This window comes from Delphinapterus leucas, chromosome 12 (assembly GCF_059928025.1).
Source record: "Delphinapterus leucas isolate spDelLeu-1000000601 "Yukka" chromosome 12, BTC_Dleu_Yukka2, whole genome shotgun sequence".
Lineage (NCBI taxonomy): Eukaryota > Metazoa > Chordata > Mammalia > Artiodactyla > Monodontidae > Delphinapterus > Delphinapterus leucas.
The window spans coordinates 91,626,180-91,698,268 of NC_143140.1; positions in this window are offsets into that span (position 1 = coordinate 91,626,180).

The following is a 72,089-nucleotide window of genomic DNA, read 5'->3' on the forward strand; positions in this document are numbered from 1 at the left end:
TTTTTTTTCTCCTATCTGTCGAAAAATCTTTAGAAAATAAAATCTACTAAAAAACCAAACATATAATATTAACATAGGCTCTTGAAGCAACATTTGGTGTGAACTCAGCTTCAAAGTTCAGGGGTAGGGGTGATATTTCTAAGCAGAATAGAGACAAATTTAACTTGCTTGATTTGATACTTAGGAAAGTTTTTTTTCTTTAATTTGATACTTTCAGTGAAAAGCTTAAGTATTAGTATTTGTGTTACATTCAAAAATATCCATGTGCTCTCAAATAACATTTTATACCATTGTAAACATTCATGTAAATAGTCCCTCCTAAATAAATATATCCTTCTAACAGTGAACTGTGATACTTATTTCTTAATGAAAAAACTAGGTCTACAAATCCCCACTATTGCATTGCTTTATTTGCTGACCCCTAATAAATTGAACAGGTTATGATATTTGCTATAATCATACAATGTTGCAACTTCAGGGATGGAGCTATGGTCAACTCTTGGGCCCCACTGGTCTTTAAATGCAGTTTGTTTCTTAGATCATGGGTCCTTTGTGGCATTGGTAAGGTCACTGCCAAGAGTGACACATAGGAATTATTCAGTGCATGTTGGCCAACCAATTTCCGCTTAGGTGGATTATTTTTTTGGCTTAATCATGTCAATACATATCAAAAGTTACATAGAAAATACATTAAAAATAGATACGCCCCTCAATATTATTGCCCATAGTTGTCATGAAGCTTTCCCTTATGTTTTCTTTTAGTAGTTTTATAGTTTCAGGTCTTACATTTAAGTCTCTAATCCATTTTGAGTTGATTTTTGTATATGGTATGAGATAAAGGTCCAGTTTCATTCTTCTGCATACGACTATTCACCATTGTGAACATTCAATAAAGAATCCACTGTTGAAGAGCCTATCCTTTTCTTCTTGTGTGTTCTTGGCATTGTTGCCAAAGATCAGCTGACTAAATGTGTGGATTTATTTCTGGACGATCCCCAAAGTAAAAACAGACAAGAGGGATAGTGTAAAACTCAAAAGCTCTGCACAGCAGAGGAAACATTCAGCAGAGTAAAGAGAAAACCTGTGGGGTGAGAGAAAGAACCATACATCTGATAAGGGGTTAATATCCAGAATATGGAAGGAACTCAAACAACTCATTAGCAAAGAACCTACCCAGTTAAAAAATGGGCAAAGACCCAAATAAACATTTCTCAAAAGAAGAGGTACGAATGGCCAGGTGTATGAAAAGATGCTCAACATCACATGTAACTCAAAACCACAATGAGATATTACTTCACACTTTTAGGATGGCTATAATCAAAAAGACAAAAGATAATAAGTGTTATCAAGGATGTGGAGAAAAGGAAGCTCCTGTGCACTGTTGGTGGGAATGTCAAATGGTATCGCCATTACGGAAAGCAGTATAAAGCTTCCTGAAAACATTAAAAATGGAACTACCACATGATCCAGCAATCCCACTTCTGGGTGTAGAGCTGAGGGAAATGAAATCAGGATCTTGAAGAGATACCTGTACTCCCGTGTTCATTGCAGAGTTATACGTTATTCACCACATCTGAGATATGGAAGCAATCTAAGTGACTGGTGATGAATGAATGGCAAAAGAAAATGTGGTGTGTGTGTGTGTGTGTGTGTGTGTGTGTGTGTGTGTGTAGACGAGGGAACATTATTCAGTCATAAAAAAGGAAGTCCTGCCACTTGTGACAACATGGATGAACCTGAAGGACATTATGTGAAGTGAGATCTCCAGACACAGAAAGACAATCACCGCGTGGTATCGCTTAGGTGTGGGATCTAAACACGTCAAACTCGTCGAAGCAGGTAGTAGAGTGGCGGTCCCCAGGGGGCGGGGGGAGGGGAAATGGGGAGATACTGTCCAAGGGCACAAAGTAGTTGCATAGGAGGAGTAAGCCCTGGAGACCTCACGTACTGCATGGTGTCTATAGTTAATAGTATCGTATTGTATACTTGAAATTTGCTATGATAGTGGATCTTAACTATTTACCACACACACACGTAACTATGTGAGGTTGGTGCCTATGCTAAGTAGCTTGATTTTGGTAATCACTTCACAATGTGTATCAAGACTTCACGTTGTACAACTAAAATATATGCATTTTTCACTTGTCAGTTTTATCTTAGTAAAGCTGGAAAAAGGGGAAAACTTGGCTTAACTCATAAAAATATACGTGCTGCTAAAATAATGACTTCGAATTTTGCCAAAAATTGTTAATCTGTATGATTGGGTTTTAAAATTGAGGTTTAGATTGAAGCACCACGAGATGCCAAAGTGAGACAGATATTCTGTGCAGAATTTACAGGAGAAAGTCTTCCAAGTGGATTCCATCAGTCTTGAACTTCTCAACCAAACAGAAGATTGAAGAGAGGAACAAGGGAGAATTTGTGAAAGTCTGTGAAGAGATGCGTTTGGAAAACTTTGTTTCCTTGTTGTGAATCCCAGACCCCTCACAAGGAGGAGGCGCCTGGGGAGCCACGTCCTTTATCTCCATTGGCCACCTTGGTCAGGAAACTGCAGGGGGACAGTCCCCAGTAATGAAGAACTCTGTAAGATCCTCAGGAAATCATAAAATCGCCCAGTCTTGGTAAAAACTACCTGCCCCACTTCTGGTCTGGCCCCACCTGGTTCCCCAGGTCTGAAATAGCAAGTAATCATTGGGCTTGGAAGTTGGGGCGGGGGAGGGAGAGCTTTAGTAAGGAGGTGGCGATGGACATTCAAATTTTCTGATATGAAATTGTTTGTGACTTGGTGATCATAAGATTGTTTATTCCCTAATAGTGAGCTGCCGGTTTCCATCCAGGAGCAGGTAAAGCTGGTCCCACTGAACACATTTTAAAAAGACAATGGAAGGGGCTTCCCTGGTGGCGCAGTGGTTGAGAGTCCACCTGCCGATGCAGGGACACGGGTTCGTGCCCCGGTCTGGGAAGATCCCACATGCCGCGGAGCGGCTGGGCCCGTGAGCCACGGCCGCTGAGCCTGAGCGTCCGGAGCCTGCGCTCCGCAACGGGAGAGGCCACAACAGTGAGAGGCTCGCGTACCGCAAAAAAAAAAAAAAAAAAAAAAAAGGCAATGGAAGACCAAAATAAAAATGCCTTTGGATAATACCCCACAAGTCTGCATTCAAAATACTGGGTAAAAAGGTAAAATTCTTTCATCAGCATCCTTTAAAGTACTGTGCTTTACTTATCCTATCTCTGAAAAGTGTGTACTGAATTTTGATTTTAAAAGAAATATGACATATATTTATGTAATTGTAGCCAGTATAACATGCTTTCCCCACTCGGAGTAAAAAATATGGTCATATTTATTTCACTTTTAGGGTAGTTGCTGCTGAGAAAAAGGGAATTCCACCACCTCCCTTTTGAGGCCTTTCTTCCCTTCCCCTCCATGAGAATCCCCAAGAACCTGGGAGTCACCCTTCGTTCGGAAACTGGCCGCGTTTGTGGCTTTGGTGCCTGCATTCACGCAGTGGCTGAAGCCACTACTGTTGGTCCACAGTGGGCTCCCTGGGCGCCTCCCTCTGGATGTCATGCATTTCAGTTCACACACACTTGCAGCCACTGTTCCCAAACCACCATCCCAGGGTGGCTGGGCCTCAAGGGGCTTCTAGATTTAGCCCCAAACCCTGAAATCTTAGATTCTTGGTTTGAGTTAGGGTACCAGGCCGGTCTTCTTCCCTTAATGGATTTCCCGTCTTTCTTTGGTATCATTTGCTTTCAGTGGAGACTTGGTTAGGAGCATCTCAGACTGTCACAGAGCTTAACAAAGCACAGAATTGCAAAGAGACATTCTCTCCCCTTCCTCCAGGAGGGTCCGAGTCCTCAGACAATGTGGATCATCTCCCCGTGGCAGCCAGCTCTGCACAGGATGGAGGATTATCAGGCAATAAAAGGTCCTCAGGGCAATGGCCTTACATTTATAGAACTAGATTGATCTTCCAAATACGTAAAAACCAGCTTCTAGTACAAGGCATGCCTTCTATATTTAAACTGATATGTGGAAATTTGAATTTGGGAAGAAACATGTTAGTAAGTTAGTTAGTAGTTAGTAAATTATAAAATGTGTATTCCAGTTGGAAAAAAAATTTCCCCAATATCCATGATACTTTCTAGGTCCATTCCTACAGCTCCATCCACCTAGTTAACCACACCCCAGCCTCTGACACACATGCAAACAACCTACACCCACATCTGACGGATAAGGTGCGAACACCCAACACTTGGGGTACCCAGTCCATACACACAGGCTGGCCACAGATCTGCCACCGTGTGAGAGACGGGCCGCTTTGATCAAATGCCTTCTTTCTTAAGAACTTGAACTAGAAGCAAGGAAAAGGTTGTTAGTCGTAAGAGGAAAAAGAGGTGCAGGTGTTTCTGTGACCATCAATGTGGAGGGCTAGGGTGAAGGCCCCCATGCTCCTGCCAGGGGGTGCTTCTGGGTCTGCTGTGGATCTTGACTCTCCCCTCTCCTCCAGCCAGAGTGCAGATGCCCAATTACGACATCAGTTCTGGGGCCTCCACGAGGGGCCTCTTGTCACTCCTCACACAAACACCTTGCTCCAATCTCTGTCTCCATCGCCACATGGCATTATCCCTGTCGCATAAGGAACAGCAATCATCTGGGTTAAGACCCACCATAATGACCTCATCTCAACCTGATGACATCTGCAAAGACCCTGTTTCCAAATTTGGCACATTCACAGCTTCCAGGTGGACCAGGGTTTTCAGCGGACACTATTCAAGTCAGTACTGGTCATCTTCAGAGACGGTTGGAGAGAGAATCATTTCAGCGAGGGATACGGGCGACTGCGGGTTGCATTGCACGGACAGGAAGCAGGAACCAGGGTGTGTGGGTAGTGCTCTGAGGCAGCTGGCCGGGGAGAGCAGAGCAGAGGCATGTTGAAGGGGAGGCAGGTAGAGACACTTCTTTGTCCTTGTCCCTCGATGGGAACAACGGGGACAAGTTCATGGGCTGCGGAAAGGACCCAGCTAACAGGGCAGGAACGGGGAGGGACACTGCATGGACCCAGGCCTGGGGGAGGAAGGGAGTGACGGGGCCCGGCTCAGGGCTGAGGACCTAACTTGGAGGAAACAGGACCAGCAGCCCTGAGTAGAGCCATCAGCCCGAGGCCAGCTCAGCCGTGACAATGTAGGCAGATGGCGCTGGACAGTCTGCGTCACTCAGGGGCTGCTCTTTGCCCTTCCCCATGGGTCTAGATTTGTTTCATTGTTCTCTTGTTTTTAAGGGTAACTGTGAAAACATATGACCACCATCTGCCTCCTCAAAGGCCCTGCAGCTCTGTGGCTTGTTTCTGAAGCCCTGATTAAGCAGTCAAGGCCTGTCCGGGGCTGGTGTCAGCTCCAACAACAATAGGTGCACCATCAGGGGTCCCTGGGGGAGGCCACTTCCCCTGTACACAGAGAAGAACTGAAGAAAAAGAAGGAGGAGGACACATCTGAGGCCCCGGAACCCAGTGAAACCCAGTGAAATCAACCCCAGAGCTCCATTTATTTTGGGGTGGGGATCTCCACTCCGAGACATGCTCACAGGTAGTTAAGGGATTTCACGTGAGTAACAAATGGCACGTCCTGTAGGTTCTGTCCTCAGAGCTAAATGGGTTGATGTTTCACATGAAGCACATTTTTGTTGATCTTTCTTTCAGGATGATGGTGTTGGAGAGTTTTGATGCAGTCAGTTTTCTTAGCCCCTCTGAATTCTGAACTAATAGAGAAAGACATACAGGATTCAGATAGGGGTCAAATTTGTGTTTTACTGGAAAAACTGGGACTTATATGTGAGGTCAAAATGAGCTTCCTACTCCTTTTTCCCTAAATTGAGCTTACTGGCTGAGTTTAAAGGTCCAGCAAGTGGACAGGGTCTGCTATGGTGACCTTATAGTCTGCAGGACACCAGGTCTGGAAGAAAGCCCAGGAGAGCAGAAGGCCCCTCATGAGCAGCTTTCTTTGGCTCTGAGCCTTGACTGTCAGGGGACCAGTGGTGGTCAGACTCTCATGATCCCACTTGTTACGTGCATCTTCTTTTCCTTCCCCAGGAGACAGCCAACAGGTGGTGGACAGAAAGCAGCTACTTGTGCCCCAACACTCCAAGAGGGTGGATATGTTGGCGGAAGTTCTTGTTTAATGGGTTGGCAGGGAGGTGGGGAGAGGGATCGTTCCACTTACAGATATCCTATTATTGAATATGCATTCTGAGATCTATTTCCATTTTGTGGCCTCTTTTTCTAGGTAATATCCATGACTTGTAGAAGATTTGATTTTTTTCCTGGGAGAAAAGACAACATAAGTGAAAAACTCTGGGGATTCAGTTAGATAGATAGTTTTGTATCCTGAATTTTCCCTATACTAGATAATGGTGTCTTGGGAAACTTATTCAAAACTCTCTGAGTCCCAGATCCATCATCTCTAAAATGAGGGTAACACACACTTTGTTTAGGAAACATACATAACTACTTATGAATTAGTCAGGATAGGCCAGGTTATGCTGCAGCAACAGCCTCCAAATCTCAGTGGCTTAACATACGCATTGATTTCTCTCTCACAGCCTGCAGATATAGGTGATATTGCAGGACAGCTGTCTTCCCCATAGGGGCTCAGGGATACAGGCTGCTTCCGTCTTGAGGCACTTCCATCTTTCCACCGGTATCTGTGATCGCCGTGGCAGAGATAACAGGGGATGTGCACGAGTAGTGCTTGAAGAGCTGGCCCAAATTCCTGCCTCAGCACAGGAGTGGCTGGGAGCATAATCCTCCGGGGTGCCCTGGGAAAGCAGACGGACTAGCATGGGGGTCTCTACCTCAAGTACTTACCCTTTTCTTCCAGGCACACTTCTATTCATTGAACAAATGACACTGATTCTTCAAACTAGCAAGAGGTTGGGGTGCTGAGGGCCCCTGGCTCATGTTCTTTGCAGTGGATATACCTGGGGGAGTGGTCAAGTCTCCTATCACACCATTCCTACACGTTGGAGAAATACTTGCCTAAAACTTCAGCAGGCAGGGTAATAATATTCCCTTGGTTTTCTCAAACAGTACTGGATTCAAATATTTTACCCTTCCATGTCCCAGTTTTTAGTCTGGGGAATATCTTTATGGTTTTATAGCCAAAGTTAAAGTCATCCTAAGACTCCAATTAGGATAAGAATCGTGATTTCTTATCTTAGGAGAATAGCTTGGCCGTGGAGAATTAACTGAATTAACTGAATTCCCCGGGAAGTTAACTGAAGCCCAGCTCTTCACTCTTCTGTGAGTATTTCCTGTTTATTCTCATCTCTCTTTCTGCTCATGTTGATTTCTTGTCTAAAATGGCTTCCTTCTTCTCCACTTCTTTCCCCCAACCTTAAGTTGCAAGTGCACGTTTGGCCTCACCCATCAAGTTTCGCTTGATTCCAACTCTCAACGATTGCTCCTCCATGTCTCCAAAGTCCTAAAGCACTTATTTATATACTGTCTATTTTGTTCTCTAATTGTTCATTGTGTTAGTCTTGTCTTTTTTTGAATATAACATTTTTTTTGAGTGTAAGGTTTATTTTCCCCAGTGTATTCAGCTACCATGTGTGTGTATCCTATTGGTGGGAATAGTTCCCAACCTGCAAAAGCATGTAATCTAGTAGAGGACAAATCTACGAATTAGTCGCTTGGCTGCTGGGCAGATGTGAGCAACGCATCGTGGAAGTTTGAGAGACTGACTCTCTCTTCCTCAGAAAGGAAAATAACAGTACAGTGGCAGCTGAGGAATTAGATTAGATTGGCACTGACTTTCAAAGGCTGGGATGGATGTTGCGTGAGAAAAAGATGTCTTCTACAAGAAGGAATGGAGTGTGTAAAGACCCAGGGAGCATCTATTTGGAGAATGGTGAGTAGTATATTTTGACGGGTGAATAGTTTATATTTAGTGGAAGGTAAGGCTGGATATGATTAGGGCTGCACTTTGGGGAGATTAATCTGGCATGAGGTTTAGAACATTCTGGAGGTAGAGATACTAGTTAGAAAGCAACTACAGCAGCCCAGGTAAGAGATAGGATGGCTCAAGCTAGGGTGTAGAAGCAAAAATAGAAAGGGACAAAAGATAGCTATTTACAAAAGTGGAGTTGAGAGAATTGTAAATCCCATGTGCAGCGGAAGCCGACAGAGGAGTTTCATGAAGGGGTCGTGAAGTCATGAGTCAGCGGTCTCTATCACTACAGGACGTGTAAGAAACTCTTGGATCTGGTTCTTAGGTGGTTAATAGCAGGTCATAGCTTGGTGGAACCTGCTACAGTTATGAGCACATAGACGGTGATGATAAAAATTAGGGTTTGATTTTGGGACTGCTTATCTCATTTACCGTGAAAATTCATGTCATAGTAATTGTTATCATTGGATGCATAACAAGTGACCTCCCAAATTAGTGGCTTGAAATATCAACCATTTTATTATATTTCACAATTCTGTGGATCAGGAATTTGGGTAGACCTTGGCTCAGCAATTTTTCAGCTTCATGCAGGGTTGACTGGACTCCCTTGCTGGTCATAAGTTGCAAGTGGGCTGGTCTGGATGGTGTGAAATGGCTTAACTCCCATGTGTGAGACCTGCAAGGTTCAGCTGGAAGGCTGGGCCTTCTCAACATTCACAGATGTCCTGGAGTCCCTTCTTTATCTTTAGCTCTGGAAACACGCCCTTAAGATTCTTGGAAGCCATCTTTTTTAATAGAGAAGGTCTTTGATGCCTGCCTTGGACATCCTTAGCAGGATGTTTGTCTGAAACCATCTATGAGACACCACCTTAGATCTCCTGAGGTCTTAACAAAGAATCTGCACTAACACCCTGGATTTGATCTTTGCCCTGAAGCCACTTTTTCCTTTCAGAATCTTTTGCTGCGAGAGGCTAAGGATAAGAAAGAGTTTTATTTTCAAGCCTAGCAAGCCCTGGCTCCTTTATATTTCTTCTACATTCTGCTAAAAAAAAAAAAAAAAGAACAGTTTCCTCTTTGGTTCATCTTTGTCTTCTTGAATTACATCGTTGGCAGCCAGATGAAGAGTTCTGTATGCTCCTGGGAAAGCTCCAATGTCAAATTCATGAATTTATAGATAATATCTTTCATTTTCCACGTTACTGCAAGGGATGGTTTTGTTAAACAATTTGCCCCTACATAACATACATCATCTTCTCTCCAGCCTCCAGTAACAATTCCTCACTGTCCTTCCTTTCCACTGACAGACCCTCTGAAGACTTTCAGACCTTTTCTCTACCACCGGGTCCCAAACCCAGCGCTGTATGTTGTAATTTTTGTCACAGCAGCAGACTACTTCTAGGTAACACATTTTTTTTGTTTTTTTTTTCCTAACAGCCTATGGGTGCATAACAAGTGAACCCAAAACTTAGTGACTTAAAACATGAATAATTTTATTACGTTTCATATTTGGGCAGTGAGGAATTTGAGCAGGGCTCAGCTGTATCATTCTTCCGTTCCATGTTGCATTGAATAGGATTACCTGTTATTATTTGGCTGGTAGCTAGGCTGGCTTGGGCGGGTTCAAGATAGCTTCTCCCAGGGCTCTGGCAACCTAGTAGGGATAGAGGGCCCATGTATCTCAGGGCTTCCCCATGAACCCTCTAAGGCAAGAGTGTCAGACTTCTTACATGGCGGCTCAGGACTCCAGGAGACCAAGGTGATGGCTGCCAATCCTTTTGAAGCCTAGGCACAGAACTGGCCTAGTGTCCTTTTCTTCCTACCCTAGTAGCCAAAGCAGTCAGAGACTAGTCTTGAACCTATGGGAGGAGAAATAGTTCCCATCTCTCAGTGGGAGGAGTGTCAAAAAAATATGTGGTCATCTTCACTCTCTCACAGTAGCTCATCAGTCAAGTTGACCAATCATAAAAGTTATCTACAGATACGTTCTATTAGCATTTAGCACATAGTGGGCATTTAGTAAATACTTCTTAACTTACTGAGTGGAGCATATTAATCTATCGCCCAAAAGAAATAATAGAGTATAGAGGGGCCTTTGTAGTAGAGTTAGAATCTCGGTTTCTGGAAACTTGCTCTGTGAACTTGTGCAAATCTCTCAGCCTCACTGAGCCACAGTTCTTTTATTTGCAAAATGTTAACAATATTCTATTATGTACCATATAAAATTGTTCTGCTATGCCCCACATAAAAATCTTTAACAAAATATGTTAAAGATTTTCTAAACTCTAAATTGTTCAGTGTTCAACAGAGCTTTAGTGACTAAGCAGAAGAGCCTTGGCGTCAGGCTACCGGGTTTTACCTTTGTCTCCCGTGTGGTCTTGATCAATTCCCTCATCCATCCGAGCCCTGATTCTATTCCTTGGAAAAAGGCTGTTACAATCCCAGTCTCATGTAGAACATGAAGCACAGGAGACTCAGTAGAATAGACCGAATGCTGCTGTAGGTGTTCCTCTTCAGTGCTCTGAGGCTAGAAATCAAGGTTAGGTTTGAGTGCACCTCACATTAGGATCTGTGTGTACAAGTCAGTACAAGGAAGGGAGAGAGTCATCCCACTGTGGTGTGAACAGCTTAATAAATGGGGCAGGAATAGGACAATAGTTTGAAAAATTGATCCTGAATCAAGTCTGTTTGTTGCTATGCCTCAGCAAGTCCAACAGTGAAAAATACTCACCCATAAAAATGGTTTCTTCCATAGCCATTTGATTTCTCTCTAATGAGACAGCTTTTTATTACTCAGTGAGTCCTAGATTTAGCAGTTATGTCATAAGTCCACGTATGTGACATAGGTAATCCACAGTGGGTATGCCTTTAGTAATCAGTTGGTGTTTAATTAACATGTGAAACTTTCCCGTTTAAACCTAAATCAAATTTGTGGCAGGTCTACTTGAGATCATTTAGACTGTTGTCAGAACAACATTTTCCTTGGCTGAAATGCCATTTTGTTAACAAACTCTAGAGCTTTGAACACTGACATGAAGAAGAAACCAAGTAAGGACTTTCCAAGTAAAGCCTGTAGAAGGGGTTTAGTGTGATCGTTAAAGTGGGGAATCTCATCTCCCAGGTGCCCTTCTCCTTGTGAGAGAAGCAGCCGTTCTCAAAGTGTGGTCCCCAGCCAGCTGCATCTGCAGCCCCTCTTAGAAATGCAGGTTCTTGGGCCCCACCCCAGACCCACTGAATTGGAAACTCTCAGGGGAGGCCAGATATCTGGGTTCTCAAGGCCTCCAGGTAATTCTGAAGCCCCATTAGTTTAAGGACAACTAAAAATAAGGTCTGGTGTTGGGGCAGGTGACAGCGAATATAAACCATCCCTGGAAAGCTTAAACTCATTAAATCACCACCTAGAAAATTACCTACACCCAGAGGACATCTGTGTCTTGGCAATTTTTTCTTTCTTTTGTGTCTTTATTACATTAAACGTGTCAATCAAAAATCCCTGGTTCCCATGGTGATGAGCAATTGGATATAAATGTATGGATATGGATATGAGTTGTGAAACGCTTGCAGGAGTTTCATATTTACTTGACATTCAGTGGGAAACAAATGCCTTTCTTCTGCCTGGGTTGCATTTTTCCCCCTCTCCCTGTAAATTGGTTTAGTCATATCCTTTACTTTATGTGCTCCTTTCTCCCATAACTCCAGAATTCGGGACATTAGATGGCACCTGTAAACCCCATTGCCACAGACTGAGAGTTATACATCCCGAGCCCACAGGGAGACCGTGTGATAAATTCAAGCTGGAGCACTTAAGACGTGCTGCAGGCGAGTAGGGAGGGAAGGAAAAGCAGCCTTTTGTGATGTGCGTGGCAAATTTTAGAAGGTGTCTGCAGAAGGTTCTAAATAAGGAGTGAGAGAAGAAAGAGAGGGCATTTCCGGGTGATGTCCACAGAGCGGACCCCACCTGTGATGAGTGTGGTCTCCAGGGAAAGTGGGTTTTCGTATTTGAGCTGAAGGCAGCTCTCCTATTGTTGCTGTAAGGCACGGACAGCATCGCATGAAGGAGAGAAGGCAGATGGCAGAGGCTCGGGGATTTACAGAACCATTTTGCTGCAAATAGGACAGGAAAGGCAGAACAATGAGCTGGATCTCACTCCAAGTCTTTCCAGACACAAAGGCAAAGAAGGGGAGGAAGAAATCAAATCCTAATGTCAGTGGGAGACAAGGACATAGCTCGTGACCAAGCATAGCTTAGGTGGAGCTGGGCATGCTTAGATCTGGCAAATGACCTGTACTGTTTGTCAAACACGGGAGGTTTTGAAACATCGGGCTGTGATGTCCACAAGTGATGAAGCAAAACTCTTCTGCTGTATTTTTATTTGTAAGAATTTTCCCGGTTCGATGCTTGCCCTTGGCTTTTCCTCTTTCATTTCTAGGACGGTCTCACTTTTCCAAACAAGAGGGCCTCAGATAGAAATTGAAACAGCGACTCTGGACTCGTATATGAACAAGGCACTGAAGTGTCACCTGAAATACTTCCTTTTTCCAGCAGCATCACTGCCGGTGGCCACCTAAAGGATGGAGAGGTTCCAGGGTCAGGAACATATGTGAGTGAACACGGATTGGCATAAGGTGCAGAAATAATGAAAACCTGTCATCTAGATGAGTCGTGTGATAGGAAACCTACCCCAGGGGCACATCGTTGCAGGAATTGACAGGGGCCATCCCCTCCCGCAAAGGCTGAGTGCCCCGTGTCACAGACAAGTTCAGCCGAGGTGGTCGACTGGTACAGGTTCTGTAACTGGTCATGGCAGTTTTCCCTTTACCTCAGAGCAACTGGCCAGAGGCCGAGAATTTGAGAAGCAAGGGGAGGAGGTCGGGTGGGGAGGTAGGGAGACGAATCCCTTGGGTTTCCCGGAGCTGACGTCTGTTTTATTTTCATCTGGGGGCTTAGTCTAGTGGTCTGAGGGCTCTTCAGAAAGCTGAACTTAACTTTGTTCATGTGAAGAGGGCTGGGGAACTTGCAACACTGGAAGAATTCTCCAGGGCTTCTTTTAAAAAATTATTTTTCTCTTTAAAAAAAAAATTTATTGGAGAGTGGGTTACGGGGGAGGGGGAAGGGGGAGGAGGCATAAATCGGGAGCTTGGGATTGACATATACACACTACAATATATAAAATAGATAACCAACAAGGACCTACTGTATAGCACAGGGGACTCTACTCAATACTCTGTAGGGACCTATATGGGAAAAAAATCTGAAAAAGAACGGATGTACATATATGTGTGACAGATCCACTTCGCTGTGCAGCAGAAGCTAACACAACAGTGTAAATCAACTAGACTCCAGGGCTTTTTGATCCCTTGCCTTCTCCCTCTAAACTGGCCTGGGGAGGTGAGGGTGTTGAGTGCCGGAGTCTTAGACAGGCAGGTGGCTCTGCTGGGCGTGTCGAATCTGATTCTGTGCCAAGAGTTCATTGGACTGGAAGGTGTGAAGCCAGATTTCTCATCCTCATTCACTCAAACGCTGGATTTCCGTCACCCCCAAATCTATAAAATGGGAATGTTAGGCTTTCAGTATAACAAGAATTGAAAGAAAAATGATTATAAAATACAAAAAAAAAGTCTATGTTACTTAAATGCAATGTTGACTACATTATATATATATATATATATATATATACATATATATATATATTTTTTTTTTTGCAGTATGCGGGCCTCTCACTGCTGTGGCCTCTCCCGCTGCGGAGCACAGGCTCCGGACGCGCAGGCTCAGCGGCCGTGGCTCATGGGCCCAGCCGCTCCGCGGCATGTGGGATCTGCCCGTACCGGGGCACGAACCCGTGTCCCCTGCATTGGCAGGCAGACTCTCAACCACTGCACCACCAGGAAAGCCCGACTACATAATATTTTGAGATTCATTTTTTGTGCCATACCAGTTTACAACTATCATATAAGATTTTAATGTGGCATCTTATCTTTATAATCAAATCTTAACGGAGAGGGCTTCTATACCTAATCTGTCGCAAAATAGCTTAATTTATGGGTGGCTAACTATACTCAAGCCTCTCTGTAGAACCTTCATGATGTTTGACTTGCGTGATGTTCCGGCATTTGAGCTCTCTGACTGAGAAGCTCCCAAGGGAATGGCGTGAGCAGAGGTACCATCAATGCTCTGGGGTGTCTGACCTGTGGTAACCTCCACACCCCAGAGTAAGAGGACGCGAGACCCCAGTGGAGTGGTGCGAGCATGATTTCCTTCAGCTCAGCAGTGAGCTCGCCACGAAGAAAGGACAGGGATCTGCTGCCTCTCCCTGTCATGGGAGCACCGCTTGCCCATCACAGCAGCCTGTGGGCCCTGCTCTCGGCTCCAGCAAGATGTCTTCAGGGATGTCAGTTGACGGGGGCCACTGGGAGAAAATGTTCTCTACAGCTGCCCAAGAGGTGACCCTATGTTGGCGACAGCAAGAAGAGAGGCTGAGGTGGCTGATGGGGGGGAGGACTCACTGTGACAGTCTGACTGCACCCTCCCCCCAGACCCTCAGGGCACCTGGGGAGCCAGGGGGTTCAGCTGTCCTCTCCTTCAAAAATTTTAACTAAACATGAACCTTCAAAGGAAACTTTTGGTTGTTAGTAACATCCCGACTTACTGTCCCCAGCGTTACAGACTCCCCTTCATGCCCCACCCTCACACCTCAGTCCACATCCTTTGTGACAAGGTGTATCACCTGCCTTCCTGTAGGACAGGGCATCAGCTGCAGCCTCCAGCAGGCGCGATTTCTCCTCTTCTCGGTGACATTCACTCCAGTCTGGCTCTGACAGCGGTCGAAGGGGAGGAGGGGATACGTAATCCGCTTGGCAAGAGATCCCCCAAATCTCCTCATCCTCTGCCAACCGTGGGCTCTTCCTTGGCTGAGTCTGAGCAGCTGGGGGCAGAACTCAAAGTCCAGGGCCACCAGGTCCCCAGTGCCCAGTCCCGCTGAAATAACAGAGCTGAGCGGGAATTCTTTTCATTGTGCACGAAGCATAGGCGTAAAGGGCTGCCCGCTATCTATCACCCAGAATGCCCCTCCAGACTCTGGATGTATTACAGCTCTTCAACACACCATACAAACAAACACGTATTGGAGGTTAGGGAAAGACTGATACTTTCAACAGGTCATTGAAATTTAGCAGCATTGTGGAGGCTGGTCTAAACCAGTGGCTCCTAAGCATCATTTTCCACTAATAAATAAAACTGATTTTGAGACAAATTAGCTACAGGGGCCCTCTCCTTTCAAGGTTTGATTATGAATATAAAATGCCTTATTTATATAAAGACCTTACAGATTGTTCATAAACTGGTATGGCACATAAAACGAATGTCAAAGTAATACTCAAAGTAAACCTTGTATTTAAATAGCTCAGAAAATTTTTCCTTGTATTTTATAATTGTTTTTCAATCCTTATTTTTTTTTTTTATAACAAAAGCGCAACATTCGCATTTCATAGATATGGAAAGGAAATCAGCGAGATGAGTCTCAACCTGGCTGTGCAACCAGATCACCTGGAAATTAACAAACAGGCACACACAAGAGACAAACAGAATCCTGGGCTGTGCTCAGACCCACGGCAGCCTACTCTCAACCTGGAACCTGTGTGTCTGAAGATACCTCATGTGAGTCACAGGCGTGCTGCCCAGGCTCAGGGTGGGGAGGGATGGGATGGGAGGGTCCTGGGTCCTGGCTGTAGCCAACGAGGTGCTTCTGGTGTTTACTTACTTCATCTCTCAACCCCTAATTACTTTGGTTACTTCTCAGACTTCCTGTTCTGTTTCCTGCTTCCATAAAAACCTAACTTTTATTTCTTTTTTAAATTAAAACTTCCGTCAGCTCAAGAAAAACAATCCCCCTTTCTTAATCCTTGAAGGAGAAACGGCCCAGAGTGTGAGTCTAATCAATCTGGGTAGCAAGTTAGGGGCAGCTCACTTGTCCTCCCCAACGCCCCAGCTCTTGGTTGTTTGCCGACATTGACTAACATTATGGGGAACTTTCTGCCTGTGTTGAGCACGCAGCCCCCTGTGACACCAGCCCCCAGCACCCTTGGGATGTAAGATATTGGGGGCTGCAGTCGGAGCATCTGGGAACACGTCCAAAATAAGTAATGGTCAGATGAACAAAAATGAGACGAACTGTCAACTGAAAGGGGGCGGCATGTGGTGGAAACAGGAGTCCTTCCGGCTTCAAAGTCTTAATTGACCATAAGGCACATAAAGCCTGAGACCCCCCTGGCTCTTTTTTTCTTGGCGTTACTTGAGCCGCGCTCAAGTGCCCTTGTGCGTTCTCTGAAAAAACTGTCAACCTGCTGCACACAAAACACGTGCACCTGGGCAGCGTTTGCTGCCGTGTTGACACGGAGGGTAAGAGCAATCAGTGGTCACAGCAGTCAGCGGGGGAGAGGCGAGGAGCAGGGTCCGGGCCTGCTGGCCAGTGGTCGGAGCCCTTCACACCCCTCACCCCCGGACGAACCAGCTGTCCACACCCCCCGCCCGCGCAGGCGTTTCCAGCCAGTTAGGACGCTCTGTCCTCCTCCCCGGAGTCTTTCAGGGAACGCTGAAATCTGAATGCCAGATGAGGAAAGCAGATGTTTTCCGCCTCTCCACCCACTGCAAGCGAGCAGGATGGGGACACAGTTCACTGCCCGGGGGGGCGGAGGGGCAGCTTTGCCGCATGCGCAGTGGGCACACCGCCCAGCACCTGCCGGGCCAGGACAGGCGTGGGAGGCCGCGGTCCAGCTAAACTCTGACTTCCGGGCCAAGGCAGGCTTGGAAAGGGTGGGAGGAGAAGTATGGCACGTGGGCTGGGTAAACAGTATTTGCTAAATTTAGAGCCATTTACACTGGCCAGTTCTGAGTTTTGTCGTCTTTTTGAAGCAAACATCCTTTTTTTTTTTTTTTTTTTCTGGCAGGGAAGTGATGCTTGGAAGTAGCAACAACAACAAAAATATCTGGTAGAACTGGCGTAAGAGCCCATTGATGAGGGACGGGTTTCAAAGCTCATCAGCCAGTCTTTAATGTACATCACTAGTTTGTAAATGAAAGGAATTCTGCGGCAGGACCGCTGGGAAAACTGCACTTTGCTGCGAAGCTTCTGCAACACAGCTGCTGGGTGCTTGCTCACATCCTCCTTGGCAGCTCCTGCGGACCTGCAGCTGAGGGCTGGTGCCCATGCCTCCTTTGCTCTTTTCAGCTGCTTGGAGCGTGTTGTCACACCTGATGGCTCCAACCTCTGAGCGGTCCTGCCTTGTTGGACAGGGAGACCCCCGGCCCAGTGTCCAGGCCTCGGGCGTTGTGGGAAGCCCAGCTGACCGCTTCTGGGGGTGGGTTTCGGTGAAGGACGGAGGGAGACTCTCCTTGAGGGAAAATGAGGCCGACAGGGGCCGAACAACTCGGCCTTCCAGCCAGCTAGAGGGGGTTGGACAAGAACCCCATTTAATTCAGTTCGGTGTGCTTCAGTAGAGTTCAGTAGCTCTCTGAGCACCTACTGTATGCAGGTGCTCAAAGACTGTGGAGCAAACAAAAATGAACCGGACCCTTTGTTTGCAGGAACCTGCTCGCTGGCGGAGGAAAACCACCAAGACAAAGACACCCGTGGCTCAGGATGGTTGTGAGACATTCACACAAACAGGGCGGGGCCGGGGCAGGAGAGAGAAGGTCCTTCTGGCCTTTATTAAAGGAGGACGGACGCAGAGGCTTGAATGGGTAGTTTTCTACCGCTGACCCCCTCCATGATCTTTCTTTCATGGCATACAGCTGTTTGGTCTTAAAAATCCGATTTTTGGACTGATAAAAATTCAGTATTTGCTGAGCCTCTTGCTGCGAGCCGCTCTGTCTTGGCCGCATGCGGCTGCTCTGGGTTTGAGGAGGGACTGGCGTCATCAGATGTCCCTGAGGATGGAGACTGCTCATGGGACAAGGGTCAGTGGACTTTCATGTTTCCCGGCTCGTCTTCTGCAGGCCTGGGTGTTAGCGTGTCCGCAGGCCTCCACGGGGACTGAGTCCTAAGTCCGGAGCCCAGCCGCGGGGCTGGGGGCTGAGGGGAGCGCGGGTCCCATGGAAGCCTCCTCAGCGGGGTTAGTCCGTCTGTCCTCCTCTGGGCCCCTTGGACCCCTGTCCCCCAGGGATCCTCAGAAGAAGAAGACACCTGGCTTTCTGGACTCCCTCAGGGCCAGGTGCCCTCCTGCCGCCTTGTTTTATAGCTGAGTCGGGGGGCGGGGAGGACCCCCTCCTCCATCCTCAGGCCCCTGCTGGTGGCTCCGATGTGGACACATCTGTTTTCAGTCCCCCCACAACCAAGCCCCTCAGCGCGCACTCCTCCCCCACCCCCCCACCCCGTGTCCTCCTGACTCCACCCACTTCCTCTTCTCCCCTCCCTCATCATGTTGGTGAGACTCTCACCTGACTCCCCCGTCCCCTCCCTTCTGCTTGTGTCTCTCAGCCCCACCGTCTGCCATGTTCCTAGAGACCATCCTTCAGAGGAGGGCCTGGGGCCAGAAGAGCAAGGGGAACAGGGGGCAGGCGGGGTCCCAGGCTCCTGAGGTCTCCAGGAGGAGCCGCCTCTGGAGGTGCAGCAGAGACACAGGGATTGACGTGAGACCCTGGATGTGGAGCTTAGAAGGTCAGCGGTGACCGTCGAGACCAGCTCTGGGGGCAGGAGGTGGGAGCCTGATGAGAAGGGGCTGAGAACAGTGTGGAGGGAGGTAAGGGGGGACAGAGTCCGTGGTCCACTGAGGGGATCAATGGCAGGACCCCCTGCAGAGACCAGGGAGGCGGGGGGCCACAGGGTGGGAGGAGGGTGCAGGGAAGGGGGGAGGGACACCGAGGGAGGGACCTTCCCTCGAGGGCTCCATATCTCCCAGGAGAGGAGGTGATACAGGACAAGAGAGGCTGAGATCAGGCTGAGCAGGAAGCAGAGCTCTGGCTCCTGGGATGAAAGCAAAGTGGCAAGGGAGACCCCCGCACAGGAGGAGAAGGCAGACAGCACCTGGGAAGAGACTGATTCAAGCAATCCCAGGTGTGGGGAACCGGATCAGGGTGCCCCTACCCCTGTCCCCAGGACCCTCTCTGGCTGCTGTAAGGGGCTCTGGGGCCCAGGAGACTCAGGGGCCATGGTGGGTGCCCAGCAGATCCTGCACCCTCCTCGCCAATCCTGTCACCTGCCAACTGACGGCATTTACTTTTAGGGCCCAGAACACTGTCTACGGGAATGTCTCCTGTAGGAGAGCCCCCTAAAGCCAGAAGAGTCAGCATTTGCTGAAGGTCAGCAGGTGTCTGTTGCACTTTGAAGGTGGCAGTTTGCAAAGGCAGGGCCTGTCCTTCCTTAGGTAGCAGCTTAGCATCCAGGTAAGCCCGGGGTGCCTGGGACCGAGGCAGGGTGATTTCTAACAATGCCGAAAAATTAAAACACACTTAAAAGGCAATCACAATAGTCATTAATTTATAATATGTTAACTTACTAAGAGGATTCGCAATTAAGAGCCAAAAAATTAAAGCTATGATATTCGTGTGGGGGGCATTTAGCTGTGTTTTATTAACTTTTTTACTTGGTAATCACCGTTTTTGCTGACCCTCTCCCACACCCTCTGCATGGTCGAATCACTGGGCCCCTTCTCAGCAGGTCTGAGCCTTTCTGGGAATTAAAGTCCCTCTGGGATGGATTGACCCAGCAGTAATTGAGCCTTTGGTGCTTCAGGAGAGCTTGATGTCCAAAGCCCTCTTGGGCAGCATTTCTTCGCTTTTGATCTCTTTAGTGGCAGTTTAATGAACTCCCTAATTATATTTTGTCCACTGTAGGTTTTCATTCGTCAAAACTGATGAATGAAAAAGGGTATGGGCTTTTGCCGCCCAGGGCCTGTTTAACTAATTTACTGATGCGGTTTTCCGTCCTCCCTGCCTGTCCCATCATCACCTCTCTGGGCTCAGAACGGAGCTCCTGCTCAGCAGCTCTGGCGGCTTCCAAGTCTCTCCTAAAATTACTGCTGTTTTTTCAAAAGGCTTATTCCCCACTTGTGCTCCTGCACTTGGAAGCCCATCTGAGCCGAGCTCAGACGTAGGGAACAGACGTTGACGATGAGCGCCTTGCGGTCAGCTCTGGGACTGGCTGGGGACTGGACGGCTAATCTCCAAAGATAAGAGTGATGGTGACCACTCACCGCTTCTGAGCACTTACTCTGTGCTTGAAACGTGGCCAAGCACCTTCCATGAATTAACTCCTTTGACCCTCGCAAGCCCCTTGTGATATGGGCATTTTATTATCCTTGTTATAAAGGTGAATCAAGCCTGGCATAGAATTGCCCTTCCAGGTCACAGAGCTGGTGACTAGTGCACCCTGGAGGTCATGGCCCGGGGTCATCCTCTCAGGCCATCCCGTTTGGCTTCTCTCCTCCTGTCTGCTGTTCTCTCTCTCCCAGTTCACTCTCTTGCTGAAAACTTGCCTGCGGCTTCACAGGGCACGGAAAGAAAGCCCGCCCCACACGCCGGCTGGTCCACGCGGGCTCCTCTGACCTGACTGCCGCCCCCTCCCCCTCCCCTCCTTGGTGCTGAGCTCTGGGCACTCCGGGCCACCTTCCCGCCTGCCAGCCTGCTGCCTGGGCAAGGGTGGGTCAGACTGGGCTGTGCTAATGAACCATCCCAAGCCTTAGCGCTTTCAGACAGCAAACCTGTGCTTTTCTCTGGGAGGAGAACCCAGGTGTCCCAACTCCTGGCAGAGCCAGAGGGCTCTGCTCACACCCGACACCGGGAACCTGGCGTCTGACTCCTGCGGGTCCCGCGACCTGGGCAGAAGTGGGAAGGGGAAGTGACGAATCACGCACCGGTGCCCAAAGAAGTGACCTGGCTGTGTTTAACATCAAAGGGGGGCGTTCCTGGACCTGCAAGGGCTGGGGACGGTGCAGGGCCCGGCACCCAGCACGTGCTCTCGATGGCGGGTCTTTGAACTAGTTTTGTCCCCCACCTGGGATGCTGCCCCACCCTTCCTGTGGCTACAGCTGATGTTTTCATCCAGACCTCAGCTCGAGTCACCCCCTCAGCGACTTTCCTGACCACATAAAATAAAATAACCACCTGGCAGGCCAGATCACATCACTTTGTATGATTTTATTTTTAATTTTTAAAGTTGATGTATAGTTGATTTACAATGTGTTCGTTTCTGGTGTACAGCAAAGTGATTCAGTTATACACATACATAATTTCAGATTCTTTTCCGTTATAGCTTATTACAAGGTATTCAATATATCCCTGTGCTATACAGTAGGCCTTTGTTGTAGACTTTGTTTTATTTTTGCCTGACACTTATCACTACCTGTCATTTTTCTCATTTGCATAGCTCTATCCCTCCCTATCTATCTATCTATCTATCTATCTATCTATCTATCTATCATCTATCCATCTCATCTCTCTGTCTGTTACCTCTTTCTCTGTCTGTCTAGTCTCTGAGTCAAGCTCCCCAGGAGAGGCTTGCTCTGTTGTTCACTGCAGTGTCTCCACATTCTAGCCACACCGGCCACATGGCAGGTGCTCAGGAATTGTCTGCTGAATGAGTGTCCTGTGTGTGGCTGAGCGTAACCAGGCAGTAGAATCAGGCCATGGTCAGCAGTCACTGTCACCTGCCTCTCCCCGTCCCTTAGGGGGCAGAGAGCTGGGAGAGATTTAGCTTTGCGGGGGAGGAGCAGGGATGGGGTCTGGAGAGGGTGTAGCTAGTGATTAGGAGGAACGTAGGTGTCTGAGGGAAATGAGGATGTCTGGGCAGCTCTTCTCTATTATTTCATGTTTGCAGGATACTTTCAAACACCAGAAGTGTTTGGCGCTGCCCTTGAAGAGTTCAAAAGTCTAAAATCACCACTACACAAGTGAGCCCTGTGTCATTGAAGAAAACTGTTTACCACCTCTATTAGCTTACCAGGCTGCCGTAAGAAAGTACCACAGTTGCATGGCTGAAATTTATTCTCTCAGAGTTCTGGAGGCCAAAGCCAAGATCGAGGTGTCAGCAGGGCCGTGCTGCCTCTGAAATCTGCAGGGAGGATCCTTCCTGCTGCTTGCAACTTCTGGTGGCTGTCAGCCATCCTTGGTGTTCCTGGGCTTGTAGACACGTCACCCCAGTCTCTCCTCTGCTCTCACATGGCTTCTCCCTCTGTGTCTCCACATCATCTTCCCTCTGTGTGTCTGTCTCGATGCCTCTTTTCCTCTTCTTGTGCAGACACCAGTCATACGGGATTAGGACCCACCTTGATGACCTCATCTTAACTTGATTACATCTGCAAAGACTCCACTTCGGAATAAGGTCACATTCACAGTTACTGGGAGTTCAGACTTCAGATCTTTTGGAGACACAATTCAACCCTCAGCGGCATCCTAGCCCCATTCTTGCATGTTTGTGGGGTGTGTTTCAATGAGTCACTATTTTTCTTAGTTCAGGGCTTGACCCTGTGCCCTGAGTTCATCTGACTGATGCTGCCACATAGTGGGTTTGCTTGGTGCATCCAATGACCCAGATCTGGGGCCACACGTGACGGTCTGTCCGTCGTGTGTGGCTGCCATAGTTGGGAACCATTGGCTATAGTAAATTTTCTGCAAGTCAGGGGAGAGCCCTGTGCTGGATTCCGAGCCCTTCCCCCTCCCCTTAGCTCTGCGGCCTTGGAAAGGCGACTCCCCACTCCTGGTCTCGTCTCTTCTGTAACAGTAGGGGGTAGAACCCGAATACTCGCAGGTCAATTCGAGCTCTGTAGCTACCAAATCTGCACATCTGGGAGAAGATGATTCCTTTCCTAAATTCTCTTTGCTTAAGAGTTATTGTTTTTAACCCATATGTTGGTTCAGAGAGTCAGATAATCAAACTTGAATGTTTTCTCAGTTCTTTACCTTGAAAAATCTATTTTTCCCAAGAAGCCAAGATAACGCCCTTTCTAATCAGGTTTTCCGAATCATTAATTAATTCATTAAAGAGATCAGCTGAGGTCCTAATGCCCATCAAGAGGCAAAAAGAACATGCGTTTCCTTTTGCTGTTGGTCATGAAACCAGCCAGGCAGGGCGTGCAGCGTGGCTGGGTTGAGGGAAATGCCAGGGCCAGTGGTAAGAAGGGCAGCACAGATGCCGTGGATGTGAGGCCAGATGCTCCACTGGTTGTGACAACTGCAGCGCCAGCCCCTGGCAGCACCCGCAGGCCCCGCGGGAGCCCTCGGTGGGCAGTGGGCAAACAGGCTGGGGTATCTGCACGTCCAGGGCAGCGGCAGCAGATGGAGGCTGTCTCCACACAAGTAGCCCCACCGCTCAGGGAGCCTGTGTGGAACTGCCAATTTCACACCATCTCTGTCTCTTTCCTTGAAGCAGAGGACCTGATTCCTAGAAGTCCCGTCAGGCGTGGTCTCTGGTCTGTGCTCATTCCCTACGCCCCCTCTCGGCTGCAGAACTCAGCCCACTGTGCCTGACCTTCTGCAGCACTGAGATGAGGAGAGAAGCTGGGCACATCTGGTGATGTTGAAGATGGAGGAGGGAGGATGCAGACATATCTTTCAACTTGCAGCCTGGCTGTCAGATCCAGGTTTCTTTCTGTTTGTGCGTCTAAGAGGACGTCTTTTACAGAAAATATTTTGGGAGTGTTGTCAGATAAACTAAGACCACTGTACGGCTGCATGGTTTGGGCCAATGTTTCTTAAAATTAAATAATGTATAAACTCCTTTTGCAAGACCTCCTGTTTTGACCTTGTTGTTTATTATTCTATTATATGAATACCTACAAATATAAACTAAGAAAAAATTTATACTTCTAGTTCTTATGCAACTATAAAACTAAGACAAATGTGCGAGTTCAACACAGAGAAACTAATAAAAACAACAACATGCAGATTCGCGTTAATTTATTGTGACGACTGATGCTTTGCTGGAAGAAAACCCCAACGTATCTGCTTTTTACTGCCAATCTATTATTCTGACAGGAGAATTAATTTATCACCGCACCCTAAATAGAATACTGAATAATTTTTTTGTGTGTGTGGTACGCGGGCCTCTCACTGCTGTGGCCTCTCCCGCTGCGGAGCACAGGCTCCAGACGTGCAGGCTCAGCGGCCATGGCTCACGGGCCCAGCCGCTCCGCAGCATGTGGGATCTTCCCGGACCGGGGCACGAACCCGCGTCCCCTGCATCGGCAGGTGGACTCTCAACCACTGCACCACCAGGGAAGCCCCTGAATAATTTTTTATAAAGCATTTACCAAAAGTCCTTTCTTGCATATTTGCTGTTATATTCAGTACTAACGTACTGTTAGCAGTTGGTATGTACAAAGACTGAATCCAAATAATGAATCTTCTCCAAACATAAGTACAGGCACCATGCTAAATTCAGCACGTGTCACTACTGTGTTTCATAGGATGACTTCATTCTCCCCCGCTGTCCTCTACTCAAACTATTGCAGAACCTTTACTTGGACCATGAGGTGGGCATGCAATACTTCCATACTAAAACCTGGCCTCTGTTCTTTGCTCGCTAGCCCCTAAAATCGTCATCATAATGTTTATCTCATTGTATCTAAGATGCACCACCATCTTGTGGACCATTTAGAAACAAATGCTGCTGCTGATTAAAATAGGAGATGCCATCAATTATAGGATGTGAAGATGTGAAAAAATATACGTGTTAGAATAAATGCAGAAGAGTAATTTTGGCAAATGTTTATATAGCTTTCATGTGCTAGGCATTTTTTAAGTGTTTCTGTACACTAATTCATTTATCTCACAACACCCTCGGGGGAAATGTATAAGTCAGAATGGGCTAGCTTATGCTATGGTAACCAGCAACTCCGAGATCTCAGTGGCTTTTATTTCTTGTGCACGTCAAGTCACTTGTGAAGGCTCTGTTTCCATCTTATGTCACCTCCAAATCAGCTTGAGCAAGCATGATTGTTTCTCTAGGGGAAGAAAACTTGGAGAAAATCTTGGAGCACCAGCTCTTAACTATTTCTCCCCCAAAGTCACTCACATCACTTTCACAGATATTTCATTGGCCAAAGCATTTCATATGGCTGCATCTAACTACAAGAGGACATGTACCTGGAAGTAGGGGAGAACTAAAAATCTTACCGAAAGTAATGTTTGGGATGTATAGATTATACCAATTTTACAGTCAAGAAAACTGAGGCACAGGTTAAGTACCTTACCCAAGACCCCAGAGTTAAAATGTGGCAGTGCTAGTATTTGAACCCAGCCAGCATAACTCTTAACCACTGTTCCTTACTCTTTTGCCGAGATGTTATACATTACTCCACCTTACTGGTGGATTTCGTGACATCAAATGAAATCTATTAAATAATTTGAGAAATCAAACTTTTGGTATTTGAAAAAATGCTTCTTGGTTGTAAATTATTATTTCTGAACAGAAATTTTATTTTTAAAACTGGTTAAGGGCTTCCCTGGTGGCGCAGTGGTTGGGAGTCCACCTGCCGATGCAGGGGACGTGGGTTCGTGCCCCGGTCCGGGAGGATCCCACATGCCGTGGAGCGGCTGGGCCCGTGAACCATGGACGCTGAGCCTGCGCGTCTGGAGTCTGTGCTCCGCAACGGGAGAGGCCGCAGCAGTGAGAGGCCCGCGTACCGCAAAAAAAACCCAAAAAACAAAACCAAAAAACTGGTTAAAACAACCCCCAACATGAGTTCATCTGGAAGATTACAGGGTTTTGGCATGAGGGCGTGGCAACCTAAAGGTAGTATATACTAAAATAGCAAGCCAGCATATCAAAGGTGGAACAGCTTTAGGTGATCCCTGAGCTTGTAAGCCCAGACATGAACTTAAAACTCCAAAACAGCACAGCAGAAACATTAAGGAACATTCTTCTACATCACCTGATCCAGACAATATGTTATTTTTGAAGATTTTCAACATGAAGACACAAAATAGGAAAATATTCTCAGATTAACATTCTCTGAGCTATTTGTAATGAGGTGGATAGACCTAGAGTCGGTCATACAGAGTGAAGTAAGTCAGAAAGAAAAAGACAAATACCGTATGCTAACACATATATATGGAATTTAAGAAGAAAAAAAAATGTCATGAAGGACCTAGGGGTAAGACAGGAATAAAGACACAGACCTACTGGAGAACGGACTTGAGGATATGGGGAGGGGGAAGGGTGAGCTGTGACAGGGCGAGAGAGAGTCATGGACATATACACACTAACAAACGTAAGGTAGATAGCTAGTGGGAAGCAGCCGCATGGCACAGGGATATCGGCTCGGTGCTTTGCGACAGCCTGGAGGGGTGGGATAGGGAGGGTGGGAGGGAGGGAGACGCAAGAGGGAAGAGATATGGGAACATATGTATATGTATAACTGATTCACTTTGTTATAAAGCAGAAACTAACACACCATTGTAAAGCAATTATACCCCAATAAAGATGTTAAAAAAAAATTCTCACCCCCAAGAGTGATATACACTCTTCATTTTGAAACACATTCACTTAGAAAGTTTTAAACCAACAAAGGTGCAGAGAATCTGAAAACGCTTCTGAGCTGTAAGATGTGGTCAGGGTGGTTTTCCATTTTCATGTGCTCGTTGATATTATAATTACTCTGTTATGATATACGCAAAGATCAATGACAGGCATGTGCTTCTCAACATGCTGAACACCAAAGATATCCTTCGCTTGCTCCAAATTCATCATTCATTTCTCAAAACTCTTTTTATAGAATTGTCCGGTTGGGGTTCTAGACCACTTTGGAAAACCTGAGACCTTAAACTAATGACCTAACAAAATGACATTGGGTAGGTATTCTCAGCAGTAGGGCGTTTGACATTGAAGTTCAAATCTATTTTATTTGTTCCCCCAAACTCATTAGTTAGGAGTTTTAAAAATAACTGCTTATAGAAAGGATGGATGGCGGGGGGTAGGGGTGAGCTTCAGGCTGGGAGGCCAGTTAGATGGTACCTGCAGTAGGTTAGGCCAAGGGTGAAGGGGATGTGACACATGACAGTGGAGATTATCATACAGGGTGCTTTCCACGGGCTGTACGTCTGTATCAGGTAGAGTGAAGCCATGATAGGACCCTTCTGTGCAATTTGAGGTGAACGAGTTATTGCCCTGGGCCTTCTAGCCAAGAATTTCTTATTTTACCCTTAAAAATATGTTCCATCAAGTAATCTGTGCAGGTACATCGCATGTTGCAGAAACAAAGCCTAATGCCCTATGGACAGTTCTGATTAGAACATACGTGCAGACTAGGTAAAGCCCCACCATGATGTGGTCAAGTGCATTTATTAATTTAGAGATTTGAATGTTGGAAATTTCAAGCCAATGGACAGGACCTGACGTTCTTGGGGGGATGGGGGGAGAATCGTGGTGGAGTAGCACTTCCCCGAGATTCAGGCTTGAGTGCTGTTGAAATGCAGACAGGGAGCAATCAGCATGTGTGTTTCTCATTTAGACAAATCTGTAACGGATACAGTTGGAAGCGGTAGGGGACTCGCGCAAAGATGGGCCTTTCGCAGCCAGGAAGCCGCAGCATGGCTCCCCAGGTGGAAGCCACTCGGAGGAGGGCTGATGTGTCTGGACTGTGTGAGAACCGCCCCTTCCAGAAGCCTGGCTTCCCAGCGGGCCTTATTCCCCAAAGTAAATTTAGCTCTATGGCTATAGGTAAGACAGGGCAGATAGAGAGTGTTTCTTTTCTGTGATCCAGGCTGGAGTAATTAGCTTAGTTTTTATGAGTGCCTCCATGTACCCATTTAAGCTCACCTAACCCATGTGAGCTCTTGGTTTGAGCCTCGGAGGCTGTGTTATGATTACCCTTGTTTTCCTGCTGTGGGAACCTCGGCACCAAAGGGCTCCAGACACCCAATGTCGCTCTTCAAAAGAATACATTTTTTCATTGGTAATTTTCAAAATATGATAGTTTTCAATAGAAAGTACACTGAGGTCTTTTGTATAAAAAGCACGTTTAGTTTCTTTATCACTTGCTGCTCCCTGCCCACCAGAGTTCCAGGTATGCGGGGAAACTTGACTTTGGAAAACTGGCCATCTGATGAGGCCAGGTGAATTCTGCATCGGTGTAGCTGTGATGAAAGTCGCCATGAAGTGGTGGAAGTCAGTGTCTCAGGACTCAGCAGAGGAGGGACCCGGTCCAGCTGAGGTGACGGGGGTGAATCTGCATAGGTGCTGGAATAAGAGGTGAGGTAGAGGTGGGTGTGTGTCCAAGGGGTCGTGGGCAGTGAGGCTTTGGGTATGGGGTGGGGCGTTTCACCCACCACACTGTGGTCTTGGAGAAGAGGATGAGAGCTATAGCATAGATTTCTGGAACCTTCTGCAGTGACACTTGTGGACAAACCATGTCCAAATGGAGCTGTGCAGATCATGAATATGGGTGGACGGAGGGACATAGGAAAGGAGAGTGGTCCTTGCAGGACTGGGGGGCTGTCGACTGAGGGAGGAGAGTGCTGGGAGAGGAACCCTATTCTATCAGGCAGGAGTGGAGGTGAGTGTGGTCCACCCCAGGTAGCCGCTCCCCTGCCCTGCAAGCCCAGGCTATCGAAAACCAGTATGCTAATTGGAATAAATATTAAGTATTAATCCAGCAATTAGTTCACCTGCTTTTCAGAAGTTAGAAAGTCTCTTGTGGGATTCTTTTGAGGATCTGGTTCACTTAATAAACAGATCCGGTGAGTTTCAACTTCATTTCCTCCCCTCAAGCCAGCAGGTGGACTCTCAAAACCATCAGATAATCCCAGCTGTTGCCCAATTTGTCATCATTCTTTACAAATGTAGGCAGGGCAGCATCCTAGTCCCTGAAGGACACACAGAGTTGGATTTATCATGAAGACACTACTGTGTGGCCGTGTAAGTGCTGGCCATGCCGGGTTGGGGGTCGTAGGTGCAGAGCGAAGCCAGGTCTCAGTCAGGAAGCCTTCGTGTGAGCCATAGGGACCACTTGGCTCAGGATGTCCCATTAGAAAGGGACTCCAAGCTCCAGTGATTTGTTGTTGTTTCTCTTCTAATTTCAAATAAATTTTCATATTCATCTCTAACTTTATATTTATCATTTTGTGCCCTTTTTCTTAAAGAACAGGCCCCAAATGGTATAAGATGCAGACCCCACCAAAGCTGGACTTGTCCTTGCTTAGAATTTTTTTTTTTGCTGGTGTTTTGGTGGGTGGTGGTGTCTCTTGAATTAGTTCCTTTTGCTCTCCAGTTTTTTTTTTTTTGCTTTCTTCATTTCACACGCTCTTGCGATTGCAGCCTCAGAGGAGAGATGGGGCCCCTAAGGACAGGTCTGGGCAGTAAGTAAAGGAGAGGCAGTGGCCAGGGGGCTGGAGAAACCTGTGCTGGGGGAGGAGCTGGCACCTTGACCCTTAGGGTTTATGGCCGAAGGCTAAGTGGGCCCCTGGTGTCTGCTTGCTGCACACATTTTTATACCATTACGGTGACTAACGCTTCTTAGATGACAGTGCCTTGACCCCAGCCTCCATTTCTTTTGTGCTCGTAGCTCCTGGCACAGAGCTGTGGATAAGACCTTCTCCATCGTGAGGTGTCAGTCGGTGGCTGCAGACATTGGTGAGCGCAGCCAGCTCCATTCCTGTTGTCCACTGGCAGCCCCGGGGGGTGGCTGTCACTCTCCTGTTTACAGGTGGAGAAACTGAAGTACAGAGAGGTTAAACGACTTCCCGGAGTTTGTATACCTAGATCAATTCATTTATTCAACACATTCTAAACCCCATGGGAAAAAAGTCAAGTAACCTCAATGCTTGGAAAATGGCCCAGTCGTGTCTGATGCTCACTGGACAATAAATACTAGGCTTTTCTGCCAGGAGCAAGAAGGCCCACCTGGACAATGTCAGCCAGCTGGGGGCCTTAAGGCAGGTTCAACTTCAGGTTGGAACAATGTGTAGGCTTGCCAGGCCTGATTTAGAGCGGGGAGCAGCAAACATGTGTGTGTGCCTGTGTGTGTGGTGTGTATTGTGTGCCTGTGTATGCACATGCATGTATGTATGTATGTGCGTCTGTGTCTGCCCACTGGTGCATGTGTGCAAGTGGTGTCTATGGTTTGCGTATTGCTTGCTCGTGTGTGCTGTGTGTGTGCATGTGTATTCGTGTGCATGTGTGCGTATGTGTACATATGTGGTGTGCATTGTGTGCAAACTCGTGTATATGTGCACAGGTGTATGTGTGCACACACGTGTGCATATTCGTGCGTGCATGTGTGTGCATGTGTGTCTGGAGGGGGAGTGGGGAGGGACACAGGCCATACCTCTGGTGACGATGGCCTTGCGAGCTGCCTTCTCAGCATTACCACATCACTTTGGCTCGGTTCAAGGGCTGAGGGGACTTGGGCCCAAGAAGGATGGTGGCTGAGACGTTTGACTTCTTGCTCTGACAGCCTGGATGTGATTGATGGGATGGGTGGAAATCTGGCCAGGTGAGAGCTGAGCAAACCAAGAAAAACAATTTTTCAGGCTGGGCAGTGAGCCCTGGTGACTCCTGCAGGACCAGCATCAGGCAGCAAGTGCAGGCAGGAGATTTCTCAAAATCAAGTGATAAATTGGAGAAATTGGGTCTGCAGAGAAGTCTGCCGTGATCCAGCCCCCATGCCTGCCGGCAGCAGCTCGGAGTTGCTGGTCAGCAGTTTGTGAGCCTGTGGGGCTGGGCTGTCTTTGCTGGATGCCAGATGTCCCAAGTTAAATTGATGGGTCCTGCCATGAGGGTGCTGGCTAATGGGAAATGTAAAGGATGAGGCCAGTTTAGCTTTCCTTGTTCCCTGTCCTTATAAGAGAGTTTTCTTCACAGACCGGACCAAGAGAATCCGTGTTCAACGTATTTCTTCTACCTTTCCCTCTGGGGAAGACTTCCACCAGCTTGCGATCCGCTTTGTGGTTCCAGCCCACTGGGCTCATCAATTCATTCAACTGACTGTTTAAATGGCCTCATTTTTCCTGACACGGGAAGGGAGGCAACAGTGTCCTTGTAGGACAGTGACTGAGCCTTACCAGCCTTCCTGGAGGTGGCGAGGGTCTCGGGTTCAGCTCTGGGCCACCCTGCTCATGACACAGGCTGCAATGTTGGAAGAAAAGCGTGTGTCACTCAGGATGCCCCAACTTCTCACCCCTGGGACATGAGAGGTCGCTGCCCTCCTACCCCCTCCCCAGGCTATGGCTGCTCTAAAGGGACCGTAGAGCAAGAAGCCCGGCCAGCGACCTTGGCGGCATTCTGCTTCGACCTGCCTTTGGCTTCTTCCTCTTCTTGCCGCCAGGGATGGCGAGCGAGGCGGGAGAGGGAGAAACGCTGGCAAACTGATTCTCCAACGTGGTGCCTCCGGGGTCCTCAGCCCCAGGGTTGCCGGGACAGGACAGGATACCCCCATCTGTCCACACTGCGGCTGAGTGAGCGGCTTGAAGCACAGCCCTGTGCTGTCAGTTGGACTTGGCTATGGGTGCACTTGGACCCCATAGTCCCAGAGCCAGGCTCGGCCTCAGCCACTTCACCCTGTGTAGTCTTGGGTGAGCCATTTGGAACCTCGGTTTCCTCATCTGAAAAGCAGGAACAATATGCCCTATTTTGATGGGGGATGAACAGACTGTGGCTATGCTGACTACAGTGAGAGCTTGATGAGGGAAGCTTTGTGCTTCGTGTTTCCGAACGGATATGCTGATGTAGAATAATCCTTTTAGAACGGGCAGATATTTCATGAGATTAAATGTTCATGCCGAGGAGTAGAAACCAGCAAATTTTCTGTTAACCAGCTGATATGTTCCACTGCCAAGATCCTGGTCTTCCTCGGAGAAACTGAGTATCAAAGGCAGACACCCTCGTCTCATGTTATTAGGTGTTTGTGGGGCATGAACCCCAAACAAGCAGAAAACTCCAGAGCAGAGACACCCCCCTTTTTCAAAATAAACAATAAGGCTCTGTGACGGAGACCTCCAAGCACACTTTGAAATGTACAGCTTAGTGTTCAAAGAGTTGATCATTTTGTGAAAATGTGACTTTTTCTTATTTTCAGTTACACTTAAAAAGTTATCCACGCCTCTGAGAAAGCAGACGGCATTATGACCACCGAAACATACTTGAATGTGTTCCTTTCGTTCTTATTTGTTGTGAATAATTCTTTATCTTCTTCGCTTCTGACCTATTGATGTGGCATCACCCGGAAGGACAGTGCTTAGGCTCAGAAGATACGGCTGTTGAGATGCTAAGAGATTTCCATTTCAGTACTGCAGAAGAAATTGAATCAGGCAGGATGGCAGCTGGTTACACGATTACATTACTCCCTGCACTAAAAACAAATACATTGACAGCTGTAATCTTTGGGTTTATCAATTGCCGGACGTGCTAATCTTATCCTGCCTCTTCTTTGTCAGACCTGCCTCCAGCAAAGAGCTTTCGTGGCGTTGGCAGAAATTCCTCCTCTAGTCTGAGGATGTTAGCAGATTTCTCAGTTTATTGTGTCATTGTGTATTAATCCTGAATAAGCATTTGTGGTAATATAATAGTCACATAAAAACTCACCGACTGTTTCAACCGTTTCAAGAATTAGCATGCGCCGAGGACTTAAAAAGTGCATTAAATTTAAAGGCAAGAGACCTCAGGGCTGTGCCAGCTGAGCGAGGTTGCCAACCACTTTTAGCTAAATTGCCTTTTCCTGGGTCACCTTGAAGCATTTTCTTTTTAAAGATCTGAATCAGTTTCCTGTTTTGTGGGCGTATTTCTTTGTTCAGAGACATTCAAGTTGGTATAAGAACTAAGAAAAAATTGTAAGGGGGGGTCCTTAGCATTTTATTCTATGATCAAGATTACTCTTCCTATTTTTAGATTTATAGCGTCCGGTGTGGTTTGAGTATCTGTAACAAAAAAAAAAACTGTATTTTTAAATTAAACATATTTCATATGTTTCATATTCAGAATATGAACAGGCACACACACTGGCAATCTGCCTCTTTCCTGTTGAAGACGCGCAAAGCCCTCCAGAAGCAACCGCAGTTAAAGGGGAGCTTCTCTGCTCATTCACGTACTCTGATTCACATTGTCCTGTTTTAGAGGTGGAGGCGTGCCTTGGACGCGACCGTGTCTGGCTCTTCTCAAACTGGTCTCGGGGCTCATTCCCTGTCAGCACCTACAGATCTACTGCATTTTTAAATGGCCTCACAGATCGTCGCTGTACGTTTGTGGTTTCTTTTAGCCAGTGCCCTGTTGACAGGCAGCTGCCTAGTTTCCAGTCTGCTGTCATTATACAAGGCTGCAGTAGCCTGTGTCTTTGGGCGCCTATTAACGTGGCTTTCCTGTCCTGATGAGGCCTCCTCTCTGCGGGGAGTATGGTAGGTCTGATGACAGGATGGTGGGCCGGATTGTTGGGATCTGATGGGGCCTTCCTAGACCACCCCCCCCAGCCCTTCCACGTGGGTCCTTCTCCTGGGGCACCCTCTTCCCGCCTCCCTCACGTCACGCAGTGTCTGTAGAAGAGCTGGACCCAGAACAGACAGCCAAGAGTAGCCCCAAACCAGCATCTTGAGCTCTAGACACATTGTCTGGGTCTACAGTCACACCAGGCATCACGTTCCAGTCTCTTTCCCCTAAACCAGTGCTTCTAAACTGGGGCGTTTTGCCCCTCGTGGACATTTGTAGTGCCTGGAGCCACTGCACTGGGGGGGTGGTTCCACTGACATCTAGAGGGGTCACTGAGGGGCCTCTGAACCCCTCCACGTGAGCAGAATGGCGCCCACCGGAGGACGACCTGGCCCGAGATGTCAGCAGAGCTGCCGTGGAGAAACCCTGCTCTAAGCCTCCTTCCCAAGAGGCCGAGGGTCTGCTTGCAGGTCTGGAGGATACGCTGGATCCAAACCAGGCCCCCCCTGCCTATCGGATTCAGACTGAAGCCAGGCTCGGGCTGGAGTCAGGCTTGGTGGCAGCCTGGGTGGGAAGGACTGACTTCCACAGGCCAGAGGCCCTCAGTCCCTGCATGGACAGGGGGTCTCTGCCAGGGCAGGGCCAGCAGTGGCTCAGCTCTCGGGGATGGTGCCTGGACACCTGTACAGTGAGTGTAGAATCCTGGACGGCCAGGGTCCCCTACGGAGGGGCATGAAGGTCACCAGTCACATGAGGAGATGCTTTCCCAGCTGTCCACGTTCTTTCCAAGAATCAGACAGAACTAGGGAAGGAGCAGTGGCGCCCAGATCCTGTCATCCCTGAGAGGGTGTCAGCGGCAGTGGGGATGCCGGGGGGCACTGATGTGAGAGGAAGAGGATGAGAGCAGGTCAGGACGCGTGCGGTGACGGGGGACAGGGCAGGCTGTGCTCGCCACTCTCCTTAAAGCACTTCATTTCCCAGAGGAGGGAGATCTAATCCCTGGTTACCGTTCTGACAGGACTGTGGAGAGAGGTCTGAGTGGAGAGCTCAGGCTGGGGAGGGTGCTGGGTGGACAGAGCCAAAGATGTGGCCTTAGGGGGCTCCTGGAGGCCCCCTCCTTCCTTGGCTTCCCAGATGGGGAAGGACCAAGGCTCCAGATCAGATGCCACAGTTTGGCCTTTTAATGCTCCTGAAGCAAAAAAAAAAAAAGATTCTTCCAATCCCCCAACTCTCTTCTTCCCCCTTTCATTTTGCTTATCAGAGGTTTTCTTAACAGGACTTGGGGGTCCTGTCAGCCCATCCATTTGTAACCTGCCTGTGGTGGTCCGGTTGGCACTGATGACTTTCCTGAAAGCCAGACCGCATCCCTGGGTGCGTGTCTCGCCCTGCTTATAATGACTGGAATAAGCTCTTCTTTTGCGTAATTGCCATGGATCTGAGAAGGCGCCAGGCCATCTCACGTGGGGGCTTTGGGTGGGAAGAATCCAACAGGACTGGGAAGATAAAACGTGTGTTCCAGGGATGTATTATTTGAACCAGTGGAAACTGCAGGATGCAGCCTGTCCGTTCAAAGTACGTCACTGACGGTGGCCAGCTGGCCCCCTCCTGGCTGCAGGGAGGGAGGGAGGGTCTGTGCCTTTGGCTGCAGCACCTGCTGGAAAGTACTCGAAGATGGAGGGTGTATTAATAGTCCTTTGGGAGTGTTCTTGCCCTCTCTTAAATAAGTTCTATCGGAAGAGGCATTTGATGGAGTATCCCCCGTGTAAGATAAATCTGCTCCCTGAGTTCCCTAGCTATCCTCAGGGCCTGGGCGGCCGGCGGTGGGATGAGCAGATGTTAAGCGGCCCCAGCGCCCTGTGTGAAGCTCCCTGCTGCTCTCGCAGCGCGTGGGCCTCGGGACCCAGGCCCCTGTGAAGACGGAGCCTGACAGGGCTCGCAGGGGCTGGGAGTCTGGCTGTTACAAAACAGTGTCAGATGCACGGATTCGTGGTGTGTCACAGCCCGAGTGACAGGGCTGGGGTTTGGGGATGCTGGCTAAGCCCCCTGCCAACCGCGTACCCGGGGTGCTGGAGTGCTCGTTCCTGGGGACCAGGACGACCGCGTGTGGCCGGACACCACTGTCCCCGCTCCCACACCTTGTCACTCGGGCCTGTCCTCAGGGCCATCCTGGCACGTGCGGGTGGGGGCTCCATTCCTCCAGGGCTCCCCATCCCTTCACGACCGCCGGGACCCAGAGGTCCAGAGCTCTGCCTGCCCCGCGGAGCCCAGCCCTGGAGGACCCACGTCCAGCCCTGCTGCTGCCCAGGCTCCGTCCCAGCTCCCCGTGCCTGGCGGGGCTCCGCGTCTGCTGGGTGCCCTGTCCTGCATCACCGAGCTTCACCCGAGGGACACCTTCTCAGTGAGGCTTGTGCCACAGTGATTTCCGTGCCCACCCCGCCACTCTCGCCTGTGGTGGACAGAAGAACAGCCCCCAGAGCTGCACTCGTCCCTGATTCCCGGAACCGTGTCACCTCATGTGGTAAAGGGACTTGGCGGGTGTGACGGAGCAGGGATTGAAGATGGGACACTTGTCCTGCCTTATCCGGGCCCCCAGTGTCCTCACAAGCATCCCGCCAAGAGGGGGACGGGAGGGTCCGAGTCAGGAAGGAGACGTGGTGGGTGGGAGCAGGGGGTGGTCGGGGAAGGGCCCACGAGCAGAGGGCTGTGGGCAGCTGGGAGCCGGACAGGGTGGGAGCGGATTCTGCCCTGGAGCCTCCAGAGGAGCCAGCCCTGCCCACACCTTGGTTTCAGCCCAGGGAGACCCGGTGGAGCTTCTGACCTCCAGAACTGCAAGATAATAAATACATTTGTGTTATTTCGAGCCCCTGCATTGGTGATGACTTGTTCTAGCAGCCACCGGAAGCCACCACGCTGCTTTGTCTCCCTGCACTTCCCAGCAGCTAAACGTCCAGCCCTGCTGAGCTGCCAGCAAGGAGCTGTTGTCCGAGGGGACGAGTGGACAGATGTGCACGGGGATGTGTCCTGGGGACCATGGGGGCAGCAGCTTCCGTCCCGGGGGCTCTGGGGATGCAGGCCTGTGCAGCTGGGGTCAGGGGCTGGGAGAGTGGCCGGAGGGCGCTGGCTGAGTCTCCCGGACGAGTTTGGGGTCCTGGGGGTGGAAGTGCTCCAGGCTAGCAGGTCTCAGTAGGAAGGCTGGGAAACTGGCAGAGCCAGCTGGCCCGGGAGGAGCTTGGGGGAGTGGGGAGGGGAGGGCCGGGATGGAGGGGCCGGGGAGGCCAGGTCAGGGAGGCTGGAAGACCTTCCAGGGACGGAACTCAGTCTTGGAAGCAGTGGGGCCTCTTGCAGGGGGCTCTCGCAAGGGTCGCGTCGCTCAGATTTGACCCTGGCGGGTGAAGGTGCGAGGCCAAGGGCCAGCCCAGCTGACACAGAGAGTGTGTTTCACGTGCAGGCATCTAAACGCTTTGTGTGGGCTGAGGCCTGCAGCCGCCCTGAGAGGCAGAATCACCACTGTGTCATCATCACCCCATCCCCAGACGAGGAAAGAGGCTCAGAGAGCCAGGCCATTTGTCTGAGGTCACATGCTAGTACCGTATATATACGCGTCCTGGGTTGGACCAGAGAGTCTGACCCCAGAGGCCAGCGTGTGGGCACCGGTTCAGCTCCATCCTGAGGACGCCGCAGGACTTGGCTTCCTAAACCACACGGGAGACGAGAAGGGCTGAGGCAAGTCGGGGCAGCGGGAGGAGAGGAAGAGGTGAGTAATTAAACGCGAAGCACTGGTAGGTTTGCTTATCAATTAGATGTGGGCGGTTGCAGAGTGAGCCCTGAGATCCCTCCACGGCTCTGGGCCCTTAGCCAGGATGCTCGTCGCCTTCCAAGGAAAACTAAGCTGTGTGCTCCAGAGCAAGGGTTTCCGTATTACTTATTTATGAATTTATTTATTTATGCATGAGGGTGCCCGAGCAAATTAATTTCCTTCCTTCCCCATAAACTAGACAGTGAGTGTTGGGCTTTCGGTGAAACCTCCCGCACACAGCCCGGTTTCAAGCCCGAGGTCAAGCTGCATGTCCCAAGTGTTCTGATCTCATGGTGCTGTTGCTGTCAAGCATTCAGTTAAATATCCATGAGATGATAATTTCGCCACACAGGGCCTGACACATAGTAGGTGCTCAGTTTGGTAGTTGTTTTCCAATTCTTTGCCTCTAAGCTCTTGCTGAGTTGAGTTAGGAGACTTCATTTATGTTAGCACAAAAACAGGTGACTTCCTATTACCAGAACTGAACGATGAGAATTATGCTGTGTTTCCCTACTTGCCTGGCCTACTAGGAAGCTCGGAAACAAATTCTGTGTTCAGTAGCTGACGTTGCCTTCAGCAGAGTCAATATGTTTTCCCCGCCCCCCATCCGCTCACTCCTTTTATTCTTTGTTTCTGATTTTGCCTTGTTCTCATTACTTTCACCTAAGTGTCTGAGATTGTTTTCCTGCCTCAAATCCTTTTGAAGAAGTAGAAAGAATACATATATGAATAAAGTCAATTATGCATCTAACAAATCAGTTCTTTGTCCCACATGTTTGGCAGATTATATAATATTAGCAAGAATAAAACAGTGGATATATATATATATATATATATATATATATATATATATATATTTGGCTGTGCTGCACGGCTTGTGGGATCTTAATTCCCTGACCAGGGATTGAACCCACGTCCCCTGCAGTGGAAGTGTGGAGTCTTAACCGCTGGACTGCCAGGGAAGCCCCCAACAGTGGACATATTTGCAGATTCTTGTACTGTCGTTTCTCTCATCTTGTTCCCAGTGAAAACGTTTCCCTTGTCTGGCACATGTTTAAATTTAAGTGAGAGAATATTAAATGGAGACAGTGATGTGAGCTCCTGTTTACTGACAGGAGCCACCTGGACCCTTTTCTCTTCTTCTTTCAGTGATACTGACCTTGTTGTGACCTTAGTTTTCTCATCTGTGAAATGGAGCAGTGGGACCAAACAATCTCTATGCTGTCTTCTATTTCTATCTGTTTGGAATCTGCAGACCAAGGTTTCTCGTTCTTATACGTTTGGATGATTTATGACCTTCAACTCCAGGTGGAGACCTCCTTCCTGTGGTCCTTGCATCCAGTTCAACCAGAGTCGTCTTTAGCCAGGTGGTCTCCCAGCAGTTCCCAGCACTGGAGGGCCTTTCTGTCCAGTGAGAATGGGGTTATTATCCCTCATTTTAGAAAGAACGGAGTTGGGGCTCTGCAGGTCTAAATACCTTCTGTACTGTCACCTCGTCACATTGTTGGGGACTAAGCAAAGGCACCTCCAGCCTGACTCTGGGCTCTTGGTGCCCTTAGGATGCTGAGCTTGGAGGATGCCTGAGGTCACGCAGGGAGCCTCGGCCCGAGGGTTGGGGAGAAGTTCTCTGTCATCTGTGTTATAGAGTTGGTCTCCTTGGAAGATTTTCTTTGAAATCAGGGTTCTACTTTTAGCAGTTTGAAAACAATTGCACCATGCTTTTGTGGTTCCTCATTTTTACTTCTGTTGGAATTGAGTTAAAACTCACAACCTTGTGTTCATCCCTCTTTCCTCACTTTCTCCTCCAGGCTTTTTGCCAGCTGCTCCTGGACAGTGTCTGGGAACACCTGTTTATTTTCACCCAGCCCCCAGCTCCTTTCTGCCCTTTCATGCATCTCTGACCCCGTCCTTGGAGTCTGGCTGTCCCTGCCCCTGATGACTTGTCCCTGCCCCTCCTTCCCTGCCCCCAGAGCCCTGCTGAGCCATCCGTGCCCTGCATCTGTCTAGCGCTCACGGAGAGCATCCCAGACCTAGGTTCACAGTAATCACCATCCCCCTACCTGTGTTGTGAGCACTTCCTCTTGCAAATTGAGATGGTCAATATGCAATCACTTCAGATCATTACAATCCTGGCACTTAAGTCATACGCCTTTTTAAAAGACTATTTTTAGAGCAGCTTTAGATGCACAGCACAATTGAGAAGAAGCTACAGAGGTTTCCCGTATCCCCCCTGCCCACCCCCCCGCCCCACGCCATGCACAGCCTCCCGTATTATCCACATTCCCTACCAGAGGGTACATTTGTTACAGCTGATGAACCTACACTGACACGTCATAATCCCTCGCAGCCCGTAGTTTACATCAGGGCTCGCTCTGGGTGTTGTGCATTCTATGGGCTTGGACAAATGTACAATGACATGTATCTATCACTGTAGAACTGTAGAGAATAGTTTCACTGCCCTAAAAATCCTCCATGATCCGCCTATCCACCCCTCCCCCAAACCCCTGGCAACCACTGATGTTTTCACTGTCTCCATAGTTTTGTCTTTTCCATAGTTTTGCCTTTTCCATAGTTTTGCCTTTTCCAGAATGTCATATAGTTGTAATCATACAATACGTAGCCTCTTCAGATTGGCTTCTTTCACTTAATGATATGCATTTTAGGTTCCTCCATGTCTTTTCATGGCTTGGTAACTCATTTCTTTTTAGTGAAGCATAATATTCCATTGTCTGGCTGTATATGTTTTTTTAAATTCATTCACCTGCTGAAGGACATCTCTGTTGCTTCCAAGTTCTGGCAATTATGAATAAAGCTGTTACAAATGTTCATGTACAGGGCTTTGTGTGACACAAATTTTCATCTCCTTTGGGTAAATACCAAGGAGTGTGATTTCTGGATTGTACAGTAAGGGTATGTTTAGTTTTGTAAGAAACCACCAAATGGCAGTCTAAAGTGGCGGCACCATTTTGCATGCCCACCAGCAGTGAAGGAGAGTTCTTGTTGCTCCACATCCTTGTCAGCACTTGGTATTGTCAGTGTCCTGATTTTGGCCATTTGAGATAATTGTAGGTTTTCATGCAATTGTAAGATGTAATACAGAGAGATATGTATGCCCCTTACCCATTTTTCCCAGTGTTATATAGTTATTACATCTTGTACAACTATATTCCACCTATGAAACTGATATTGGTGTAATCTGTTGACCTTATTAAGATTTCTTCAGTTTTACAAGTACACACTTGTGTGTGTGTGCATGTGTGTGTTTAGTTCCATAAAAGGGTAGCACAAGGGATCCTTGTGATGAATCGCTCTGTATCTTGACTGTCACACAAATGAACATGTGGTAAAATTACATAGGTAGTATTTTTAGGCCTCTCACAACTATGCCTTCCTCATGATGACTAGGGCTGCTGGGCACAAAATAACTGCTTAATAAATATTCAACAAACATAGAGCTGTTAATAAATATCTTGTTTTTCAGAGAAAACAGCAATGACTCAGAAAATATGAGCTCTGGTCTAATGTTGCATCTCCTTTGAGAGCAGGTGGTAGAGTGGAAATAACCTCAGATTTGCAGCAGAAGACTTGAGTTCAGAGATTGGTTTTGCTACTTACCAGCTTGAGAGGATTTACTTTAAACCTTGTTCCTTGGTGTCTTGATCTATAAAATGAGGCAGCCAGATTAATAATCTTTATGGTCCCTTCCAAATTTAAAAACTTTGTAAATCTAGAAACTGCGACATCCTTCAACCTTTTAGATCTGAATTTCCCTCCTTAAACCTTTTTGTCTTGTTATTTGAGTTTATCAGCCCAGAGTCTGTTTCATTTTCAAGCTTTGAACTGTGGAAGAAAAATAATCTTCTACTTGATTTCTTACCAACTCAGAGACGACTTGAAAGATCTCATTTGCATGAAGATTTGAAAGCAGAGTCTCAGATCGAGAGACGCAGAAGCTTTGGGAAATGTTGGCACCTGTGTGGACTGCAGGCCAGCCTGGGCAGCGGGCACCTTCCTGAGATGTCCACTTGCTGAGCTGGCTTGAGGGACGTCTCCCCATCCCAGCCTTCAGCAGAGCGGGTCCTGTGTCTGACAGCCCAGGTGAGGTCTCGCTGCCCTGGGCACCAGCATCTCAGTGCCCAGCACCGGGAAGGTGCTCCTCTCTTGTACATAGTTCTCTTTGACCAGGCTTCGGGGTTGGTGTCCTCCTTGGGGGCCGGTGTGATCCATCTATCAGACGCTGTCCCTGACCCCCCAAATATGAACCATAAAGTGACCAAAGGGAAAGAGAAAAGCCGAACACACTGGATGAGTGGCACATTTGGCTGAGCCCGCTGTCCGGAGCAGGTGTGCAGGTTGGGGGCACGGCTTCTATCCCAGCTCTGCTTCGTACCGGCTGGGTGACTTCCGGCACCTCCCAACCCTCCCCTGCCTCAGTGTCTTGATCTGTAAAATGGGAATGGCGACGTTCCCTATCTCAAAGGGTTGCAGGATATTTAATTGAATTAATACCAGTAAGAGCCTGGAGTAGTGCCCGACATATATAAGTACTCGATAATTGTTGCCTATCAACATTTTGCCTGTTCTTTACCCCCAACTTGGCTGCCAGTCCCTGGAAACACAAGACACCCTTGGACACTCAGCCTGTGTGGTTGCAGGTGTGTGTCTGGTGGCAGCACTTGGGGGAAAGGTGTGATGATCGTATACTGGATTCTGTCTCGCTGTGTCCTAATGGAGCATCAGGGACTCCTGGGGGAGGGCAGGCATGTGCGTTTTCTGCAAAGCCATCAGTGCAAAGCTCATCCTGGGCTTTGACCTGGGAGGTCCCCTGTCCTAAACATGAAGCCTCGGAATGACTCTGAAAGACTGGAACCCAAAGCAAAGGGCTCTCCTGAACGCTCTGGGCAATGGGCCTGTGCCATCTGGAGAGGCAGGAAAGTCAACGGGGTTTCATAAGCCACCTCGCAGCGACCTGAGGATCCTGCGTTCACATATGCAGGTAGCACTCACACATTAAAACTCTCTAAGCAAGGCTTCTTACAGCTTGTGTATTCACATGTTGCTGCCGCAAAGCTATGAATTTTCTGATTTTCCTCACACTCTGATGAGATTGAAAAAACACAGTTATATGTGCTCTTGCTGACTGAATTGCAGAAGTTAATTTCTCATCCAATTGAAATCTAAAATTTGGTTGATGCCTTGCCCAGTGGGACAGGAAGCAATTTATAAATTCCCATTAGCTTCAGTTGCCAATCAGGAGTGCGCTTTGATTCGTTTTTTTCCCGCTCCTAAGGAAGACTTCCAGCTCACTAATTTCATAGGCTGAACGAGGTTTCACAGAGCAGTTCCCCTGGACGCTGAGCCTGCGGGCCCCTCATCAGCAAGACAGATCTTCCACCAGGTGGGAAATGCAAACCCAGTTGTGCACTACAGGCCCGAGGTGAGGAGGAATAAGGTCTCTTAGGATTTGAACTTCTCCTTGGGGACCTGGTGACCTTCCCATTTTTCTGAGTTCAGAAACATTCAAGAGAAAGTTTCTTGTGTTTTTGAACTTTCAGTTTGGAAGCCTTTGCTAAGAGGCCGTGTATGAATTTGAGTTTGTATCCTGAGATTCAGAGATCTTGGGGCCTCAGGGACCTTGCCTCTTTTCCTCCCTTGCAGGTTCTCTCGTTTCTTCCTTCTCTGCATATTTTCCTTTAAAATAGATCCTTGTGGTAACTGGGTCTCTGTCAGTGCAAACCCTGACGTGAGCACAGCTCTCCTGAAGGGAAACTTGAGTCCCCAGGGTGCCCTAGCTCTGTAGAAGCTGGCTCAATTGATTGTTACTTCTAAGGAAATTGGAAGGAACCACATATTTATTATAACACCAAGGTTTTAATAGCACAGATTGGAAATGTCCTTTCTTTTTTCTCCTGTGCTTCTTTTCACAGAAGGCAAGACTAAAGGCTATTCCAAGAGAGGACTTTGAGGGAGAATTCCATCTCGCCACCAGTTTCAGTGGAATTCAGCTGGGTGCTGTCACTGGGTGCCGGTTGAGGGCATGACGCATGAGGGGGCTTTAGGACAGTTGTCTTTTCATGAGGGGCTTCTGGTCTCCAGACAGGTGGGCAGGTCCTCTTGATGCTTTCAATACATTAAAGATAACGCCCTCTGATCTGGGCAATGACACAGAGACATCAACTGCTCCCGGCAGAAGTGGAGGGGGGCCGTGGGCCATCATCTTGGTAGATTTGGCTATATTCCCACAGGCTTCCCCAGGCAGTCTCTCTGGAACCTCCTGTGAGTCTGGCTCGAGGCGTGTCTGAAGAAAGCGGCATCGGACCCTGAGTGGTGGGCAGACTCGGCCGCTAGCAATCACCACTGACTGGGTGTCCACGGCTGCCCAGCGATGGACCAATGGCCTCACGCACACGTTCACAGCACTGATTTCAGAGTCGATGGCTCAGAAAGGATGGCGATGCACAGAGGCGAGGGGGTGCCATTCCAGATGGCCGAGGACCTGGGCCAGGGCCAGATGAAGGGAGAAAGGAAGATGTTAGGAGGCCTTTGGGCCCCAGAATTTTCTCAGGGTGGAGGCAGTCAGGGGCGCTGGGCAGAGGTGCTTTCCTCTCCCCAGGGCGTGTCTGTTGGGGACCGTGGAGGGCAGACCCTGGGCTAGGCCCTCAAGGACTATTTTTGGGAGATGTGCACAAGTGAAAGCCCAGGTAAGGATAACTGCCTGCGAAGATGTTGTTCACAGCAAGTATTTATCACACCAGGACAAGGCCTTACAAACAGCCTCAGTTTCTCAGGAATTGGCACACACAGCGTGGTGGGCGGTGGGAACGGGGGGTTGATGCGGACCAAGTAAGACGGAACTGGGAGGTGATCTAGAACAATCCCAGGGCACGCCCCATGGCCCTGGCTGCCTAGGATCCCACCATGCTCACCTGTCCCCCTGCTCTTTTGTCAGGAAGGCCCTTCCTGAGAACAGCCCGAACCCTGAGGCCTTGTCTTTGAAGGAGAGGCCCCTTCTAACCCCCTGCAGCTCACCAGCGCTGACCTTTGACGTGCCTTCAATCCTGCATCCAGTTCAGTTTGTTTGCTATGATTCAGAAGCACGAATCAAGGGCCTGGTCTCTCCTCCTCCCTGGCATATGCTCCAGCCCTCCACTGCCCTGAATATTTGCCTTTAAGACAAATTAATATGTAACTATGTCTGATATCAGTGGTAACAGCCAAAAGATTGTAATTTTAAGCTAGAATTAAGGGAGTTAGATAAGCTTGCTTGTAAGCTGTAAAATTCCAGACGTGTGAAGGATTCTGTTCAAGTCTCTTCCAAGGATCATTGTAGCCTCTCAGGCCACATTTCCCACAGTCAGGACTCATCTGATGCCAGTTACAGGGATTTGTAGCCCCCTGACGACAAGACGACCTCGGTGCGTGTTGCGGCCAGGTGTGGGGTGATCACACAGGCAGCGGGAGTGGAGGTTGGTATTTTGTATTACTTCTCTTTCCCAATCACACTGCAACCTCTTTAGTGGCAGGAATTGCCTTCTTTTCGATCTCCAGTTCTTAGCCTCGTACCTCACACATAGCTGATGCTCAGTAATTGTTCGTGCAGTGAGTCTGTGCGGCAAGTAATCACCTTCCTGAAACAGGAAAATGCCTGATGTGCGAGCCCTCATTAATCTCTATTTACCCAACTTACCTCTTGGGCAGAAATAAGGGGGTTACACTATCCATGTATCTTAAACACCTGCAGTTGATGGTATTGGAGACAAATGAACCCCAAACTGCAACCTTGGATGAGTTGCTTCACTTTCCTTGAATTTCAGTGTCCTTGCCTCAAAGGCGGGTGTGAGAATGAGAGACAGCTGGGCTCCTGCCGAGGGTGCAGCCCCAGATCCTCCAGCGCTGCCTCTCCTCCCGCAGAGACTGGGCCGTGGCAGACACACGGCCACGAGTGCCGTGAACGCAAGGAGTCTCTAGTGTGACAGCGTCGCCAGCGCCATGGCGCGCGGAGTGTACGGGAATCTTCCTCCTTAGAGTCCGTCTGGCGCAGGATCAAGGTCATGCTGCCTGGGCTCCCCCGTCTTTAGAGTTTTCCCATTTTCCCTCATACCTTCTTTTGACTTAAGATATCTGCAGGAGTTCCCGAAGGTGCGGCCAATGAGGCCGAGCTCCTGTGTTATACCCCAAACTGTCCCTGCCCCGCAGGGGATGGTCTGCCGTGGGGTCGCTTCTGGGTGGCAGCTTGGTCCCTCTGGCAAAACTACTCCGAGCAGCTGTGATGAAGTTATTTACCCTCTCTGAGCCTTAGTGATTTTTTATTCGTAGGGATGGGGGGGGGATAAAATGGAGTGATCCCAGGGTAAGGCTGGGAGGATTAAATGATGTTCTTGAAAGAATTTTGTGAACTGTAAAATCATTCAAAGTTAGTATGACATTGGATTGATCCTCAAAGAATGAGGCATACTATCCCTGTGCGTATGAAATACTCCAAATAATTATCAGCAGAGCGGCCAAGAACATTTAGAAATATGGATAGGAAATTCAATCTGGAAAAATGCTAGTAAATACTTAGGGACAGTAGAAAATTGGCAGGGTTTTTGAGTTGGCAAAATTAATCAAACTATGTTTCAAATGCTGGGGTTCAGCAAACTATAATGAGTTTGCCAAGCACCTTTTCTTATAAATTTTGGATCCTTTGTGTGTTTCAGCTAAAACATGATCCATAAGCTTCTGATTCATTTATACTTAATTCGCTAAAAGGCTATTTGTTAGCAGCAATCAGATGTTCCAGAAACCTGCGGGGCCCACTGCAAAGAGGCTTTCCAGATTTCTCTTTTTCAGAAACTTTACTAGCCTGGTACACAAAGACCATCTGCGTATATTTAAACATTATTTAGTTAAAATCTTATTTTAAAACATTCTTGAATATATATATGTATAAATATATATAATATATATATATTTATACATATATATATAAATATATAAATGTTGGCTATTCAGGATGGAATTTATTGCTCAAATCCTACAACTCATTCCCCCTTTTAGCGGTACTGACTGATACATGAGTACACATGTGGAGATGTGAGCTAGTCACGGCTCAGACTATGACCTTTATGCAGGGGAAAACTGGGTAAGAGACCACAGCTTAGACCTGGGCCTCCACGGAGCTTCCCACTACCTGGCCCTCGACTGGAGGATGCCTGAGGTGTCTATCTGGGGGGTGGACTCACTGTGAAGAGCAGAATTTGAAACTTGCCCAGGCCCTGGACCCTGCACTGCTACCCGAGCTGGGGAGAGGGGTGGGTCCATGTTGGCAGTTCCCCGGCCATCACCTCTCCTCTCTTCTTCACCTGGGGAGGAGAGAATTAGCGGGGAGCCTGGAGCCCGGACTCCAGCATTGCTCTCTTCCGGGAGGTGTAGTCCCTTCCCCTGAGCGGAGAGAGGAGGGGGTCATTATCCCCCTAACTCTCAGGGGGCCCTGTTGGTGATGCCAGCTCCCTGCAGTGTGTGGGGTGTCACGGGTGTGTCCCCTCCACTCACACCTGCTCCCCTTTCCATCTCTCCACTTGAGGCTGGCTCCGGGTTTAGGTGCTTTTCAAGTCCGAGGACGTGGGGGCTGGAGGACAGATGGAGAGTGACATGTGGATTCTACCTTCTGACCTGCTCAGGGGTGTATGCTGGGAACTGACCTCTGAGGGCTTGAAGCAGAGGGAGGAGGGGGAAGGGCTAGGGGAGAGGGCGCTTACGTGTGTTTGGCAGCTGCTCAGGTGTTGTCTGAGGAGATGCTCTCTGAGCTGGGAAGGTTCAGGCCACAGGGCTGCTTTAATGGATAGGACTCATTTTACCTCTTAATAAGCTTTCCTTCCCCCCTCCCATTATTAAAGTGGGATGAAACACACTGGGAATTGTAGAGAATACTGAAAAAAAAAATATTACTCTGTAATCCACCTGTCCAGAAATACATTCTTCTATATTTTCTTCCTGTCTGTTTTCTGACTGTGTATGTGTCTTAAGGGGAGTAGTCGACGTTTACGCAGAATTAGGGCCCATACTGTATAAATAGTTTTATATTTCTCAGTTTACTATTTCATATCATGAACACTTTTCCACACCTTTAAAGACCTGATTTTTAATGGAAACATAACATTTTACTTCCTAGCTTGTTTCCAAATTTGCAGCATTATAATTATGACCTAATTACATCCTTGAATATATGCTTAGTATGAGTCTCTGGCTTTTCTTCAGGACAAATTCCAAAAAGCGGAATGACTGTGTCAAACGGTACAACACTCTAAAGCTATTTTCCAGCCAATACATATTGCTGACTTTTCATTAAAAAAAATTGTGACACTCTTGCCCTTCATTTAAGGATGCTTGATCTCTGTGCTATGACAACTCTGTGCATTATTATGTCTAAGCACCCCTGCCCCACTTTTTTTGCGGTACGCGGGCCTCTCACTGTTGCGGCCTCTCCCGTTGCGGAGCACAGGCTCTGGACGCGCAGGCTCAGCGGCCATGGCTCACGGGCCCAGCCGCTCCGCGGCATGTGGGATTCTCGCGGACCGGGGCACGAACCCGCGTCCCCTGCATCGGCAGGCGGACTCTCAACCACTGCGCCACCAGGGAAGCACCCCCTTGCCCCACCTTTTGATGCAGTTTAAGCTTCGTCATTAAGAATGCTGAGCTGGAAGGACCAGCGTGAAGCTCCTCACGACGTGGCCAGCCAGTGGCTCTGGCCTGAGCCTGGCGAGCTCCCTTCAATGGCCCTGGGGACGCCGTGCCCTCGTGGAGCCCCTCCAGCCCTCAGCTGTGATGCAGCCTCCATTCGGCTGGGTCTTCCTTCCTGAGGGCTGCTCGCCACCTGGTTCTGCGTCTGAGTACCAGACTGGAGGCTTTGGGGACATTTCCAGGCCCCGGCCCACTCGGATCTCAGAAGGCTTGTTAGCCCATCAGATCTTTTTCTGTGACAGGTTTCCCTTCTGGGTGGTCTGGCGCATTATATTCAAGATGGAGTTGGAGGAACAGAGAGGTAGCCATTCCTCCACATCAGCGATCCTTCTGGAGCACCCTTCCCAAGGCCTGTGACTTGGGGGCTCACGTACAGTTGGACTTGTTTGCTATCCCCTCTCTGCGTCAGCAGAACCCTGCCCGCTCTGTCACTCAGCTGGCAACAGCAGAGGAAGGGCCGTGCCCCCCGAAACCATCTGCCAAGGGAAGAGCTTCTCCTTTGTGGTTGTAAATGAGAAATGCCTTTCAAAATAAGATAGAGCCGCACCAACTTCCAGAAAGGAATCCAGCCCCCATCAAATCATGCAAGTATATTTCTACGTATCATGTGGAAAATATACACAGGATACATTTACACACAACGCCCATGCACAAACGTATTCATGCGAGCGAATGAGACACCGAGAGGCCTGGGATGGAAAATTCTTGTCTGCTTCCACCGGCATTCAATGGTTCATGTAAAAACGCTGCCCCTTGCAGGGGTGCCTTCCCTTGAGCTGTGGTTGAGCCCGAGTCCACCTTCCCTTCCCCTTCTGGACGATTCTGGCTCTGCATGTCGCCCCTGAGCACCTGGGCCAGGCTCACCATACTCCCCCCACCCTTCAGTGCTTCCTCTTCTGTCTCCACGGCTGGAATTGGAGAACGAGAAGGAAGACAAATTGATTTTCCTCCTTTTATTGCTGGGTATCTGTGCACAGAATACATTTGACACCTTTTCCAAACCTGTACGTCTTAAGAGTATGAAGGAGAGAATTAGTCTATTCTATCTTTGAGATTCCAAATGAATCATGCAAATGGCAACTTTTCTATTTTACCATCTCATTTCAATGTCCCAATGGGAAAACTCCTAGGATCCCAAAGCAGAAAAACAGTTGAGGAGGATATTAGTGACAAACATATAAATTCTATAGAAGTGAACATTGTTACCTCGGTATCCTGAACTCAAGGAAATAAGTGAAACCATTTGGTACATGCTTCTCTGTACCCGGGTATCCATTCTGACTGATTCAGACCAGAAGAGTCTGGGCCAGAATGGGCGGGGGGCGCTTGCAGCCACTGTTTGGTTTTTCTTTAGTCCATCTCGGGAGTCCCTTGAGCGTGTGTTCTGCAGTACCTCTTGATTGCCTGGAGCTTCTTGTAATTAGCTTGGAGCTCATCATTCAGCAGATGGAACTAGGACTGGAGGAGTAGCCCTCTGCGGGCTTAATACTCTCTTACAAGTAGTATGAAGGGCTGTTCCAACACGACCAGCTAAATGTGACTCCATCAGAGAAGAAGCTTCATCTCCATTTGATTGCATACTCCTTCCAAGTTTACCTTATTTATTTTTATGGTGGTAAAATATACGTAGCATAAAATTTACCATTTTAACCATTTTTAAGTGTATGGTCCAGTGGCATTAAGTACATTCACAGTGCTGTGCGACCGTCACCACCACCATCTCCAGGACGTTTTCATCTTCCCAAACGGGAGCTCTGTCTCCGCTAAACAATGACTCCCCATTCCCCCACCCTCGAGCCCCTGGAACCCACCCTTCTACTTTCAGACAGTAAACACCTGAAACTTAATCCTGTCTGAAATAGTCCAGCCACAGTAACAGTGTGCCCATCCAGCTGTGGGCCACCTCATCCCTAGGAAGTCGGCAATGGTTGGCAGTGATTTGCCGAGTGTTAGAGGGGGGCTTGCTCACCCCGTCCTCCAGAGACTTGGTCCCCATAGACCCTGAACCCAGGTGAGCCTCGGCAGCCAGGTTCTGGGCTTTCTGAGCCTCCCCCCTCAGTCCCGAGCTCACTGAGCACAGGTGAGTTCCTACCCAAAGACAGATCGTGACCTATATCCATCACGATGACTGGGCTTCGCAGAATGAACTGGAGCCATTAGGCTCTTCTCTCTGGAAAGTGGAAACTGCCTGCATCAACTGCTGAGAATCTGCGGTAAAAATTCCACAAGGAGACCGTGTGAGTTTGCTTGGGCGTCCGTAACAGCCTGGGTGTTATAAAGACTGGGTGGGTATGAAGTACCACAGACCATGTGGCTTAAACAATTGAAATTTCTTTTCTCACAGTTCTGGAGGCTAGAAGTCTGAGATCAGGGTGTGGGCAGGGTTGGTTTTTCCTGAGGCCTCTCTCCTTGGCTTGTAGATGGCCGTCTTCTCCCTGTGTCTTCACATGGTCATCCCTCCTTGCTTGTACGTGTCCTAATCTCGTCTTCTGACAAAGATACCGATCGTATTGGATTCGCACCTACCCTAATGACCTCATTTTAACCTAATTACCTCTTTAAAGAATCTCTTTCTAAATAAGGTCACATTCTGAGGGCAGAGACGTTAGAACTTCAACATACTAGTTTTGGAGAGACACATTCAACCCATAACAGGGGCTCTGACTTGGGGTGCCCTCACGGGTGCTGCAAGCTCCGAGGATACCAGCTGGGTGAAAGGAGAACGGAGCCAGCTCAGAGAGAGAACAGAGACGCCACGCACGAGAAACCATGGGACCCTGAGAGAGACCTGGGGGAAGCAATGCCTCCATTCCCGAGGGTTTTCAGGGACCGGTTCTAGAACTTTTCCATTTCCTTGAAGGCACCTGCATGGGTCCCTCTTCATGCACCAGAAAGTCCCTAACATGCACAGCCATAGGGGAGAACGTGGCACAGATGGATTTGAAAAGTAATCACATTTGGTTCATGGAAATGTGCTTAATTGGCTACTTCATCGTCCAGCTCGGCATGCCTGGAGGTGCGGAGAGGTTAGCTCCAAAATCTTGAGTCTCCCCAGATGCCCCAGCTTTAATTTGTGTTGGTTATGTTTTGGGATCATGGTGATTAGTGATGTTTGCTGAAGGCTCCAAAATAATTCCCCTTCTAGCCGTTTTTTTCCTGAAATGTAGTCTTTCAGCCAAACAGTGTGGTCCTTACCCCATGTTTGTTAAAGAGGTTAAGAAAAATGTCGTCCAACCCACAGCCAAGAAAGGAGCTCTGAGCAGCTGGTGGGAAGTCAGTGGGTCTTTTCCAGCAGTCTAGAACAGAGACTATAGCCCACACGTACCAGGAACTACCGGCCCTGCTGCCCGAGGTGCCTTGGTCAGGCTCCAAGGGTAGAGGACGAGCCCCCGGGCCTCTAGCCACCGTCCTCCCCTGTCTGCATCACCCATTTCCTCTGCCACCTTGCTCTGCCAGCATGGCCTTGTCTTATTGCTTCAACTTCCTTTTGAAACAAATGCTCTCTTAGATTTCAAAAACAAAAACAGCCAGTGAAAAATCTATATTCGAAAGTTTGTAAAGAAATTAAATGTTGTGTTGCTTTAAAGAATACGGAGTAGGAGATTTGAGAAGATGGCGGAAAAGTAAGATGTGGAGATCACCTTCCTCCCCACAGATACACCAGAAATACATCTACACGTGGAACAACTCCTACAGAACAGCTACTGAACGCTGGCAGAAGACCTCAGACCTCCCAAAAGGCAAGAAACTCCCCACGTACCTGGGTAGGGCAAAAGAAAAAACAGACAAAGAATAGAGACGGGACCAGCACCAGTGGGAGGGAGCCGTGAAGGAAAAAAGATTTCCACACACTAGGAAGCCCCTTCGCGGGCGGAGACTGCGGGTGGCGGAGGGAGAAGCTTCAGCGAGAAGCTTCAGAGCCGCGGAGGAGAGCACAGCAACGGGGGTGCGGCGGTCAAAGCGGAGGGATTCCCGCACAGAGGAATTCCCGCACAGAGGATTGGTGCCGACCGGCACTCACCATCCCGAGAGGCTTGTGTGCTCACCCGCCCGCTTCGGGTGGAGCGCAGAGAGAGGACAGGCGGCGTGAACACAGCCTGAAGCCCCTAGCCGTGGCTAGCCGGGAGGGAGTCCGGGAAAATGTCTGGAGCTGCCGAAGAGGTAAGAGACTTTGTCTTCCCTTTTTGTTTCCTGGTGCGCGAGGGGAGGGGATTAAGAGCGCTGCTTAAAGGAGCTCCAGAGACGCGCGCGAGCCGCGGCTAAAAGCGCGGACCCCAGAGACAGGCATGAGACGCTAAGGCTGCTGCTGCCGCCACCAAGAAGCCTGTGTGCGAGCACAGGTCACTATCCACACCCCCTTCCGGGAGCCTGTGCAGCCCGCCACTGCCAGGGTCCCGGGATCCAGGGACAACTTCCCCGGGAGAACGCGGCGCGCCTCAGGCTGGTGCAACGTCACGCCGGCCTCTGCCAACGCAGGCCTGCCCCGCACTCCGTGCCCCTCCCTGCCCCCCAGCCTGAGTGCGCCAGAGCCCCCGAATCAGCGGCTCCTTTAACCCCGTCCTGTCTGAGCGAGGAACAGACGCCCTCCGGCGACCTTCACGCAGAGGCGGGGCCAAATCCAAACCTGAGCCCCTGGGGACTGTGCGAACAAAGAAGAAAAAGGGAAATCCCTCCCAGCAGCCTCAGGAGCAGCGGATTAAATCTCCACGATCAACGTGATGTACCTGCATCTCTGGAATACCTGAATAGACAACAAATCATCCCAACTTGAGGAGGTGGACTTTGGGAGCAAGATCTATGATTTTTTTCCCCTTTTCCTCTTTTTGTGAGTGTGTATGTGTATGCTTCTGTGTGAGATTTTGTCTGTATAGCTTTGCTTTCACCATTTGTCCTAGGGTTCTGTCCGTCCTTTTTTTTTTTTTTTTTTAATAATTAATTTTTATTTTAATAACTTTATTTTATTTTATATTACTTTATTCTATTTTATCCTCTTTCTGTTCTTTCTCCTTTTTATTCTGAGCTGTGTGGAGGACAGGCTCTTGGTGCTGCAGCCAGGAGTCAGTGCTGTACCTCTGAGGTGGGAGAGCCAAGTTCAGGACACTGATCCACAAGAGACCTCCCAGCTCCACATAATATCAAACAGCGAAAATCTCCCAGAGATCTCCATCTCAACACCAGCACCCAGCTTCACTCAACGACCAGCAAGCTACAGTGCTGGACACCCTATGGCAAACAACTAGCAAGACAGGAACACAACCCCATCCATTAGCAGAGAGGCTGCCGAAAATCATAATAAGGCCACAGACACCCCAAAACACACCACCAGACGTGGGCCTGCCCACCAGAAAGACAAGATCCAGCCTCATCCACCAGAACACAGGCACTAGTCCCCTCCACCAGGAAACCTACACAACCCACTGAACCAACCTTAGCCACTGGGGACAGACACCAAAAACAACGGGAACTATGAACGTGCAGCCTGCGAAAAGGAGACCCCGAACACAGTAAGATAAGCAAAATGAGAAGACAGAAAAACACACAGCAGATGAAGGAGCAAGGTAAAAACGCACCAGATCTAACAAATGAAGAGGAAATAGGCAGTCTACCTGAAAAAGAATTCAGAATAATTATAGTAAAGACGATCCAAAATCTTGGAAATAGAATAGAGAAAATGCAAGAAACATTTACCAAGGACCTAGAAGAACTAAAGATGAAACAAGCAATGATGAACAACACAATAAGTGAAATGAAAAATACTCTGGAAGGGATCAATAGCAGAATAACTGAGGCAGAAGAATGGATAAGTGACCTGGAAGATAAAATAGTGGAAATAACTACTGCAGAGCAGAATAAAGAAAAAAGAATGAAAAGAACTGAAGACAGTCTCAGAGACCTCTGGGACAACATTAAATGCACTAACATTCGAATTATAGGGGTCTCAGAAGAAGACGAGAAAAAGAAAGGGACTGAGAAAATATTTGAAGAGATTATAGTTGAAAACTTCCCTAATATGAGAAAGGAAATAGTTAATCAAGTCCAGGAAGCACAGAGAGTCCCATACAGGATAAATCCAAGGAGAAACACGCCAAGACACATATTAGTCAAACTATCAAAAATTAAATACAAAGAAAATATATTAAAAGCAGCAAGGGAAAAACAACACATCACACACACGGGAATCCCCATAAGGTTAACAGCTGATGTTTCAGCAGAAACTCTGCAAGCCAGGGGGGAGTGGCAGGAGATATTTAAAGTGATGAAGGAGAAAAACCTACAACCAAGATTACTCTACCCAGCAAGGATCTCATTCAGATTTGATGGAGAAATTAAAACCTTTACAGACAAGCAAAAGCTGAGAGAGTTCAGCACCACCAAACCAGCTTTACAACAAATGCTAAAGGAACTTCTCTAGGCAAGAAACACAAGAGAAGGAAAAGACTTACAATAACAAACCCAAAACACTTAAGAAAATGGGAATAGGAACATATATATCAATAATTACCTTATCCAGTAAAAAATCTCTAGGAGGAGGAGAGGTAAAAGATTGGTCAGCCCTCCACTGGATTGCCAGTCTCACATCATGTGCATCGACATTAGTTTTTTTAGCATGGCTTGAACAAATTTTTGCATCATCCAGAATTGAAGTCATATATCGGAAAGCAAATTCCAACATTTGATTTTTAACCCTTTGCTCGTACTCCATCATTCCCATATCCTTCAGGGTCTGTGCCGTCACCAAGGCGTCTCTTGGAGCGTTCTTGGGAGGTGCTATCTTGCTCGACTCCATGTTCTGTTGCTGCTCGTCATCCAGGGTCTCTTTTTGAGCCCAAATGTTGTTTACTCAAAGGTTCAGACTCCTCTGGAGGACCCATGGGTGTTCCCCATCTTCTCTGCCCACTCCTGTGGCTCACACAGAGGGGCGCCCAGGACAAAACTAAGACAGCAAAGAACTGCCCCCTGAAATCTCTGTGGGCTGGGGGAGACCCACAGCTCTACATAGACCCATCCAAGGGCTGACCCACCAAACAGGAGGGAGGCCTTCTCCCAGGTGGCTCCCGGTTATGGAGGGGCACCTGCAGGGCTGGCAGCCCACTCTCGTCCTCATCAGCAGTTTAGCCCGTGTGGCTCCCACACAGAGAGCACGGAAGGGGCCTGCTCCAGAAGCAGCGAGAAGCAGTGTACTTGGCATGAACAGGTGCATCCTCTAGAGGGGAAGCAGGGTGGGACATTATCCTGGTTGCCGAGTGGTACAGATGGGCCAGGGGCCAAGGGATGTCACTTTATCTCCTTGTAGACCCTGCTTGGAATGGCCTTGGGAAGCCTGGCCAGAGGATAGTTACTTGTTATTAATATCCAGTTCTCAGAATACTTCTCCCTTTCCATCACATGTACATGTGCATTCTTGTTACTGACTGAAAATATTAGTTTTCCTGATAACTCACAGACATTGAAATGGCTATTTCTTAACTACCAGGACTGGAAAGGGATTGGGGAGTTTGCACGACCGAGGCCATTACCAAGCCCTCTGTGCACAGAGTGACTGACAAGCAAGGAGGTGGAGGGCATTAGGAGGTGTGGGATTCTCCTCTGTCTTAAAGAACTTGCAGTCTGGTTGGGAAACTAAACACTAGACATGAAAAGGCAATAGACACTCATTTTCCAATTCAGAGAAAGTTGGCCCTACGGAGGAGGCAGTGCTGGAACTACTCAGCTAACTGGATGCAAGCTGTCCCTACGGGGGAGGAGGGTACCCAGGGAGGAGGTACCCTACCCAGCTCACTGCTGCAGCTGCCCTGGGAGAGGAAGAGGCGCAGTCTCCATCTCCTGTGCACAGAGGCACTGTTCCCGGCGTTTGAATAGATCTGCAATGAGTTTTAATTTACTATCTCTTAAAAAAGTTGTCATTTGCCTGTTTAAAAGCAAACCTGCAGATTGGCGCATACGATGCCGGTGCAGCGTCTGTTTCTGAGACCACAGCAGTTTCATGTATAGTTTTCCCTTTTCCTCGCTGGCTTCCTCACATCACGGCAGAGAGGCCCGGTTGAGCCACCTAGGATCATGTCTGTTCCCATCACACTTACGTCTTTTATTTAAGGATGTTAATTCTCCGCATCTGCCTCTTTAGTCCTCGGGATTCTGAGGGCGATGCTCATCAACTCTCTCCTAACAGCTGTCTCAGCAACCCAAACAGCTCGAGAACATCCCTGTGGTAACGGCGTCCCTCTCTTCCTCGAATCCGTTTGCTCTCTTTTCCATCAGGACTTCTTGTTGGATCATGATTTAACGTCCAGATTCCCAAGACTCCACTTCAGGTTGTTAGCGTTCGGTATTATGTGAGTCTGATTTTTTGGGGGTGATAAATATGCAGAGGGAACAGGCACCTCCCCTCTCCTGAGCAGGTGTCTTCCGCTTCTGCATCTGTTCTTCTAGGGTTGTAGGTAGGTCACCGAACACAGAGTACCCGTGTGAGCCACGAGAGGCACACGGGGAAGCTGGACCATCAACCACCGATGCTCCCTCCTCAGGATGCCTTCCTCTCCGCTGACCCAGGCCAGGGTACTGAGCCCCAGGGCCTGGCTCTACTTGTTCCCAAGAAGCTGTGGTTGGTTCCCCTTGGAAGCAGTCCTTCCCTTGATTGTTGTCTGGGGCTTTCCCCCTCTCTGTGTGTGTGCTGTTCACAGGAAGACATTTCAGAGAACTGTCGGCTGAGTCCCGCGGGCCCACCCCCACCCGCCAGCCCGCTCAGCTGTCCCATCGCTGCTCCTCGCTGCCGGCATCGTCTCAGCCTCCTGTGCTGCTCCAGGCCGTGACCGCCAAGAACGAAAAAGGGAAAAATGAGTTTCTTAGAGTGGAACCCAAAGCTCGTCAGCCGGATGGCATCCCTATAACTGAAGTATTTATGTGTCTGAATATTTAAGCAGCATCCGCGAATAAACAGGCGATGCACAGAAGTGGATCTATCACACCCAGGCAGATGCCGGCGCGGTGGGCGCACACCCACAACCTTGCCACTGCTCTTGGAGCACGGGAAGGGTTTTCTCTCCTTGAGTCCCCATTAATTTAAATCAAAACTAAAGTGCACTGTGGCTCTCTTCTGCTGGAGACATTTTCCACTTCACATGTTGTCAACCTCATTTACCTTGTTGCTGCTCGGCGGCGGTCACCTCCGTGGAAACGCAGACCCTGCACAGCGGGGGCCCTCCTCGGCGCCCCCTTCTCCCCCTTCCCCCGCCCCTCCCCCTCCCCCTCCCCGCCTCTCCCCCCTCCTCCCCACCCCTTTGCCCCTCCCCTGACCACCCTCTCCTCCCCCGCTTCCTCCTCCCCGAGGCCACTTCCTGTGCCGGAGCCCTGGTGCAGGTGTGTGGCCTGAGGAAACCGCTCACCTGGCATCACTGCTGGACTCCAGTGAGGTCCAGCCCTGGGCTGTCTGTCCTTGGGGTGTTTCCAAGGACTCAGATGTTGGTAAGGAACTGAAACGACAGTCCGCAGTGGAGCATCCCTGGAAGGCGGAAGGCGGAGGCAAGGGCTGGTCTTAAAACAAAGAGGAAGAGGCGGTGATGATCTGCCAATGAAGGTGAACTGATAGCTGTGGGCCAAATTCGGGCCGAATTCTTTTCTAACGTGCAGGGACTTGCTGTCAGCACTAAACAAAGTGTCTGGAGATATCATTTAAAAATGCAGATTTCTGGTTTCTCTGAAGTATGGGTCCCTCTGCCCTGCTGGCCCGAGTTTTCCTTGTGGAAATGAGTGGGCTGGCCTTCAATGGGGCTGACTTCCCTACATGCTGTCCCCTGCCCCCAGCTGATGCCCTTCACTCAGTTGTGGACTTGACCTGTCCCTCTGGGCTTTCAAAGCTTTGGGCTCCTGCCCCGAATTTGGTAATGCTGGGCCTGCCACCTACCTGCTGCCTTTGTACAGAATCTAGAGGAAAAGCTTGCACAGAGCACACACGTGATTCAAGCCCATTTCATGGCACACCTGAAAGTTAGATGTGGCCTTTGAATACTTCTCATAATGAATAATTCCCTGGCAATAGCTTCCAAACATGAGACAACCAGCTTTAGAAAGGAATCTAGGTTCTCTTCATAAAGTCAAGTAGCACACCAAAAGCAGAATTCATTGACCTCAGCAAGCATGTATTGACCCCCGGCTCTGGGCTGGGCCCTGTGAGCTTCTGCCCACTTCTCTCACCAGAAGTCGAGCTCCATGGGTCAGGAACTGCGTCTCCTTGACTGCCCCACCTCAGAGCCTGAGCCAGGTGATTGACACAGACGTTTGAACGTGAGTGGATGAGAAGACAAGGGAGACGTGGCAGGGGCTCTGTCAGGAGGACATCCAGCCGCTGTGGGAAAAGCAGAGGGGATTTCTTCCAGCCACATCGAGAGAAAATGGGGCAGGGAGGAGGGCTCAGTGTGTGCAAAGGCCAGGAGGCTGGAGAAAGCAGGGCACGTACGGGGAACAGAGACGGAAAGGGGCTGGTTGCAATAAAGAGAAAAGAGACTGCAGGGTCTGGCAGGGGCCACATCACTGTGGCCTAGCACACTCCTCCAGGAGGTTTGGAACGGTTGTCAGAGGAAGATGACAGGTCAAGGGAAGAAGGAGACAACTAACCCAAAGTCCAGGAGTTTTAACGAGAGGGGGAAGAAGCAACGGTTGAGAAGCAGCAACAGAGAGGAAAGAAGACCTCATTTCAGTGTCCCCGTGGCAGAATGGGCGTCCCCTCTGGAGAAGGTGCAGGCAGCCAGCCTCTGGGGGACTCAGGCTGCACTTAGGATTGGACGGTGGAGTCAGACAGACCTGGATTTAAATTCCAGCTCTGATGTTTGTCTGATCTTGGGAAAAATTCTTCATGACTCTGGACCCTGGTTTCCTTATTTGGAAAATAATGCTAACTTTGCATGGGGTTGTGAGGGCTGTATAAGATGATGTATGTAAACCTGACGGTGGTGATAAGAAACAAATAAGTGATAGCCATTACTTATTTTGGAGTCCCTTACCTGCAATGACCTACCTGGAAGACAGAAGCTTCTCAAGGCCTTTCTCTTCATTGGACTCAGCAAGCCCACCTGACCAGACAGGAAACCTGGGTCCAGTGCATCTTTCCAAAAATGGCTCTTATAGATTAGAATGGAAATACATGAAAGCAAAGAATTAGTTCGTAGGGCTGCTGCAACAAAGTCCTACAAACTGGATGGCTAAAAACCCCAGAAATATGTATTGTCTCAGTTTTGGAGGCTAGAAGTCAGAGACCAAGTTCTGCAGGGTTGGTTCCTTCTGTGAGGAAGACCCTCTTCAGGCCTCTCAGCTTCGATGGTTGGTGGCATCCCTGGTGTCCGTGGGTTTGTGGAAGCCTCACCCTGCTCTCTGCCTTCCTTTTCACAGGGTGTTCATTCTCCCTGTGTGTGTGATGGAACAGCAAATGTGATGGATAAAGCTTTAAAAAGCATCCCTTCTTCTTCTTGACAGATGAAGACTCTGTCACTTGGTTTGCTGTCTTCTTCTCCACCCCGGTTCTGTCATATGCCTGGGTGCTCCCAGGGTACACTCGATGGCCTGGACCCTGGCATTTTGACCGTCATAGTTCCAGTGACTCCTCCCCCACTTCATCATGACCACTCGATGACACGGTGTCATTGCAACATCACTAGTATACATGTCCCTCTCTCCAGCTCAATCTGCTGCTCCCAGTTTAGTGAAACTCTGTACTGTACCCATTTCCGCCTCCCTCCAGCCCCTGGCAACCGCCATCCTGCTCTGTGTCTCCCAGAATTTGACTACCCAAGGTCCCTCATATAAATGGAATCTTACAGTCTTTGTCTTTTTGTGGCCCAGCTTATTTTGTTTAGCATTGTGTCCTCAAAGTTCACCACCTTGCAGCACGTGTTAGAATTTCCTTCCTCTTTAAGGCTGAATAATATTCCATAGTATGTATATACCATATTTCATTTATCCATTCATCCTCTGATGTATGCTTGGACTGCTTCCACCCTTTTGCTATTGCAAATACTGCTTCTATGAATATGATGCACAAACACCTTTTCAAGACCCTACTTTTAATTCTTTGGGGTGTATGCTCAGAAGTAGAATTGTTGGATCGTATGGTAATTTTATTTTTTATTTGTTGAGGAACCTCCATACTGTTCTCCATAGAGGCGTCACCTTTTTACATTCCTACTGACAGTGCGGAAGGGTTCCAGTTTCTCTACATCTTTGCCAACACTTTTTATTTTCTGTTATATATATATATACTATGTATATATATAGTAGCCATCCTAATGGGTGGGAGGTGGTATCTCATTGTGGCTTTTATTTGCATTTCCTTAATGGTTATGATATTGAGCATCTTTTCATGTGCTTGATGGTTATTTGTACATCTTCTTTGGAGAAGCATGTATTCGAGTCCTTTGCCCAGTTATAGCATTCCCTTAGCAGCATTTGACAGGACCGCTCTTGTCCTTCTGTTCTTCCCATTGGCTCCCTTGACACCAGATGCTTCTATAATACTTCCCCCATGCCTCTGGCTCTTTTCAGTCTGTTTTTCTAGCTTATCCTCCTCTACCCAACTTCTGCGTCTCATGCTGCCTCACAGGTTTTTCTCTGAGGTCTCCTTTCCCTCTTGCTCCACTCTTGCAGGGAGATCTTATCCCTGCTCATGACTGTTTCCAACTCGAAGCACCATCTGTATGACGGTGACCCTTAAATTTAAATTTCTGAATCAGCAGTTTCTATGAATTCCAGAGGCATGTCGTCTAATGGCCCACGTGACATTTCCACTCGCATATCTTAAGGGTACTTCGTCATGTTCCAAACTTAACCTGTGCTCTGTCCCCAGACTCCTTTTTCCTCCTGGATTTTCTGCTTTGGTAAAGGAACTACTATATGGTCCCCAGAAACCTCACAATTAAGACATCTTTCCCTTCCTCCCTTCCTCTTGAGTCTTGAGAATTTCAGCTTCTAAATACATTAAACAGCCCTCATGTGGATGTCACTTTCATCTCCTTCTATCCATCCTCGTTGCCGCCACATGTGTCTAACTCTTCCAATGGTCCTTGAAGTCCACCCCAACATTGACTTTTATTTTATGTGCTACATGAGTAGTGGTCTCTTTACAATGTGCATTGGATCGTCTCTGTCCAGTCCTCAAAATCCTTTATGGGCTCCCTGTGTTCTAACAGTAACATTCAGTGACTCCCACCTACCACAGGATGGGAGTGAAAGGGGAGCAGAGGAGAGCAGGGGGCTGAGCTTCGGGGACACCACCCCCCCCATGAAGATCTGAAGAATGGGAAGACCCAGGAGAAAACAAGGCCAGGAAAGCAGGGGGAAGACAAGGAAAGGGGAGAAAATGGAAGCTGGGGGAAACGCACGCCAAGAAAAAGATGACGGCCTTGTCAGATGATGCTGAAGTATGCAGAGAAGTGAAGGCTGGACGATGCTTGGAGTGAGTTGAAGAAAGAGCCTGAGGCAAGGAAGTGGAGACCGCTCCTTTGAGTTTTTCTGAAAAGCAGAATTAGAGGGAGTGTTCGCTTGCTACGACTGTTGTAAGGAAGTACCGCAAACTGGGGGGCTTAGACAACAGCCACCGGATTCCTCACAGCTCTGGAGGCCAGAGGTCTGAGATCAACGTGTCGGCAGGTGCCGGCAGTGTGGGTTTCTTCTGCGGCTTCTCCCGTCAGCTTGTGGATGGCCACCCTCTCCCTGTGTCCTCAGAGAGGCTTCCCTCTGTGCCCAGCTCCCTCCTAGCGGGACACAGCCACATGGGACTGGGGCCCATCCTAACGGCCTCATTTAACTTAATCACCCCTTTAGAGCCCCTGTCTGCAAATATGGCCACATTCTGGGGTCTAGGACTCCAGCATATGAGTCTGGGGGGCGGGGAGGGGGAAAATTCAGCCCCTAACAGATGGGGAATGAGATCCCGGGGCATTTGACACCTCTAGGCTCCTTCTACAAGAATTCCGGGGCTGACTTGGCTTTTTCCTGCCTAAGTTACTCTCTTCTCTTCTCCTAGTTTTCCCCTTGTCCCCGCTTTTTAGGTCAGTGAAGATGTCGGCTCTTTAGACAACACCTCTCCACTCTTTCAAGCTGAGGGTCTCTCTCTGCAGTGACACTCCTTGTTTTTGCCAGTTCCCTGAAGTTTCCTGCAGTCATTTGCTTCTTTATTTTTTTTATTGTTCTAAAATTTTTATTGGAGTAAAGTTGATTTTCAATGTTGTGTTAGTTTCAAGTGTATAGCAAAGTGAATCAGTTATACGTATACATATATCCACTCTTTGGGGCGATGGCATTAGTGTCCTTGTAAGTAAGAAGAGGCCGGAGAGCTTGTCTTCTTGCTCTCCGCCATGTGAGGACACAACGAGGAGTTGTCTCTTCAAGCCAGGAAGGGCCGCTCACCAGGACCCAACCTTGCTGGCACCCAGATCTCGGACTTTCAACCTCAGAACTGTGAGAAATAAGTGTTTGTTGCTTAAACTGCCCAGTCTATGGAATTCTTATGGTAGCCTGAGCTGACTAGTATACTGTGTCTTGTGAAGGTGGTAATTGTACGTGCTGATAATTCCTTAAAGACAAGAAAATGTGTGCACCACCAGCTATACCAGGGCCCCAGGGCCCCCCAGGGCCCCCCATGGCTCAGTGTCTGCTTGGTCAATCAAAATCAGATAAACAACAAGGTGCTACTGTATAACACAGGGAACTATATTCAATATCGTATAATAAACCTTGATGGAAAAAAATATGAAAAAGAATATATATATATATATATGTGTAACTGAATCACTTTGCTGTACAGCAGAAATTAACACAACATTGTAAACCAGCTATACTTCAATAAGATAAATTAAAAAAAAAAGTAAAATCAAGTCTAAAAGAGCAAAGAAAATAATCAGGATGCTTTCCCAGTATCTCAAGGAAACAGCCAATGGAGAAACACAATCCTATTTCACCATAAAGATAAAAAAAGATCCTCTCTCCCCACCTCTGGTCACTCCCAGTATTCTCCGTGTGGGCAGCTGTGCCCCTCTGTGCTTTACCTGCTCTCACTCCCTGAAGCCTAATTTATCTGCTCTCACAGAGTGAGTCAGGTTTTGTGCTTCGAATCCACGGATGAGCCTAAATAAGTTTATCAGCTCCCTCAGGCAGCAGCATTTCTCAGCTTCTAGGACCTTACATGCCTCTACCTTTCCAGTAGCAAGCTCCAACTGTGACCCAAAACTCCCTTTGTCTCTGGGCCATGTCCTGGCATGTTCTGTGATTTTCTCAAGCTTAAAGTAGAAATCAGGCTATGGAATCAGCTTCAGAACTGGCTTGATGTCAAGTCCTGAAGCAGCTACCCCACTCCCGAGGGACCTGGTAGGTGGATCTGTCAGGGCCTCGAGTGAGTCCAAGAGTGTTTGGCATCACTGCCACTTTGGGTGCTTGTGGAGAATAACACTTGCTTGCAGCATTGCAAGGAAGGGTTCAGACTCCTTGTTAAGTGAACTTACGTTCTACCACATACATCTGTTACAGCGCGTGAAACATTGAGTCCTGTTCAGCATATTTTCCTTCAAATTGAAAAACTAATCTCTCTGTGGTCTCTGCCACATTTGTGGTAGACCTGACTAGTTTCCAACAATAATTCCAGTTTTCTTCCCCTTTTCAGAAGCAGGAAGACTACCTTCAGCCCCTTGGAAGTTGGGTGGCAGAACCAGTGTGTGACTCGCCATGTTTTCTCCCCCTGTCTTGACAGACCCTGAAGGCTTGGGTTGTAACGCGTGGGCCACAGATTGAAGAAATCTGGATTCTGTGCCACTTCTTGTAGGAGAGTCATCCTCCATCAGAATCCATCAGACTTTGTGTGAGTAAAGATTAAGGTTTTGTTGGGCACTGAAAATTTGGTGCCATTTGTTGCAAAGCAGAACCTAAGCTCTGCTGATTGATAGACTATCCTTGCAATGTTCGGATGTTTTCTGAGGATCAGTGTGCTTTGGATTCATCCACTTCTGCTCCTTTCCATCATTCTTCCAATAATCTTGTGCTGGTAAGCTTGTGAGTCAAAACATACTCTTGGTCAGGGATAGGGTAACAAACGGAAAAAAAATTATAGCAACGGACTCCAACTTGGCTTTTGAATGTCAAACCTAGAAAATAATGTGGAAAATATTACCCAAGCATAACTGGGAACTATGTGGCCAATGTTTTCTTGTCATCAGCTGAAATAAAAAAAGAACTTAAAGTAATTCAAGTATTTAACTTTACTTATCAAGAAAATATCCGGGAGAGGGGTAATATCGGGGAGAGGGGTAGGTAGAGAGTAGATTCTCAATGTACAGGAAAAAACCTGAAATTTATTTCTGCCATTTCTGCCACTGTTAATATCCTCCATGCAGAGCAACTGCTCCCTGAAACTCTTGTCTCTCTTTGTTTTTCATCTTCAGTCCCTCAAAATTCTGTACCATCTGATACTTGCCGATGCAGTGCTTCACTGCAGTGGATGGATACTCTTTTCCTCTGCCTTCCTGGTTTTTTTAAAAAGTCCTTTTCTTCTGCCAGCTGTTATTCGCCTATCCAATTGAAAAAGAAAAAGGCTACGCATCCTCACATACATTAATAACTTCTTTCTCTGTTGTATATGGGCACAAGTATCAAATTACTGTGCAAAATTAGCATGACTTTATTAGCTAGAATAAGAAAAATCAAACTTTGGACAGACCATGGTAGTTTAGAACTTGGGTCTGTGAGTCCCCTTACCCCCAGATTTTTTGTTTGCCAGCAGTGTGAATTGGGCAGCAAATTATGAATAGTAGTAAATATTCATGTTTATTTTCTGAATACTGGTAAATGCATTTGTAAAATAAAAGTAATAATACCACCCACTCCACAGGATTATTATGAGATTTTAATGAGACAGACGATCCATGTCGAGGACTCAGGACAGTATTTGGCACATAGTAAGATCTCTGTAAATATTAACTCTCTTCTTCCTCCTATATCTCCTCCCTCTCCTCTTGAAGCCCAGCCCACTGTATTTTATTATCCTCTGTCATTTGAGAAGCATGCAAGTATATTAATTCACCTGTTCTTATGATAGCTTATTATAGGGTTTATAACATTCCTTTTACAGATAAGATCATGGAGGAAGAAAGGAAAAGAGACAAAGGAGAAAGAGGAATGAAGTGCTCGGGGATCAATTTCTCTCATTTCAATTTTAATTTGAGTTGAGGGAGTAAACTATCTTCCGGCCTCCACTTTCCTTGAGAAGTCCAGTTAACAATCCTTTTCTATATTTCCAGGCCACTTAGTTGGAAGGCACTTAGTTGGGAGGTCTGTGTTCCCTTAAGGATCAACATGAAACAATCTGGCAAAATAAAATCAGTGTGGTCCAGTCATCCCATTGAATTTGATTGATGGAATCTGAAAATTTCCAAACATTCTTCTTATGTACACGAGATGACTAGTGTACTAGCTTGTTCCAGCTGTCATAACAAATTAGGTGGCTAAAACAACAGACATTTATTTTCTCACCGTTCTGAAGGCTGGAAGTCCAAGATCAAGGTGCCAGCAGGGTTGGTTTCCTCTGAGGCCTCTCTCCTTGGCCATCCTCTTGCTGCCTTTCTACATGCTCATCCCTCTGTGCACAGTGTCTGCTGTCTCTCTCTGTCTGTATCTTAATTGCCTCTTTTTATAAGAACAGCAGTCATATTAGATGAGTGCCCACCTTAAAGGCCTCATATTAACTTAATCACCTCTTTAAAGACTCCATCTCCATTCTGAATAACTGGGGGTTAGGGCTTCAACATATGAATTTTGGGAGAATACCATTTAGCCCATAAAAACTGTAAGGTACAAATATACTTTGTAAACTTATTGATGTCTGAACATTTAGATCTGCAAGGAAATTCATTGTTTTTAATACAAAAGGCTCTGCGGAAGTTGAATACCACTGGTCTGAACTTAAGTCACATCCTACGGAATTGAAAATCACTGTCGATGTGCTGTGTGCTGTCTTAGGAAACTGTGGAAAGTGAAGCTCATTGTTCATTTTGGTTATGACTTAGTGATGAGCCAATGACATATTACTAGTTCATGAAGTCAACTCAGGAAGTTGAACCTGTGATGAATTTTTTTTTTTTTTCTGAGTTGACTTTTGTAAGCATGACTTGAGAGAGAAACTAATAATGCTTACAGGAGAAAAAACACCATTCTCTGAACCCAGTTTGAGGAAGGGGAACCAGTACAGTGTTTAAGGGGGAAATGTTTTAGTCTACAGCATATCTACGTAATAATATGTCCAAGAATTGTTTGACATCATCTTTGTAAGAACCTAATGGATATTTTTAAAGAATCCCCAAGCTATTTTATTCCTATAGAGCACTATTTCACAGTGAAATCAGCTATTTTGGGTTGGATATTTCCTTCTCCTACTTTCCTCTTTGAAAGCAAAAACTAGAACTCTGGGAGCTCAAGTGGTTATGAAAAGCAGAGGGTCCCAGGTGTGATAGCCAAGGTTGAGTGGGAACATGGCTTCCTTTATTCCTCTTTCAGCAGGTCGGAACTAGAATGAAGGCCGAGGTGCGGATAATAATGTAGTTCTCTTTCTCCTGATCTGATAATCTCACGTGCACGGGAAGATCTTCAGTTTTAGAGTTCAGCATGCTCTTGTACTGTGGTGAAAGTGGCTGGGATGAAAGGTGGCTGGAGCGTGTGACTAGGAAGTAGGAAAGTAAGGAGAAGTTCAGCTCTCCCACCAAGCAGAAGGCATGGGTGAACCCAGCTGAGGGCATAGCTGACTGCACATCTTTGGTTATTCTTGGACCCCGGAAGGAACAGTTTGAACTCTTGGCCATTTAAGATGATAATTTCTTCAGACTAAATTCTTACAGTCATTTAATAACGTTGAAAGTCCAGTTGTGGGGGGTTTACTGTTATTTTTGTAATGATCTTATAATAACTAGCTTGAGGGAAAGAAAGTAAAGGACTCCAGAAATAATACTCACCTTCAATGATTCTTCATAAGGTTTATCCTAGTTGGCTTCCCCTACTCTGTGACTCTATGGCTCCAGCCTCCTCCTTCTTTCCACCTGGTGGGTCTCCCTCTGTCGACAGCTTCAGTTACTATCTGGGCATAGGAAACAGGGACCCTTTCTCCTGACTTCTGAGTTCCTCAGTGTCATTCAGTCTAACCCTTGGAGTATTGGTTTGCTTAAACGGGATCATTTGTCTCCAGTGCCTGATTAATATTGAAAGCCTGAAACTTCTCCTAGATGACGTTTAAGGCATCACTTAGCTCTAAAATTTCTAAAATCCAGCGTCTCATCTCCATAATGCACTTCTCTATTTTATCCCACAATGGGAATATAACTCTTTCATCCGCTCTTTCATCAAGAAAGCTTCAATGTTCTTTGACTATTTCTTGGGCTTCTCTGTCTCTCATATGCTACCAAATGCTGCCCGCATTGTTTTCTATAGCATATTTCCTTGTTTTCTGGCAATGAAAGCTTTATGACATTTCCAAAATAAGTAAGTCTCCAGTATCTGAGTAGGCAAAGCATTTGGCAAGTCCCAGTATGTTAGAGAGTTTATGAAGTCTATTCTAAATTTTTCCTTGTTTCTCTTTTACCCTATACTAGGTAAGAAGTGATTTCTGCCATCCTTTCATTTGTCTTCTTTCTTGGGCCCCCTGAGGCTTGCGGCCAGACATGAAGGAGGGAGTCTGTCTGAATGATAGCCTGTAGACTGTCAGCGTTTCCCTGGGAGGGGCTGAATTCCCTTCACAATCCAAACAAGCAAACCAGAATAAAATCTCTGCAATGTTTCTGTCCTATAAACAGCATGCCTTCCTTGGTTCTCTTCCTGACACCTCCCCAGGCTGTTTGGGTTTTTGCAAACATCCTTCTCGGCTTCAGGAAGGGTGGGATACAATTGTTTAGTTGTTCAAGGAGTTCTGAAGTCTCTCTCATCAGCCAGGAGTTCCTTAAGGAAGTAGGGCCAGAACAGGTACTCTGGAGGGAACAAGGCAAAGAGCATAGGGAGATGGAAGAAAAGACGAAATCTTGCACCAAAGTGCAGATCTGGAAAGGTTTGGTAAAAGCAACTGTACTTCGTTCCTAACAGGCTTGTTTCTGTACAGCCATTAAGAGCCTGTGATCCACTCTGCTTCTCCCTGTTTAGCTCAGGCTAGAAAATTGTACTAGCCACTTTGCCCGCTTGCCGTAAGTGCATCACTTCAAGGGGTAAACGGCCAGGTCTTTCTCCATCAGAGGGTGTGAGCAGACCCTTGGTTTAGATCATTCTGTGTGGCTGCATGGTGTCAAGAACCGGGCTGATGTGAGAGCGTATCATGTTCGGACAAGAGCATGTGAACAAACGTACAGAGAGCAACAGGCTCCTTTTTCTTCTTTCCTTTTTAAGAGGAAGAGCAAGGGATGAAGCCTAAATGGATTGTCTTCCTGTGCTTTGTCCTCCTTCTGACAAGTACAGCTGTGACATTACTAATGACAAAGAAGCAGCAATTTGCAGGGGCGCTGAGCCAAATTATGGAAATCCAGTCCCTAATTTATATGTGGAATAAATATACGTGACTTTGGGGATGATTCTTGGAACAATTGCAGATTTGCACATGGTAGCTGGGTGTATCTGTGCAGCACTGCACTTGCACCACGTTTAGCTCTGCCATTGCTCAGACGATCCGGAGCGGAAGCCCACTGGGCTTGTGTGGTTGTTACAGACACGCATGAGTTTCTGGACAGCTGACGTCTCAATTTTAAACCTTTCTTTATTGATACTAAATTTGTAAACCACAAGTGTATGAACCCATAAGTGCGTACTTTTCTATTTTTTCAATGTTTCAGTATATTTCTTATTTCTTGAATGGTTTACATGTAGTATGCCCACTGCTATATATACAGTAACATTTAGCAAAACTTATTCAATATATTTCCATGAGTTTGTAGTGAAAATGCCTTTAACAATTCAGGGGTCCTAGGGATCTAAACGGTAGCATAGAAAATAACTTAGAATGGCTACTAGATGGGACGAGCAGATTGTAAACATTCTTTTCTTAGTCTCTAAGCTCCTCTGAAGTAGGTGCCATTGTTTATCAGTTAAGTTCTGGTCCAGTGGTTCCTCTGACTCACACTGTAACCTGGGAAGTCTTTGTTTTTCTACCACTTGTATCTGAGGATGATATTCTTCAAGTGGAAGTTGTCAGGTAAGTGGTGTCAGACAGTTCTCCCAGGGGCCCAGCAAGCTCTGAACCTAATATGTAAACTAGGTGCCTTTACTAAGGTAAATACTGATTGCCCCTGACTAGGACTGAACAGTAGATCCTTATGCTGTATTGTGTTTCAACACTGGTCACTTTAGCCTCCCCCAGTGGAACTAACCATCGTTTTTTTTATTTTTAAATGGCATTAAGATGGTACTTGTCTATTGATCATGGGCCAGAGTCCATGGTGAAGGTGGCTGGATTTCCAGCATTTGGCACACTGTGACATAGATTGGTTTCCTGAGGCTCAGAGCTATTTAGAGATTCCAGATAGTACCAGGGGGAGCCTCACGGGGGAATCTTATCTAGTCCCTGGTGATGAGTGGGACAATGAGAGAGTAGGCTCTCGGCCCAGCTAAGTGTTATTTTCTCAGAGGCAACCAGAGGGTGCATAGCAGGGCCCTCAGATTCCTCTAGGATTTGGGATGGTAGAAGAAACAATGATCACAGAATCAAATAGAGTCTTCCGAGGACATACATGATTTCGGGTTTAGGACCTTCCAATCTTAGTCAAACTGACTGTGGCCTTCTTGTAGGTGTGTTTTCTATTAGCTTCTCACCATAATTAGTAATATAGCCTGTGAAATGGAGCTCGAAAGCCAAGGATGATGTCAGCTTCTGCCGATTTATAAATGTTTTAATATTGTACTTGCATGAACCTTATCCTGCCCATTTTCATTGCTTTGCTTTTGGTTAGAATATTAATAAAAAGTGATGGTCACATCCACCTATGATTTCTGTTCTTGTCAAGTTTGGTTTGCAAGTTTCATTGCCGTGTAGGTAATTATATATATATTTTATCACCTTTTTTTTTTTGATGGCCACTTTTAAAATTCTAAGTTTCCAGAGGACAGGAGAATCTTTGCCATCTAGGTTAATTCAATTAACATTTTAAAAATCTTCTTCAAGACAATGTAGTGGAAAGAACCCAGGGAATGGAGTCAGTACTCTTGGCTTCGTGTCCCAACTCTGTCACTATGTGACCTTCAGTGGGTCACTTGATCTCACGGGCTCTCAGTTTTCCATCAATAAGCTGAGGAGAAAAACAGTGTTCACTCCTTCAGAAACTCATGATGATCAAGTGAGATACTGATACAAAAGCACTTTATAAACCCTAATATCAATAATTATTATTTAATGTCAGTAATATTCGTGTAGATTTTATTTAAAATGTTTTCTAAACTTAAGGGTGTTTTAAGGTTAATGCTTATTTCTAGATTTTTGCTTATGTAACTATGTATAACACCATGTTCTTGGTTAGGAAACAGTTCTATCCCATGCTGTCTTGACAGCTCTGAGAATTACAAATAAAATAAAATAAAAATAGACTGGTAAAGAAACTCCACTCTTATTTTTACCATAATGATTTTCTCTTCTGTTCATTGTTTCAATGATTTGTATAATTCTGTGTAAACCAAAGTGGGGTAACGTGAGCTTTTGATATCTTTCCAATAATTTACTTTCATGTTAAAAAATCTCATTTTGCAGATTGGGTCTCCTGCTTCTGGCAATATATCAGAATAGATAATTTGAAGAAACATTTGATGTAAAAAACTAGATCCTGGATATATGACAATAACCTTAACTTTTGATGTAACCCTGAACTCACTAGCACTCAGTCTTTATTCAGATATAAATAAGGTTAAATAAGATTGAAAAAACTGAAAGAAAAAGGGATCTAAGTCTATAGGAGAGAGCAGTGAATAATAAACAAATGTTTGGGAGGTGAACTTGAGATCAGATGCTTAGATCACCACCACTATGCAGAGAAAAGACCTGAGACTGTGAACGTTGGGGAAATAAAACCCCTAATTCCCACATGGAGTTCTCTTAATAGGAACTAGAATGGCCACAGGTTAAGTTAGGCTGGAAGCATTACCAGTTCAGGTCCTGGAATCACTACAGGTTAAGTTAAATAAAATAAGGTTCACGAAAAAATAATACCCCAAAGAAAATATATAAACCATCATAAAAAATAAGCCAAACCAACAAACGCCATATGTAAAACCTCAAGTTTTAAAATATTGGTATTATCGGGCTTCCCTGGTGGCGCAGTGGTTGAGAGTCCGCCTGCCAATGCAGGGGACATGAGAGAGGCCACAACAGTGAGAGGCCTGTGTACCGCAAAAAAAAAAAAAAAAAAAAATTGATATTATCATATGCAGAATATAAAATAGCTACAAGTGAAATGGTTAAAATCAATTAAACAAATATATAATAACAATGAACAGAAAATAAAAGTTACAAAACTGACCAATCATATATGAAAAACAAAAGGAACTATATGGAACTTTTAGGAATAAAAAATATAAATCTCAAAATTAAAGACTCAATGAATGAGTTAAAGAGAAATTTAGATATACATGCAGAAACAATTCATGAACTAGAAAATATACCTGAAGAAATTACCTAGGATGTAGCCTATATAAAAAGAATAGGGAAATTTGAAAGAGAGATTAAGAAACATGGAGAATAGAATGAGAAGAGATAACTTATGTCTAATTAGTTTGAAGGAAGAATAGAGAGAACTGAGGAAAGACAATATTGAAAAGATAATAACTAATAATTTTTCAGAACTCGTGAAAGATACAAATCCATGGATACTGGAAGAAAACTGTACATCAAGAAAAGAAAGATAAAAGAAAAGAAATCCAAACACAGACAGTACTACATAATACCAAAGACAAATAGAAGATTTAAAAATAGCCAGAGATTTAAAAATTTCATTACAACTAAAGTAAAAGGAGAGAAAAATAAGGCAAATAGAAAGCCTGCAATTAGGCGGTAGAAATCAGTTGTGATTTATCAATAATCATAATTAATATAAATGGATTAACCTCACCAGTTATATGACAAATATAATTAAGAAAAGAAAAATTTAGTTCCTAATATAAATACTATTTACAAAAGATAATTCCAAAATATAAAAACTTGGAGATTTTCAAAAATAAAAGATGTAAAAGATAAACCAGGCAAATGATAACCAAATGAAAATTGTTACAGCAATATTAATATCAGACATCAAAAACTGTGAATT